This window comes from Balearica regulorum, chromosome 16 (genome assembly GCF_011004875.1).
Source record: "Balearica regulorum gibbericeps isolate bBalReg1 chromosome 16, bBalReg1.pri, whole genome shotgun sequence".
Taxonomy (NCBI): Eukaryota; Metazoa; Chordata; class Aves; order Gruiformes; family Gruidae; genus Balearica; species Balearica regulorum.
Window position 1 is genome coordinate 15,322,913 of NC_046199.1, and position 71,359 is coordinate 15,394,271.

The 71,359-nt window shown below is 44.1% G+C and overlaps 1 protein-coding gene across 5 annotated transcripts; it reads left to right on the top strand.

Moving 5' to 3' along the window:
* Positions 1-1,886: 1,886 nt before the first annotated feature.
* BCAS1 (brain enriched myelin associated protein 1) lies at positions 1,887-56,826 on the top strand. 5 transcript variants are annotated; one of them, XM_075768507.1, is made up of 14 exons: positions 1,888-1,961; positions 2,548-2,637; positions 7,213-7,286; positions 7,399-7,480; positions 16,638-17,221; positions 22,574-22,729; positions 23,304-23,348; positions 28,063-28,200; positions 31,380-31,415; positions 31,751-31,954; positions 38,953-39,120; positions 45,343-45,408; positions 49,213-49,479; positions 54,897-56,005. In XM_075768507.1, the coding sequence occupies exons 3-14, from the start codon at positions 7,218-7,220 to the stop codon at positions 54,969-54,971; spliced, it is 1,890 nt and encodes a 629-aa protein (XP_075624622.1). In that variant the 5' UTR covers positions 1,888-1,961; positions 2,548-2,637; positions 7,213-7,217; the 3' UTR covers positions 54,972-56,005. The 5 variants fall into 5 exon arrangements, with proteins under 5 accessions (XP_075624624.1, XP_075624622.1, XP_075624623.1 ...); XM_075768509.1 differs by lacking the exon at positions 28,063-28,200 and having other exon boundaries at positions 1,887-1,961; positions 54,897-56,826; XM_075768508.1 differs by lacking the exons at positions 1,888-1,961; positions 45,343-45,408 and having other exon boundaries at positions 2,531-2,637; positions 54,897-56,826.
* Positions 56,827-71,359: the final 14,533 nt, after the last annotated feature.

A 71,359-nucleotide genomic window follows, 5' to 3' on the forward strand; every position in this document is an offset into this window, starting at 1 on the left:
TGGCAAACACAGTTCTGTGGAAAATAAAGGAAAGCGTACAAACATCCTTTAGCAATACTAACATCTGTTTAGGCTCAATTCTAAGAATAGCCTTTTTTGAGGAAAAGCAGTATTTTTATTCTTATGTTCACAGCACATGCCATAAGGTGAAGTATATGATAATCCAAATTATTTTTTTCATGCTGCACATTAAGTTTTTAAGGCTGAATTTGATGACTTTTTAGGAGCAAATAGCTCCATGGAAAGCAAAATGCGGTGCGAACATATTCTGAATCTTAATGACATTTTCTTAAAGAAATGAAATATTTCTGGAATGAAATATTTGCATCTTGCATTTCAAAATTATTTCGTTATAATACTTAAACCCAAGGAGAGAGACCAAAAAATACTGAAAACAGTGACTGAAAAGTAGTCCAGAGTCACTGAATGGGTGGCTGGTTTGGCAGCCAGGTTGGGTTTGTGCCGTAGCCTGCAGATACGTTTTGTTGCCACCACGGCATGTGCCATCCAGAGACCATTCCCCAAATCAAATTCTTTCTCCAGACAGGATTATGAGACTGAACTTGTGGGGTATCATCCCAGCTTGTAGGCAAAGATTACAATATCTAAGGTGATAAAATAAGGGAAAAATTATAAAGATGCTTGACCCAGTGCTTGAAGACCTGAGGGAATGAGAAAATCCACTCATCCTGCCATGCACTGCTGCGGTGGTGGACGTATCAGAAGCTCTGCTTTCAGGCTTATAGTTTCTTCGTCCTCCTCTGAAGCACCTGACATCATTCACAGCCAGCACATCGCCCTTGTTACAGATCTGTTTCCGTTTCTTTGTCATGGCTAATTACGGCATTATATTCAAAACCATAAAGCGACACAGAAATAAAAGTGCCAGCTGGACGATATGAGCAAGTCAATAGGGAAAAAGATCGCAGGGATTGCCATGATATTGCAGTTTATTTGGATCTTGAGACGCATACCGTGCAGACAATGCACCACTTGAAACAAGCTGATTAAAATATTTGAACACTTGAAGCTGACAGACAAGTGATCTGTGTACACCAGGCTTGGATGAAAGGAAGCCTAAAGAGAACTTCTGGGAATCCCCAGCCTCGGGATATTTCATTAATAATTTAGGAGAAGTTGACACTGTGCTTTTAGCATCCTCACATCGTGACAGTGTTAACAGCATTGCTGCTGCCACCCGCTGTGCTGGGGAGCAGCGTGGTCTCTCTCCGAGCTTTGCAGCAGGAGCTCCAGCCAGTCCCCACGCTGGTCGATGGTATCACCCTGGGTGAGCCTTTCACAACTCGTTGCTATCACTTTCTCAAACTATAAAACAAGGAATTTTTTTGTTGGTGTTATGACAGCCTGTGGGAAACCCCGGTTCCCAAAAACAAGTTTTATTGGCTGAGGTGGTGTGAAAATTCAGAACAAAAAGCCTTTCCCTGCTCCAGACACCCCCAGTCTGAGCGTGGGCTTAGTGACTCACGTAAGGGAGCAGTAAATTGGGACAATAGGTTAAAAATATAAACCGTCAGTTTACACATTATGGAAGGATATTAAGATCCACTTTGACTACAGCAAACAGTCATATCATTAAACGTACTTTGGGGGGGCGGTTCTGCCATTGTGGAAAGAATCCGTATTTGGAAGGGGTTTTGGCTGTTCAGCACAGCGTTGCAATTTCCAAGAACATCCGTGTTGGGCTGCCCCAAAGCCATAAAGTCAGGTATGCATTTGAACAGGTTTGGGTGGCCAGAACACTCAAGAACAGAAAATATTTTGAGAAGGGCTGGGAAGGAGGACTACCCCACCCCTCCGCGTGTTTGCACCCAGTGTTTGAGAGCACTCCCCAGGCTGATTGCAGGGGCAGGGGCAGAGCCGCCGGGGCTGGGCGAGCAGCTCCTCACCCTGACCAGCTCCAGCTCCCGGGGGTGCTGGGCACCCCGGCTGCCCTCCCCCAGGTAACTCCTGCTGCTGCTGTTGGTTTGGCTTTTCTTGGGTTTTGCTCTTGCTCGTCCTCTGCTGCCACTTCTGTCCCACGCTTGAGCAGAGTCCTACATGTGCTCTTGAGCTAAATGATCTCGGGAGCTCCTGCAAGTGCTTGGCTTCTTTCGTTTGGCCTTTCAAGTGCCTGGTATAAATTTTCCCTTTTGGCGCGCTGGCTTTTTCTGCAAAAGGACAGAAGAATAAGACCAGCTTTCTGACAGAGTGTTTCTACCAGCCGGGTCGGCATTGTTCACCTTTGTGGCATTGTTGAACTGTTCCCTCCCTGAAAGCCCAGGGTGTGAATGTTTGAACTATTTTGCTTTTCCCATTTGGCTACAGTGCAGAGTGGCTGAAAGAATTGTATTAAAAACTGCCCCTAGAGCCTTAAGGACTGTAATTCTGCATGTCCTGGATGCACGGCCAGCTGCCAGGTTGCTATTCAAATTGTTCTTGGGTGTTTCTTGTTTGCCCTGGGGTGAGTCATCTCAATCCTTCCTCCTCCTGTCCCTTCACTACTGTCTATTGTGTGTCCACTTCTCCTCAGCCGCTGACAATGCTCAGATCCATCTGTCCCCTGGTTTCATCATACCCAGCACGTGTCTGAGTTGTCTTTTTCTGCAGGAGAGCAATTGAGAGCCGCGCTGAAGGAAGGTAAGGAGACTTTCTAAAACCCTATCCTATGATGTGTTCTTCCTTGTCTCCGCTTGAAACAGAGCAGGAGCTTCTGCCTTTCTAGCTGGACACTGACGGACACGTCCCCGTGTTCACCTCTTTTCCAAGAGGCAGGATAAGGGCCAGGGATGTACTAAAGCGGATCCAAGGCAGGCTGCTTTCTGCACGAATTAACACCTGCGAGGTCCTTCCTCTGCCTCTGGAATATACGCGAGTTAATATTTAAAAGTCCTTCCCCGACGCTTGCAGAGTGGACGTATCTATAATGAAATGAGACGCAAAGAGAACTAAGTAAAGTTGATTATTATTATTTTCTGATGTTTAAGTACAACATATGGCAAGTTTTAGTGAGGAATTAACTGGGTACTTTTCATATTAACAGACACTGTGACACAGGCGATTGTAATATTCTGGGTTAGTCAATACATTTGAAAGGTCAGGCGTATCTGGCTTTTGCCAGAGTACACAGTAGATCATGGATTTTGTTATAATTTTCTCTCGTATTTTCCAAAGCTTTCACCGCTCTGCCAGGACCAAAACAATGATTTTTGAGAGTGAGAGCAAAAGGAGGATTTTACCAAGCCTTGAGCTCATGCTCGGGGCACACTACGGTTCATATAACATTAAAAAAAATCTAAAAATTACAATTTTCTTTTGAGTTATTTTCTGCATTACAATAGAAGCAGTGAAGCATAATTTGGGAACGGAACTGTTTCAGAGCTCTGTCTGATCGGGAGGCTGGCAGCGCGTGTTCATTTTAAACCAGTCGGGCTGCATTCCAGCTGGTCTGAACGAGCCCCCCGTGAGGATAATGTCCTCGAAACTTAATCGAAAAATCTGTATCTAGAAAGGAAGCCTAAGGATGAGAATGAGCTTACTCCAGTTCCTCTCGACGTCTAAGGGTTTTCTTCTCATTTTGAAAATAAAAGTGTTCTTGCATCAGGATCATCTCTTTTCTGCTCTCGATCCTTGAAAATTGTCTTGTCTCTAAATGTTGTCAAACCTCCTCTCATAAAACAGACATCTTGCCAGCAACCCCTCGCACGTCTGGTGGAGGTTTGCTCCGTACTCACAGCTTACTACAGAGATCAGCGTTGTGCTTTTCAGACGCAGAACCAAGGACACAAATAGGTCCTGCCTGGTGGTTGTACCGCTAATAAATAACCATGATTAATAGCCGAGACAGACCAAAAACACCCAACGGAGAGACCAAGTCAGCACCCCAAGAGATAGCGTAGGGTGCTCAGCTGGACAGAGGTCCTCAGTGGTTGACAACGTCCGATTCCGCCTGCTAGGAACAGGCGTGTGCCAGACCCTGAGAGGTCCCCAAGACTGGCGGTTCTCAGGCAAGTCCCTGCACGCTGGGAGCCCCCAGCATCTTCTGACTGCCCGCTTGCTCGTGTGAGGACTTTAGCTGGGTGACAAAATGGGGCTTGGTGCTTCGCTTTTGGCAGCCCACGTTCAAAATGGTGGTCTTTGTAAACACGTTGGTGAAAAAAGACACCAAGTGAGAGCCTTGTGCGAGTCCCTTATTTTTCCAAAAACCTCCTTGGCTCCACATTTAGTAATTTTAGCTTCAAGAGAAGGTGTTTCAAATGAAAGAAAAAAACCGGATGAGTTCATATAAACTAGAGTACCGAGGACTTTGGGAAAAAAGTAACCATTTCATGTTAATGACCGAGCTGGGGTTGCTCGTTTATGCAAATCTAGAGCCGCATGTGGGTGCAATCAGATGCAATAGTCTCTGCAGCAGCAATTTCTAGATGCCATGGCAGAAGCGAATAGCTGTGACATTACTTGCTTGGCAACTTGAAACTCTGCCAGTTTGATACCATTTTGTATGTGTGTGCTAGCACTTCTGCTGATACCCGGTTTTGTCTATAGGTGGCAGTGACCTTTCATTTTTTCTGTAAAATAAGGCAGGAGCATACATACATAGGTATCTTCCTAATTTTACTACAGGATCTGGGCCAGGGCTGTGAGGCTGTGCCACTGCCTGAGCTCTGTACCCAGAGCAGTGGCCACACACTGGTCCCCTTTCCCCAGTAGCCACTTTGCCCCAGAGCATGCCACATGTGCAGTTGTAATCAGCGCAATAAAATACTTGATTACTGTTGTAAGGAGGGAAGAAGTCTGAAGACGTATATATGTGCATGGTGGAGAACTCTGTTTGGTGTTTTGGGATCATGTTCCGAGAGGGATATGTAGCAAGTTTGTCCCATTTTTAGCAAAAATCGCCTCCAAGTCTTGTCCAGCTTTCCATGAGAGAGAGGGTTCTGCTGAGGCAAAAATCTTTAAAATTTCCCCATGACCACTGCGTGTGTTTTATTTCAGTGAGAATTATAAACTTGATTGTAGAAAATGGGTAATCTCTCCTAGAGTAAAATACGCCAGAGATCAGAGCCTGTGATCTCTGCTCTGCATCAGTTAAAGATAACTTACCTGACGTGAGCAGAGCTGCATCAACAGGAAACCAGAGTAATTGAGAATCAAGCTACAAATCATTGTCAAAATAAAAGAATAAAACCCAAGGAATTTGCTTCTCTTACTCCCCGCAGATACGTACTGATTTTACAGCACATGTGAGAAAGGCAGCACGTAACCTGCAAATATCCCATCCTCTGCTTAAGTTGTCTCTTGGCATAAACCAGGCGGCCTTGTGAATGGAAAACAAAAGTAAATCCTCCAGATTCAAGCAGATACTAAATTTACTATCGAGACTAAGCAGGAGGATTTGAATCTTGCTTTCTTCTCTTCCCATAGGATAATACTTAAAGTTGCTAGGAAACAGAATTACATAGCGAGGACAAGAGGCCATTGTACATCCATGGGGAAACGTTTTGGCTGTTTTCCACCATAAATCAGAAGTTCTGGTTTATAGTGGAAATATCAGCTGAAAAGATAAAACCCCTGTGAAATAACTCTGCACTCTGAAATCGAGGTTCAGTCCTACAGCCACTATTTTTGCGGCGATTCTCGGCAGCACGACTGCAGTTCACGTTTCAGCATCAGCGGGGGCCGCTCAGCGTCCAGCGCAGCACTGGGCACTGAGCAGAGAACAATAACCATCTCTGGAGAGAGGCCCGGCTTGGCCCGGCTGAGCTGCCCCCAGTTCTCGCATTCAATTTCTACTGAACGTGATTTAGCACAACTATGCTTTTCCCTCTCTTCTCCACTAGCCAAGGGCTGTTTAATTAAAACACTGAAGCAGTTGCTCTCATCCACGCCTCTGCAGCTTCACGGATCCATAGAGGCATAAAGCAGAGCGCTAATAAAAGAGCAGAGCTCTTGCTGCCCATGGTGATGCCCATGGTGATCCCCATGGTGGCCGTGCAGGACATCCAACAGGATGAGCACCGAGGCTGGAGCTGCGCCCAGCCCTCTGCCTTCTCCTCTTCAGAGACCTTCCTCTTTCAAGGTGTGGCTCAGAATAACTTGTCCTTATTGTTTATTTGTGTAGCTTTAACAGTATATAAACCTATATATCCTGAGCCAAAGTCAATAGGAACCTTCCTCTTGACTTCAGGCTGGTTTGCCCTTCAGCCATGCTGCAGGGAGCGTGTTTGGCCCCAAACGATCTACAGTCCTAAAGCACAGTGAGCTCAGAGGGTACATACATGTATTTTAAGTTAAAGGGGGGAAAAAAAAAAGAAAACCAACCAAAAAACCCCCCACCCAACAGGTTTATGTGTACTTGTACATAGGAAAGAGGCTAAAATTCAATCAAGCACCTTGCTCCTGAAACAAAGTTTAAAGAAATCAGAACAGTTTCGCCAAGTGTTGGGTTGTCTAATGGCCTGACTCCCAGCTGGGATTATGCCTGGGTTGTAGTGAGAGCAGGGACTCCCGCAGGGACGAACGTGACAAAGCCATTTTAAACTGACCGGCTCGGACGTCAGCAGTGCTGCACCCGTGGCAACACGAGATGCTCGAAACGCAGAGCCAGGACCCCGGCGAACGCCGCCGTGGCTGGTTCACGCCGTCTCTGCCTGTCTAGAGTAGGCCCCGCACTTCCACAGCCACGGGCGAGAATTTTCCCCAGAGGATTTGTTGTACATAACTACCTGACATACAGGGCCTAATTTTCAGAGTTTACATCCACGATTTCTTTGCATGCTGCCTCTTTTCTCTCTCTTTTTTTTTTTTTAAATGAAAACCAAACAAAAGTATAAACCCCCACCAAACTGCTGCAATTTATTCATATATCTTGGTCCTTCTCACTTTATTCTGCTGCTCACTCCACGTTACTATCCACCGAGCCTTAATGAATGATGCAGGTGCGATTGCACCCAGTTTTCCTCACCAAACAAGTTAGTTAGGTAGTTTGCACCATTTTTAGCGAGCAGCTGTGAGCCCCAAGCAGGGCTGGGGAGGGCTGGCTGGGGCAGCCTGATGGGCAGGGCCTTTGGGAAAGCAGGCAGGGCTTCTCAGGAGTTTAAACAGCCTGTCAAAGTCTGTCACCATTGGCTGTCTCTTAATTGGAATTAGGCAATAAATTCATATTAACGAGAAAGAAAGGCCTATTTGGGTTTGGTGTTCCCCTCTGTGTTACAGGAGCTATGGGCAATACCGTGAGTGTCCCGGAGGAAGCAGAAGATGACAATACGTGCACCGTAAAGAGCTATCAGGTAACTGAGAGCTGCCCGCTCTCATCTTCCCTGCCTGTTGCACATCGCTGCCGCTGCTTTTCAAATCCTGTGGTGTGCCCAGTCCTCAGAACTGTATTATTTGCTCTTTCAGGCTCTATCTGAATCTCCTGACAGTATTAAGAATGGATCTGTTGCATTTGTTCAGACTCACTCTGCTGCAATGAACGGTGAAGGTACGTACTGGGGAAGGGTGGCACGTTTACACCTCTCCTGCCACCAGACAGAGGGAGGTTTATGCTGGAGCAACAATAAATACTGGTGCATGGTCTCAAATTAGAAGATGATGCCCTGTTTCAGCTCTTACTTGTGAATTAATACCTGTGGCTTTTCAGAAGCTTGAAAGGTTAAAGATAAAAAAAGAGCAAAATAGGAAAATATGTCCAAAGTCCTCTGGAAGCTGCTGTTACAGTATTGAGTGTAGCGAAGGCCGATGGAATCACGTGAGTCCAAAAGAAAAGAAGTTATTAGCATAAATTATTTAAAGTCCAGAGTAATATTGTATTAGGGAAACAAAGGCAAGAAGAAGGGAGTTGGAAACTGGTTTGGGGGAACTTCTTCTAGTGACTGCAAGGAAAGACATTATTTTGAAACATTCTGCATGCCCTCAGCCTTCTGGGGGTGTTTTGAGCAGTTTAACATTAATAAAAGAAAATCTGGCAAAACTCTTTGCAAGTTGGTTACAAAAAAAGAAATTAAAATAAAATCTGGGTCCTAGCTATGTGTTCTCATCTGCAAGATTGTAAAGTCTTAGAAACTACCTCTGTGGGTTTTTTGTGAAACCATAGTTCTGATACTTTCAGTAGCAACTTCAACAAGTGATATGATAAAAATGTGAGCGCCTTCTTGTTCATCTAAACTTCTCTATCTTGTTCTCTGATTTCTGGTCCTGTGTTCCTGAGTAGGTGCGTTGCTTCGACTTCAAAGATACCAAACAATTATTTGCTGACAATGAAATATATAGAGAGATATGTTTTTCTGTCCTGTTTGTCATTTAGAAAAAGTGAATGGCTGGCAAAATACCGTAAGGTGGTAGGCACGATACCTGCAGTGATGATGTTATACCATAATTGCCTCTGGACCTGAGGGTTTGCAGTGAAATGCCAGTTCTGATCCTGAGCTGGGCTTTAGCGGTTTCCTTCGCGTACAGAAACCTACCTTGCTCTCAGTTCAGAGGCAGGCGACCTCCTTGAAGGGAGCAGAGTATGTCTAATCTGCAGTGAGATCTTAGTAAACAAAATTTAACTGTGTCAACTGCTGGCATTCGAATTCTAGAGAGTTTAGGTATAGCACAGTAATTTATAGAGCCAGGTAAGTGACAGCTGGGAATGCTGCGTGGCTGACAGCGTTATTGCCAAGAGGTCAGTCCTATTTACCAGAAGTTACTCAGTGTGTCACAAGACCAACGTAACCCTGACCACCTCTCTCCCGTTACTGTTACGGGGTGTATTAGGAGTTACTCAACTACTGCCGGGGCAACTAGAGCACTGGGGGCTTGTTCTCGCGCTCTCTGTACGCTAATGAATCAAACTGATCTGCCCCCGTTATACGTACGCCGTGGGTGTTAGTGCAGAAGTTGAATAGTGTCTGGCACGGCTTGGCTCTTCTTGCACAATGCTCTTCTATACCGAGCAAGGAGAGGGGAGAGAGAGGTATCAGGTACTCTGGGGTGTGGTAAATCACTACTCGGGGCATCCCATTTCAGAGCGATTTGGGTGGTGTCCATCGCCGGACAGTGACCCCACCAGGGCAGGAGCCTGCCGGCAGCTGAGCCCACTTCCAGCGCTGCCGTCCTGAAAACCTGGTGCGGTCTGTATGGCCTGAGCACTAAACATTTGATCCAAGTAGTTTTGAGAAGTTATCTCCACATATCCATGGGCAATTGCGCTCATCCACAGACATGCGTCTCTCGCCTCCCCTTTCAGCGCCTCATTAATTTCTCCTTCCACCTCTTGTTGGCTTTGGAGCCTTTTTGAGCAGCATTGAGGCAGCGCCCGTCTGGAGGAGCGCTGCTTCGGTTCACATCTCTGCAGATTTGGCCACGTTAATTTTGCCAGTGTTTTCCTTGCTTGGGATTTCTTCCTGTTTTCAGAATACAATAAACCCCAACAATTCTCTCCAATCTCTGCAAGGAAAGAAAAATATTATTTTATCGTTCATTGTTAAGAGAACCCTCTCAGCCTGTTACATCCAGTTGAAAAAAAAAAATCTAAGATTAGACAAAAATAATCAAAGACTGGCATGGAAATATGCAGATGGTACTGATTACTGCTCAGAATCTCTGTTCCATGGGTAATTTCCTAATGCCATCGAGCTTTAATAAGGCAGTTTAAACTGTTGCCTACTAGAAAATAAAAGCCTGTAGCTGTGTGTTTCTGCTGGTGTAAACCAGCAGAGTTCTGGGAAGTAAATAAAAGCCAGATGATTTACACTGTCTGAAGACCTAGAAAATAAGTGTACATCTTACTCTTAACATATAAAATGAAGCATATGGCATTGTTTTACTTAAATGGATTACCTAATTAATGTAATTACTAAATCCGTTTAAGTAGCAAGTTGAAAAATTGGACTGTCCTGTGTTGATATTACTCATATTTTAAGTTCATTAATGTTTAAAAAGCAGTTAAAATCATTAACTATTTAGATACCACTGAAATATCGCTGGTTTCTGTAATGTAGTCAAGGTCTTGGTGAAACAAAAGTGCAAGCGCTGTTTGGAGATAGATGTTATTCCTACAGAAAATGTAGTTGATAGTATTTCTAAAATGAAATAATGCCAGGAATAGTATTGTAATCCATTTTATGGTCATAAAGAGAGCACTTCTGGAGCAGACAAAAGAGCTGCAAAAAGGGCAAGTGAAGCAAGAGGATTTTATTAATAGTGCTAGATGTATATTTGTGGTCTTTGTCTTGTTAGTTTGCATTTCTGTGATTGCCAGTGATCTCACCATGTGCTGTGCATTAAACGGTATAGTTGATAAATGAGTCTATGAAATCTATATCTGCTAATATAATGAAAAAAGAATCCAGAGAGTTAACTTAATATGACCAGAGGAAGTAATGTTATTTGGAAGAGTCCCGTCACCATCTGCTTCACATCTGGGTGAGCAGATTGGCGACTGGTTCCCTACATTTGCTGCTTCTGCTCAAACAGGCTGACAGATGTGTGGACTTAGGGATTCTTTCCATGGCTTGCCTTTCCTGCTCCTCTGGATTAGCAGGGATGCAGACACTGCACAGAGTGCTAGCATCCACCTTCTCCTGCAACGCCACGTAAATAGTGGCGGTGCCCTTACTGCTACTTCGCGACGTGTTGCTCTGCAAGTAATAGGATAGCAAATCTGATCCTGACTTTTCCTAATGTGTTGCGTTCGCCTTTTAGAACTTCAAATAATGTGAGTACTTGGTGGAAAACAGGCACGGGAAAAGGGCCAGAACTAACAGCTGTATATCTGAGATTTGCACTACATAGAGTAGAAACGTATCAGGACAAAATGGGGAAAATTATGTTTGTATTTGGTTGGCAATTATGTGCAAATCCTTAAACCAGTGAGCAGCTTACTAATGCTCGTAAACAGAAAGATTGCACAAGAAGGAAAACATCAGTTAAGATGCAACTCCTCTGTTCCAGAGGATAAATCTGATCCAGGAAATTCTGCTGCTAGCCAGTATCTAACAGAAATGGGTGTATTGCAGTAACTCTGGGTGCCTGTAAGGTCTGAAACACAAGGCATTTCAGTTTAGGGGTTTTTTTAAGAATGATCACTACTATTCTTGCTGCTAGCTTCTCTTCCTCTATTGCCATTATTTCCAGTAAATCTGTTAGGTAAATAACAATGCTAGTTAACTTAGTGAAACAAAATTATTCTTAGAGCAAAAATGTACTGTCAACTTTATTTGTATGGAATAGTCGAGCGAGATTGCAAAAGAATATTAGTACGTGTTTTCTTTTTTAAGAAAGGGGGGAAATGCCTTATTTTAGAATTCCCTAATGCTTCTGAAAAGTCAGTCATTTAGTCTCGTCAACAGTTTTTGGGCATTTCCCACACAAAGACAAGATACACTTGGAGATCTGAAAATTCTACGTCTACCTTAGTGTTATGATACCAAGTCTGTTGTAAATATTGGAAGGAAAAATTAACCTACACGATATCTATAAAAATAGATCTGAAATGTAAATTAGAAAACTCACTCTTTTGTTGCTAGGTATTTAGATTTTTAAGCCTAGTGTTTGCTGCAGTAATTCATTCAGGGCTATTACGATCCATCATGCTGGCCTACACTGATGGACTTCTTGGTGCCAAATGGTGCCTTGTAGCCCTTAATGGCTCCTTCATGGCCATTAAAATCTATTGTCTCCATGATTATCTGAACTCCAGGGAAGGAGACAATGCTGTGGTACTACAATTACATTGCTAAGCAAAATATCTGCAACTGGCTTGTATTCAAGATAGTCAAAGATGCTAAAGCTACCTTTGTAGCCAATGGCCTGCTCAGTTCAGTTAAAAAACAAAACAAACCCTGATTTTTTTTCTATTGTCAAAAGCAACAATATCAGAAAACATTTTCTCATAGTATTTATTTTATGGCATGTTTACATGCTAATGGCCTACAGGAGATGTCTATGCTGAAGACCTTGCCAATTCAAGTTGCTCCTCATTCAAGAGCTAAAAATGACTTGCACTATGGAAAAGTCAGTAGGATAAATGGCAGGAGGTGAGAGGCTGCCTATGTAAGACATCACAGGGCCTTCTTTTAGGTGTTCCCCACACGTAAGTATTAGCTGCGAGGGTGCGTGTAACTGCTGAAACCAGCTTAGCTATCAAAGGCTGAGGAAAAGGTGCCAGCTTTACATCCTTCGGATGCTGTCTTAACTTGGGCAAATTCAACACCAAAAATAGGTGCCTACCAGTACATGGCTTAGGCTGCTGCCAGGAATAAAAAAAGCAAACAAAGCTTCAGAGCAAATCAGGTTACAGTGGAGAAGGGGGAAGGCAACCTGGGAGAGCTGGGCAGAACTGCTTTTGGTCCCACTCGAGGGAGTTCGGCTGCCATGGGCTACACGTGCCAGGCCGAAGTCTGGTTGTGTTCCCAGCCACCAGCAAAAGCAAATCGGCTGACAAGAGCCGGGGCAGCCTTTTCGTTTGTCAGACTGGCGCCTCTGAACCTCCCTTCCTGCCAGTCGCATCCTTGGGATTCCTGCCCGCATCTGCCGTTCCCTCTGGCCGAGCGCTGATCCCGGTCCCAAACGCGCGTGGAACGGGTCTCCGCCGCAGGCTCCCTGCACCGATGCTTCCGGAGCTCTGCTGCCTGCCCGTGGCGCTCGCGGTGCGTGAGGGCCCGTAACGAACAGCAACAATTCCATACCTGTAGAATCAGTTTTGCAGCTCGCATGGGCAACTTAAAGCTTATGCCCACCTTAAGGCTTTGTAGAATCTTCTCTTTGCTGGCTCTATTAAAACCTAAGCGCTTGCTTTTTAACGTTCAGTGATAATTCTGCAGATTTGATCCCCGTCTGTGCCAGCAAACATAGCGCTGTTGTTCATCCTCAGCCTGTGGAAGTGCTTAACGCTAAAGTCAAGGATACAAAAGGAAGGGGGAGAAAGTCTGTTAGCAATTACTCCTGAGCAGGGAAACGGTATTGACATAACATTGCACTAACCATTACTCTTCTCTGTACAGTTTTTCTTATAAGAAAAGGAAAAAATGTGGGTCCAATCTAGCTAATTTCAGAAAAAATGTCCTTATTTTGAGGGTGCTCTTACTGAAGAGAGACTTTGTGCAGTTATAGTATTGCTTTTTTTTACATCCCCTGATGAAGTAGGGGGAAAGGAAGGACAAATCTTCTGTCGTGTGACTGTCTTTTGTTAAATACTTGAAAGGAAAATGCCTGTGTAGTAGCAGTACGAAATGCAATCTCACAGCAGTGCTGTAAATTGTATATTGATTTTAGTATCAGAGCGGTTATTCATCTCATTCAGAGTGAGCAGCTTTGATCTACTTGCAGATCTGGCCTAGGATTTGGGAGGGTTTGCTTCTATTCCTAATTCTGCCTCTGGATTGTGCAATAATTTGGGGAAGAATGGCACTTCTTGTGTCTCTTTTAAAAAAAAAAAAAAACAAACCTCATGCACTTTCTGCTCTGGCTTGTAGCTGTTTGAATGAATGCAACAAATGGCGTGGGTTTGTTATCAGGGTTCTGACAGAGAAAGGGGACGGTGGGACCCTCCTGGGGGTACGGAGCCCGACTGCTCCCCCATCAACAAGCAGTTGGGAGCTGCTGAGTTTGCTGCCCTACGCGGCTCAGTCCAAGTGCCAGTGAACTTGGAGAGACCCATTAAGCTTTAATCAGGGAATTTGGAGAAGTCAGTCGGAGGTATCTGCGACGATGCTCTCAAACCTTGCGGACATCATTGTGCCTTTACAAGCAATCGCAGGGACTCTGGACACAAGTGAAACTCTATGTGGGATCAAAGACTGAAACGAAACGTTGAGAGGTTGAACAGTGTTGTCAAAACTGCAACATTTTCATCCAAATACTACAATTTCAAACACTTTTCCTTTCACCATTTTGCTGTGAATACGGCACAAGTCAAACTTCTGTTCGGCCCACCCCAGTAGTGTCTCCTTCCTGGTGGTGGGATCTGCTTTGCCTGGTGTCTGAGCAGACCTTCCCTGAAACGGCTCGAACTGTTTTGACACAAGAGACATGCTGCAGAGCTCATGCCGGTGATATTTGCCAGGTCTTTCATTCCTTCCATGATAATTAGAGATAAAAGGAGCTTGATAGGTTCATGAGCTACTTTTTGTTTGGTTGGCTTTCTTAATGATGAGCCTATATTCCTATTTTTACACTAACGACAGTTTTCTTGCGTTTCACTTTTATCTGTTACACAAAGCAGAAGTTCAGCATCTATTACAATTATTTTCCAATGGATATTGTTTCTGCTTTCTTTAGCTGGGGAAGGGTTTGCTTTTTGCTTCCTTCCCAAGTTTCCAACTATAATTAGAAGTTAGTGCTTCAGTTCTTTTTCATATAGCACTACAGGAGGCTTAGGAAACTCTAACTGACACTCAGTGACCCTGACCGAATAGGTGCCTGAATAGCTGGTTACTCGTACCTTTCCTTTGCGTGTCGGTATGTTGAAATAGGTGCTCGTGAAATATTGCAGAAGAGTATTACTGGCAAAGGACTCTTGCCAGCGTGAGTCATTTTCTTACATGAATAGTAACAGAGAGAATCCAGGGAAAGAATTTTTCCTGTATTAGAGTGCACACAAAGAAGTGAAAATCCATTTACCTGGACAGAACAGGTTGTACTGCGGCGCTCCCGCCCCCCTGCATGCTTGCCTATGCCCAAAATACGGTAAGAAAGCAAATGTCAGGTTAAAAACATGAGAAGTCGAGGAGTTGGGAGCCAGGTCCCCAGCAGCTGGTGGAGTGCTGGCGGCAGTTGTGAATCCTGCCGCCACAGCCCGCACTTTGTCAGCCGTTGCCTTCGCTGCTGGTTCAGTAAAGTCACTTGGGATTCGCGCCGGCACGCTCCGGCACTTCTCGTCTCTCGGGTTCATGGAAGCCCCCACCTCCTGCCAGTCGGGACGAACGCTGAACTGTGAAGCAAGGGTCCGGCGGGGACTCTCGGTCACCGGGTTAACGCGGCGGGAAGGGGATGTCACGGTGGGATGCCGGGGCTCTGTTCTCCTCCCGCATCTGCCCCGGGACGTGACCGGGGTCCCCGGGCGCTGCCGCAGGAGAACCGCATCAGACGGGCACAGGCTGGTGTTGTGCGGTGCCTGCGGATGCTGGTGTGGTGTTATGCAAAATCCTGGGGGGAGAGCGGAAAATTGGGGTAACTTTGCAGTGAAAAGCTAAGGCGTAGTTTTGAAAGCCATGACTTAAAAAGTTTGGCTTTCCTTATCTTAAAAAGGAATTTAAAAATGAAACAGAACACTGAAGATCTGGACTGGGGAAGACAGGCGTTTTAGTCAGGTTTTGGTATCTGGGGTTTTATGTCTGTTAAATTAAAATGTGAAGGCATAATATTGACTAGACTATTACAATTATCATTTGAAATAATTTCAATTTTACACTGAAACTGACAATTTTAAAGTTCCAATTTAGCAAGTCAGTTTGAGGCTGTCAGTTTTTCACAGTTATAATTAAGTAGATCTAAATTCATCCTTGAAATCTGTGGGGATGATTGACAGGGAAATCAGATATATATTCTAGTCAAAGCAGGGAAGAGAAGCTCAGGCTGAGGGGTTGCTGCAAGGTTTACCTCTCGACAAGCCTCCTCTTGTTTACGGGGGGTTTGCACCGTATTATCTGCAATTCAGTCTCCCATCCACAAAATGGATACAACAAAGATTTTTTTTTTCTTTTGTCTCTTTTTCCTTTTGTCTTCTGTAAAGCAGGAGCCTTCTTTTCCCATCTGCACATACAGTGTGAGGGATTTCCACCTCAGCCGTACTATCAAAGTGCCATTGTAATATAAAACCATAAAATACACTTTTAAGATGAAAGATTTTTTTTCACGTTTAAAGTGTGATGGCCATGTGTGCACACAAGGGGGAATTTTTGGTGAGAATTTTGAGGGGAGGGGAATGTGATTAAGAGCCATATTGCTGGTGGGTAAAGAGAGTCAGAAACATAAGGATCGAAAGCCTGGCTCAGATGTGATTTACAACTCTTCAAATCAGGCTTAAACTTACAGACAGTGGGGGAGAAGTGCAAGTAGAAACTGCACTATGGAGAGCAGGCAGCAAGGCAAGGAACAGCGCTGGAAAAATGACCGAAGGAAGTTATGACTGCAAAGCCCTGTGGGGAGTTTGGCAAGCCAGGAAACGAAACCAGTCCTCGCAGTTTCCATTCTTTTTTCCCATTTAACTTTGACAGAGGAAAGGGTAATATGCTAACATATAACTTTGTCTCAAATTTTATTGATTATTTTTTTTTGCATATCACTTCTTTAATTTTAATTGGAAAGTAAAATATCCTCAGCAAGTCTGCTGGGCTAAGCAGTGAAAAACCTGGGCCGTTATCTGCCCTTGGCAGCTGCAAGGGGGCTGTGGAGGACATAAAATTTGCACCAACTTCAATGAGGAATGGCAGGAAAGAAAAATCAGACGCGCATCTGATAGATGAGCGGCAGCTCGTATTTAGCACAGGAAGACAACAGGGTCTCTAACCAAGCTGCACGCTGTGTGGTCCCCCCCGAGGCTCCACGTTTCAGAATTAGTTTATTAAAGAGCGAGGTCACCGTGATTAATGGATACAACCAGTATAACTTCTTTGCTGTGCTGGATAATTACTGTTTTATGCTTCTGTTTGTAGTGGATGCAAAGGCAAGTGTTGCACGGGATAATGTGGCCGTTTCTTCCCCGAAGACAATGGAGCAGAGCCCCGTCCCCGAGGCGGGCGGGCAGAGCCCCGGGAGCGCTGCCAGGAGAGCCCGGCCATCTGCTAAATCCCGCTCTGTCTTCGCGTTTTCATGGGCTGTACCAGGGCGTACTGAAGACCCAGCTACAGATTCATCAGTTGGATGGGCGAAACTTGATGTCAGCTCAGAGGCGCCTGGAGCGAACAAAGCACCGAGTGACAGCGTGGAGGTTCCCGCGGCAGCTGCGCGGGAGGAAGGCGCACATAAAAACCTGACCGGGGCCCCGCCGGCAGCGTCGCTTCACGACATCGATCTCACAACATCGGTGACACCTGAGGGAGAGGATGCGGCTGCCTCAGAGCCAAAACAAGTAACCTTCTTTGACAGGATCTTCAAACTGGAGAAGGGAAAGGAAAGGAGTAAAAGGCAAATTGATGCCCAGGAGGAAAGGCAGGCTGCAGACCTTCCCGACGGGCGCATCACGGCGAAGGAGGCTGCTGGATTACAGAGCGCGTCAGACGGCGTCCCGCAGGGGAAGGCAAGTGTTTGAACAGGAATATCCATTTCACTCTTAATGAAACCTCTTGGGAATATTAAGAGCTCAGGACAGCTTGATGTCATGTTGGCTGTGTGAACGGATCAGTGTTGCTCTTAAAATTATCGCAGGTAAGCCCCCGAAGGGGCGGCCGAATGGAGGTATGGGAGAAGGACCCGTGGCGGAGTGGCAATGGCTCTGATGTCCGCTTCGTGACCGAACGCTGGCATCTGACCTCCAGTTTAACTTCACTTGTATTTCTCTGAAAGGTTTGGGCCAGATAGCTGTCCTGAGGCTCCAAGTGCCAGGATGATGAACAGCAGCCAGCTACAAATGAAAGCAAAAATACCTGAAAGTAAAATTGTTTCTTCTGCTTTAGGAACTTGGAGTTTGACGCTGGATGGCTTTAAGATGTTTTGTGCCATTCTTATAAAATAGTCCCTCTGCTTAGGCAATAGCTGCTTCTTGCATACCCTATGTACCAGAATAAGGAATATTATGCAGGAGTGATTTTTGCAGTCTTGGCTATTGCGATTTTTTTAAATCAAGGAAATATGGTCCTTAGAATTGATTTTACAGGATGAGAACGTCATATAAGAAATTAACTTACTTGAGAGAGCACGCTAATTAAAAGAAAGGAGCTGAACACAGATGTGAGTTTAGATATTTATGTTTCCTAGAAAGTTTGATATCAGCAAATATACTATAGGATTAACTTTCAGGTAATTAACTACTGAAAAAGTCCATCTCCTGAATGGGGATAAGTGGCACAACCCTCATTAGCTCCGCTGGAGAGGTGCCAGGACACACTACCTGTGATCCAGCTCAAGTCCTGTCCAACGTCAGGAGCAGCAGGGAGGAACTAGCTGCATGGTCCCCCCATCAGGATTGGTGTGTAAATGCCGTTTTAATCGTAACTGCTTTTATTGGCCTGGTTCAGGCTTACGAATCAGACTGCTGTATGATCGCTAGTGCTTTGAACGGCGGTGAACGCAGTTCATGAGTTGCTCGCTTCTTGCACTGACGACATTGCAGGTTGTCCCCAAAGGTCTCTTCCGTTTCTGTTCTTTCACCTTGTCTTCTCTACATTATGCCTCCTCAAATTTGAAGATCATATTTCTTGTATGAACTTGTAATATTTTTCTGAAGATCCATTTGTAAAACTAAACAGCTGCATTTTTGACCATTGCCCTCCAAAAGTGGGACCCGTCGCTAGTATTTCAGACAGCTATATCTGCACATTTAAAGAATCTGTAGCCTCGGCCCAGCAGAATATCGAGTCATTCACTACATAAACAGAACGGGGTGAATAATTCAGAATGAATAATCTATTCAGTGCGTACTGGCACTTCTGTTTGTAGCTATGAGACTGAAGCTTTCCAAGACTGTAAATTCCCACAGATATTTTTGACTAATACACACAGAATAAGTTTTGCCTGTGGCTCACAAAAATTTACAGTCAAATGCAAAATTTATAATTTCTTATTTTGCTGTGATTGCAGACTATGGAGTGTGACACTCTGCAATGAAACAACGGTCTGAAGTAGCTTTAGCCAGAAGTCGGAGTTAAACGCTTGCTGGTAGCAATAGGCACCTTGGGAGAGCTCCAGTGTTTGTAACGAGGAGCCATCGGGGATGGGACGAGGCAATCTAAATCTTATTCTGCCAGTTCAAATGCATACTAGAAGCGCTGTTTGTTCAAACCAAACTTCTTGATATCCATGCTGCCTAGCTTTCTTATTAATTTTGAGTTCTGTTCCAGTCTTCACCTTATAGCGATCCACTCCCTGAACCTCGCTAAAGGGGTGAATCGGGCAGTCCCCGGTGCCCGTCAGCGGGAGGTTGGTTGGTGTGAAGTGCTTGCAGGGCTCCAGCCCACACCACGGCTTTTCGGGGCCTGCGTGAGGACAGCTCTCCTGTTGCACAGGATGCCTGTACATCGTTTACACGTGTGCTTCAAGCTGCGCCGCTGAAAATGCTTGAGGACTCACAAAATTGGGGTTCAAGTTGCTCAGTGTAAACGACAGTGGCACAGAACTGTATCATGGGGAGAGTGAAATTTTAACTTTATCCTCAAATTTCCGGACTATAATTTTTGTCTGTGTTCAAATATGAGAAGGAGCATACTTGGGGGCAGAGAGGAGTTAAGGACCTTTTCTGAGAAAAACATATCCACCAAACACTTCTGATATGTTGCCAAACTTTAACTCCATTTCTAAAACAAAGGCTGTGGCTCTGCCTTGCAGCACAGTTGCCCTCTGTTCCCTCTAAGGTTGCTGGTTCTCATGTAGGATGGGAGAATGACCAACTCTAATTTAATTGCTGTTACTGTGACCAAATAATCATACTAAAAATCCAGATATTGCTGCCAACAGTTTCTTTTTTATTTTTTTGGGGTGGATTGCGACTTGTAGTATCTGTAAAAGCTAAAAGCAATGCGAAGTTTCCCTGAGCTGAGTGCCAACACAAAACAAACAGCATTGCTGGTAAGTAAGAGAGAGGCTCCACAGTTGTAGCTTAAGAGCTGCACAAACATTCTGTGTTTGGTGAACCACTCTTTATTTTTGTGGTCTACAAAACTACATTCAGAACACAGCATAATTAAAACAAGGACAGAATTCATGAATTCATGAAGCATTTACTATGTAAGCCAAAGAAAAGATAAATTATATGCCTGAAATGTTTCACTGAGCCATGATTCATACAAACAAAAGTGCTGGCAGGAATACATTCTTTTGATATGCTTTTCTAATGACTGAACTGAAACTACAGTATTTAAGGTGTTTATTACTCCCAAATTTGGCTCCCCAAAGAAATGAATTGAACATTTACACAGTATCTGTTAACTTCCAATACTGACTTTCTTCTATTTCTAGCGTTTTCTTTCTTTATTATTTGCCTCCGGGGCTTTGCGCAGCATGTTACGCAGCGAGCTGCTGCAGAGCTTTTTGTGATTATCCGACCGTGGCTCTGAAAACACAGCATTGTGGGGCTCCACGTTATCTCCCTGATTTATACCCTGATGGCCTGAGCCTGTGCTCCTTCCTCCAGCAGTATTCCCATGAAAGCGCGGGATGGATCACGGCATTTATCAAAGTTCAGATCCGAGTTGTGCCCCGGTAGCTGACGGCAGCCTTGGCTTGGGCATCCTGGTGCGGGGCTCCCCGTGCAGCCGTGGGTCGTTACGGGGCCCGCTGGCGTTCAGGGATTTCGGGACGGCGTCGTGCCTCCAGCTCTGCACGGTCTGCACCAGCTTTCGCATCTGCAGGGCAAAGCGTGGCTTTGGCAGGGCCGTGCTGGCAGCTCTGGAGCTGTGCCGGTGGTACCTGCTGCTGCTAACAGCTGTGCTCGCTCGCTGCTCGGCAGAAAGACGCCTTCCTCCAACACCAGGGCTTGGCTTCCGTGGGTGAAAAATAAAGTTTGCTTATTTTTTGTTTGATAACATCAAGTGGTGAAGAGTTTGATAGCATTAAGGTCTTCAGTAATGAAGCTGGTTTTGCTTAGCAACGTATCTTCTGCCTCCTGCTTCTGTGGTCTCTTGCCTCGTGCCTTTGTTGCCCCTTTAATGTTTGGACTAGAGCCGGCCGTTCCCATGGGAAGCAGGGCCGCCGAAGCCGGCGTGGCCACGCGTGTTCTGCGCGGGACGTGCTGTTCTTGGAGCCGCTCTGGCCCGTGACTGGCAGCTGGACAAAGTGCTGTGTTAGACCCGCGTAAGAAACTTCTGAAAAGCCCGTTGAAGGACTCTGAACTACTGTGCTGTGCTTCTTCCCGGGTAAACTTGGAAAATGGTGGGTGGAGAATTAGACGGGAGTCTGTTCTTGCAAGTAAAACCTTGTGTATTTTAACTCCTTAACTGCTGCATGGAGACTGGCCACTTCGTGGTTGTCTTTCCTAACGCCAAATTAGCCTTCTGAAGTTCTAACTCATGCATCTTAGTCTACTCATTCCTTTAGTGACCTACAGAAATGTATGTCCTCTGCAAATCCTATACAAATATTGTTTTTAAATCTCCTGGTACAGGGAAAGGTTCTCAAGAGTACAATTTAAAATTTTCCTAGTAAAAATGGCACTGAACAAGTATGTCTAATTGGCAGGTGAGGAAAAAAACCGTTGGTGTAGTTTAAACCTCCAGGCACTCTTTGAGAGGCTGTGACTGAAAGATGCTGTTTACTGGAGACACCCAGACAGGCTCATCTGTTTTATTTCTTGTCCTAATTTTTCCTCTGGAGTAATCTGGGCATCTAGTATCCGAACTGCTGCTTCTCCAGCCAGGGTTTCCTAAGTGACCAGATGTGCGTGGCTGTCTAAATAGCTGGGGATGATAACTTCTGCAGAAGACTTATGGCACTGCTATGATTGTCCGTTTGACAATGTCTCAAATCCTCTACCAAAGTCGAGGCCACCATCGTGCTACGCACAATTTAATGTTAAAATAATTAACACATCCAGCCCTGTACTTACGATGTAGACAGATAGACACAAGGGAAGAAGATCATTGATAACAGACTTAGACATTACTGGCCAGATGTAGTACTCTCAAATATTAAAAAAAGGAAATGCTGAATGGGGCAGGAGGACTCGTCCCAAGCTGCGCTGTCCTGCACGACATTGGTGTTGGCTTTGCCTCTGCAGGCTCAAGGGGGAAGTGGCCAGAATGGCAGGTGAATTCAGTGTAAAGGGGTGCTGGGCTCTGCGAAACTGGTCCAAGAGGAGGGTGTTTTTTTTTTAAAAAACAGACCCTTGGTTAGGTGTCTGAACAGAAACTGAGGAACTTAATATTACATACTTTGAGTGCTTGAGCACTGGAAAACTATTTCTGGGCTCTGGGAATTGTAATTCCAGGAAGAAAGGAGGCAGCTCCATCTGGCTCAGAAGAATTACTTTGGGTTGTTGCCTTTTTCATTCTTTTAATCTGTACCATGTTTGTGTTTGCTAGATAAAAATTATTTCTGGAATTGCAGAATACACACTATGGGAAGCAAAATTTGTACGGTACAATCGGACACTGAGGGGTCAAAGGCCAAAATCTCAGCATTTGTTCCTATTCACAAGTTCAGCCTCGAAAAGAGAAAAGCGGTTGTTTGGGATGCCGTGTGCAACTTCACTTGTGTTTGTTATACTTGGTAGCTGAGAACAATGTTCCTACAACCAACAGCAAATGCTGAATATATTAGAAAAGAGGGGAAAGAGATGTATAAATGCTCGATTGTTCTGAATACGTAGGCTGGAGAACTATGGTTGGAATTAGGGTTGTGACTCTCAGAGCAACATAATGCAAGTCACAAATGTTACTTTTGCATTCCACTGGAAATTAAGCAAGCTAGGACTGAGGAAACTCTGCCCCCGTTTTTTTAGGAGATAGATGACTGCAACCGAAAAGACCTACGGCAGGACTCGGCAGGTGTCCACGGTCTCGCTGCTGAGCAACCTGACAAGGCTGAGGTAAAACAGGACAACCCCCAACCAGTTGCTGCAGTAGACAACTCCGTCATGAGTTTCCTTAAAACGCTGGTAAGCTTTTGTCTTTCCATTTCATCTCTAGGCTGTGCTTTAAATTGCTTATAAAAATCCCCTCTGGACATGCTGAGCTAAACGTAACGTGCTCGCTGTCACGGGCACTGAGAAGTAGTGAAGCCAAACAGATGCCTTGGAGAGTAACTTGAGTGGCAGAGAGATGTGTAGGTACCATGCAGTTGTGATCAAAGGGTGATGACCTACTCTGGAAACTTCCTCTTCTGCACAGATGTTTTTAGACCTGGAGATACTTAGCTGTCTTAAATATTTTCTGTATGTTGAAACTTTTTGTAAAAATCTCTAAAAGTTCATTTTTATGGATTAATTGGATGTATAAGCGTCAATAACACATCTTTGGTCCAGATATTTTTCATTTTAGCTGTTGACTTTAGGTTGCTATCAAGAAATACTTTATGTTATGAACTTTTCCACACTGGGGGCGGGGGGAAGTAATATTTGTACTTCTTTCACCTTTGTGCTAGAAAAACCTGCTAGTTTCAAACAGATGAGCTTTCAGATCTCTGGAAAGATAAGTGGGTGTGACGGGTTTTTTTTCTCAAATATATTTAAGGTCTCCCCAAGTAAAGCTGAAGCCAAAAGCGATTCTGAAGACAAGGTAGGCAGACTCTTCATTCTGTCACTGATCACTAGATGTTTTTCCCCAAATTATGTTATCATTTTGAAGTAATTTAAAATATTTTTCCTCTGAATAAATTTGAAAGGAAGATGAGTATAAACAGTGCAACTCTTCATATCATAGGTTACAATCAAGATCTGAACTGTAGTATTTTCTGCCAGCTGATGATGACCTGGTAATGCTTTTGGCTGTTACTCTGTCTTGTCCTTGATATAAAAAGTTATGGATCTCTGCAGTAAAATCCTCCTGATTCCACAGAAAACTCCATTTGCTCACAGAGCTGGGTCTTCATTTCCAGTTGTGTATATGCATGTCTCCTTTATCCCTCCCCGCGCCTGCTGGAGCTGCCAGGTCCTGGTGGGGAGGACAGGCAAGGTCCCCAGGTCCCCCTGCCTGTGGCAGCTCCGCAGCTCCCACCCTCCTGCCCTGCACCTACAGCTACTGCTGGGACCCCCTTGGGGTGCAGGAGTTTGGGGGAAGTTCAGCTCCTCACTGAAGTCAAAAAGCAGGAGGAGATCTCTCTGGCTGCCCAGAGAGGTGGTGCAGTCACCATCCCTGGAGGTGTTCAAAAAACGTGTAGACGTGGCACTTCGGGACATGGTTTAGTAGGCATGGTGGTGTTGGATTGACGGTTGGACTTGATGATCTTAGAGGTCTTTTCCAACCTTAATGATTCTAGGGTTCTATGAACATTTCCGCTCTGGGCCTCTGGCTGCAGCCCCGGTACGGACCATGCTAAATCAGGGCTGACGGGCTGTTCCGACACAGCAGCTGAAACCTGAGCAAGAGGATTGAGCGGCGCTGGGCAGGACAGGAGAGCTGTCCTTCCCTGACCGCTCCGGATCCTTCCCTTCGCGCGCAGAGATGAGGATCGGGATTTTTAAGCGGGGTGAACTGAACAGCCGAGCTGTTCTAATAGCAGGCGTTAGGCTGACCGCTGGTGTTTGATGTTCCCACGGGGAGCTGGAACCCGTGTAGGCTGGACGGGCACAGCACCAGCCTGAGGAACGCTCCTCCGTGTAACGGGCAGGTGTGGCCCCTTGCTTTGCTCTGTACAGAGAATTTCTTCTTGGATTCCAGTGCCAAGAGGAAACTTGGTTTTAGCGTCCATGAGCAGTGATGATCCTTTATTTGTGAATTCAGATAAGCTTCAATGTTATAGCTTTCATTTGTTATTGCAGATACTGAAAATATCAGATTGATCCAATGTGTTTACCAAACTTAAACAAAAAAACTGTGGGGAAAAAACCCTAAACTGTAAAAAAGCTTGAAATTGAAAACATAATCTTCTAAAATGGAAAAACGTAGGTGTTTACAGACTTCTCCTTTCCCCTTCTTTCCTGCTAAGTTAGTGCCAAAACACAGGTTGAACAGAAGCAGAAGTAAGACAATTTGTATTAAGCTGCCTTCTATCTTCTAGTGTTTCATGGCCTACAGGCATATCACTGACTGTCTGCGTAACTGGGAACTTCCAGATTAAATGTCTTTACACATTGTTATAACAACTGCAGTTTTTTTCTTGCAATACCTGTGATAAAATTTAATTAACACATAAAGAAGAAAACCCTAAAAAAGGAAATGGTCTCTCCAGGCAGCTATTAGATAGCCAAAATTACTGGCATCAACATTTTTGTTTTCATCCCATTTTTTTATCCCTCTTGTCCCATTCAATTTTTATATAGCCTGATACTAAACTGGTGAAGTCAGTCTTTCCAGAAAGCTTGGTGAGTACATGGGGGATACACATCACTCCCTGATTATAGCTCAATAATTCTGGAAATCATCAACCAGGGCTGAGGTCTTCCAAGATATCCAGAAAAGGCAGCTATCAAATTGCCCTGTTTCAGCGAGACTTGCAGCATTTTCAACAACTCCTGACCACTCCAGTTGTTCAGTCCCGTTTGCGTACCTGACTTCATCAAATGCGCCCGGGTGCTGCTACAGCAGGTGACTGGTGCAGGCGTACTCTAACTGGGAACAAATATGCTGTTTGGGTTTGGTTTGCTATCACACCTCTGAGGGTAAACAAATCCAGATGACTAGCAGGATACGCAAACTCATATCAAGGTTAAATGGGAGTTGTTTTTTATGAAGAATTCCTTTATCTTTACTAGTGTTTTCCTGATAGAAGGAATGGCATTTTCACTATATGAAAGGAAAAAATATGTTAAAAAGGGTAACTTGGCAACTGCCGTATAGAAAAGCTGCAGATTTTACAGCCGAGAGATATATAGTTACATAATGGCCATTTTCCCCTCGAGAAATAACTCTGGTCTTAATGGTAAAGATGCGCTCTCGAGTGAGCTTTCCCCTTCGCGCAGCCCGAGCTGTGCTGAGGGCCGTGGGGCTGCCGGGTGGTTTGGCTGGCAGGGGGGCAGCGGTGCCTTTGCGTCCCGGCGGCACTTCCACGTTGGCTGCTCGTGCGCCCGGTGCCAGGGAGGAGCCAGGGTTTATCACGCCGGGCCGGTGTCGCTCCGCAGTGCTCTCCCACCCGCCCCAGTGCGCACAGCAAAGCATGGCCGCACGCTCCCTCCTGCCGAGACGCAGAGGTGTGCGGCGTCAGCGAAGCTGAGCTGGGCGTCGTTGTAGCAGCATGCTGTCATCAGCGACGCCTCTGGCTTCAGACACGTATGCTGTCGGCAGCCTGGGCACACCCGTAGGGTTGTCACCTCATCCGTGTAAACACAAGAGTTTAACGTGAGTTGAGTCATACTTCCTTGGATTAATTGATCCTTTGCAAGTTTATACCCACCAACGCGGCATTCGGATCAGACCTGCCCCGGACCGTTTGCGTGACCCTCTGTAGCAGATCCCGACTTGTTCCCGCGTCGCGGTATGCGTGGGAATACCGGGAACGCACAGAGCACGGCACGGGCGGGCAGGCGCGTTGGTGCGCGGCGCTTGGCAGGAACCGTGCGGCGGCACTGCGTGGAACCGTCCTCAGAGCACGGTCTCGTGCTCACACGTGTCGCGGTCTGTACTCCGGACCTCTCCTCCTGTCGGCTGTGGCCAAGCACAGCGCTTGGTTGATGCTTCACGTTGTGAATGCTACAGGCGGACTGGTTCTTCAGAGTTTGGGTCTCTTGGTGTTTCTGTAGTTCCTGGAAATTGTGGTCAACTCATTGTAAAGCTTTTTACTGTTTGGAAGCTTTTATTTTTGCCTCGTTCAAGTGTAAAAGAGAACAGAATGAGGCTTGCAAAGGGACAAGCTAATTACCCAGAGGGTGAACACTTGAGTCATTTTTCATTGAAATACAATTTTTTAAATTTGTATTTCTTTGCTATATATGGGCCTGATTCTTAATTAAACCAGAAAATAGATTGCCTAAGGGAGATCAGAATGAAGTCCAGGACACTAGCTAGCAGTAAGTAAAAGAAATCCCACATCCTCCTTTGTCCTGGGTAATCAAAGGCACCTCACTGCTTTAAAACCTGCCACTGAGACACTGCAGGGTGAGGAATGCCACCCCATATAAGATGACATCACATCTTATGGGCACACGTGCCGTGCGGTTACCATAGAACACTCCTGTGTTAACTTGTTTGAATGTTGGAGCTCAGTTGAGCAACCTTGGAAACTTGTGGCTTTGCATCCCCCTCCTTTTTCTTATTATTGAGAAGGTGAAAATGGTGGGGAAGGAAGGAAGGAAGAAGGAAGGAAGGAAGAAGGAAGGAAAAAAGCTGATTGTTCCTAACAGGAAAACTTAAGCTTTTTTCTCAGACTGGTAAATCAAGAGGGTTGTGTGGAAGTTTATGGGGGAGGAAATCTGAACACAGAAATTTTGAAGAGGTTCTTGTATTTGGAAATGTATTTTTTTCGATGGAACGTTTTAGCAAAGGTTACACAAGTTTTTCCAAGCCTCGTAGGAAAGTCCTGTATTTGAACAGGCCCACGTCTACCCTGTGCAGGGCAATCTGAGCTGCAGGTAGTCTTTGTTAAAACAGCCTGATACTGCTTTTTCTATCTAGATATCAATATCAATGTTTTTCTTTAATTTATAGCCCTCTGTAGTGGGTTTTTCCAATGTGCTGCCCAGATCTTTAGAGATGCAGTCTCTAATGTCAGCGGGCACCGCAGGCATTTACCACGGAAGGGAAAGGAAGCAGCACTTTCTGGTTCAACGCTTTAAGTATCGGTCTATCGTTACTATTTTTCTGATACTTTTATTTCTAACTTATTTCATGAACGTTACTGCAAATTTGAAATATTTTATGTAGCACTTATCATGAATATTCATACTACCCTTTTCATAAATAATGTGTTATACAAAACATTTTAAAGTTCCCTATAATTCATTTTAAAAAGAATGAAGGTATTGTCAAAGATTTTTGTATCTGCCTATTTCAAACTTATAAATCCCAAATTCAGTTGGTTACTCGTGAAGTTAAAATACAGAAATCTCAGACTTTGTGGGATTTGAATTGAATTGAGCGAAGATTTGGAAGGGGGCAAAATGTTTCGTTTTGAGTCAGCTGGACTGCCCTAGCTTTTATATCTCTTTCACTACTCACGTGAGAGAAAATCTAAGGAGAACTGAATAATCACTCAGAGGGAAACATGATGTGTTGTCCAGGGGAAAAAAAGGAAATGTTTGGGGTTTAATACTACATGTACTGAGTGTTCGACTGTTTTTCATGAACCAAATAAGAACTTTGCAATAAGTGCTCAACTTCAAATGCTGTTGTACAAAAGGGATCGAAAGCGGAGAGAGGCCATGGTGGGCAACCTGCTCCGACAGCCGCAGAATCCCAAACTAAAGGAGCCAAGAAAAAGAAGGCGGAGAGTCCCAAGCTAGGACACAGTACATTTAGTAAACTCTTTAGGCATAAGGTCTGTATGAAACTCGAGCAAGAGCAGAACCCTGAGCAGTAACAGATGGCCCCTGTCACAGAGCAAAATTGTTTAATTGGTAACTGAAATCAGCATCTGGCCAGCTGTGCGGCGCTCTGAAAACTCCTGGCGTGAGCAGTTCTGTGCCATGCAGTGTAAAACCACCTTCACGTGCAGCGTTTCTCTTGGTATACCATCTGTGAAGTCAGGATTCTGAAGCAATGCCTCTGACCTTCCCCGCTACCCCCTGCCCGGTTACGCTTACTAACGCTGACTAAACCTCCCTGGCCACTTCAAATAAAAATAAAATGAAAGGTACTGACAAACAATGAATGATGCAGATATGAACAGCACCTGCAATTGTAGGACAGGTTTAAGAGCTCAGCCCAACTACAATTAAGGCTTAACATGCACTGTCGTGTGGCTAAAATTAGTGATTTGGTGAACTGGGGCATCTGATATGGCACGGAGAAGGTCGGAATATGATATAGATACTTTTCAGATATAGTTACTTTTTTTTGTTTTCAGTGAAAAGTATGGATTAAATTCTAAGTTTAGTTTGGATGGAAAAAAAGTTTGGTTTTCAAGGATACTCAAAGTTGTTCAAAATGCACGCTTTTCCTGCAAATGGTTATTTCAGAGAAATTAGCTTTTATCTTAAAAAAAAAAAAAAAACACTGAAAACTTTTCATCAGCTTTGTTCTCCAGGTCCTTATTTGGGCATTTCTGCATTCTCTGAAGATAATCTGCCATGATGTTCTGTGGCAAGGAAGCAGAGAATTGCAGCTTTTTAGCCCAAAGAATGTAGAAGCAGAGACCCTTCCACTGGGGGAGGAAAGTAATTAATATTTAATGCTCGCTCAAAACACCCACATGGAATTTCTGGTGAGTAGGGGGCTTTATAATCAAGGGCATGAGGCAAAGGGAGTTCTTTAAGATATCTTCAAAACAAAAATGTTCTTTCCACTGTTTTCTCATTTTTGAGATAAAAATATCATCTGCATATCACTGAAGGAATAAATAATAATCTTCCCAATGCATTTAAGGCTCCAGTTCTTGCCAACAGCTTAAAGTTAAATCTCATATCTACTACGTTGCTAGCTAATAGTTTTGGTATTTAATACAATTAAAATATGAATTACATGCTCATCATGAATTAGGGCTTCCTGCTAAGTAAAACACATACCTGGCTAGCATTTTTTAATGTGCTAAGCCTCTTCTACAGTAGTTCGAAGCCTTGCAAGGAGCTGTTGGGAGAGATGATTGGTTTTCATTAGGCTATTTGATAGAATTTTAAAGACTTTTGGTCTGGAATGAAAGCAGTTATCTTGAAGGAATGTAACAGCACTACATTTTTACAGTAATAAAATCTGTCATATAAAATGTCATTACTTTTTAAATAGTTTTTTCTTGTTTCTAAGTTTATTTCCACAGCTTGCTTTCCACATAGAAAATACAGAAGCACTAAGTGGGGTATCATTTATGACATACTAAGAGTAAAGGAGATGGATTAAAATGGTGCCAACAGTTTGCTTGTAAGGCTGATTGAAAATGGAAATTCAAATCAGAGCAGTGATGTGACAGGCAAGCCCTGAAGTTATCACCTCTAGTAAAAAAAAAAATAGTAGTTCTGTTTATCTCTTTTCATTCGAAATGCCTTAGCATGGTGTGTCAACTAGATGAATGGGTAATGAATTCCTTTATTTGAAGTGATCACTTTAATATATCTAGTCATATTTAATTTTAAGCACTTCACTCTCTCCTCTGAAAGTTCCATCTCTGCAAGTCTTCCAAAAAGCCCTTCTCCATTCCTTAGTTAAGAACAGATTGACTACTAGCTTAACAAACATTGGTTTTCAGTGTCCCGTGCTTACATAAACACTAACTTTAAAGCACCTTGTGACTGTTGTTTTCAAACAGCCATGTGCATTCTGATATAAATCCATAGCGTAACCTGATGGAATGGGATTTGGCCACTTGACCTCACCGTTTGGATGCAGTTGACAGCTGGGTCCCTGTCACTGCTTTTATGCCCAGCCACGTAGACTTGCATTGCATGCCAGTTCTGCAGTATAACTGTACTGACTGACGGAATTTTGACTTGGAAGGGTTAATCGCTTATTTTCAGCATCAGTACTGAAGCCAGTTCATGGCATTACGCTACTTTTTACCGCTTGCTCTGGATCTTGTTCATTAGACCTAACCACAAAAATAAGTTCTTGGCTCCTGCAAAATACCTCTCACCTATTCTTTCAAGAAATCTGCAAAGCGTGTGGCAGGCTGCCTAAACCCAGGGGTGCTGGGCTCCCGTTTATTTGAGTTTGTGGCTTGCTGCTCCTCTTTTTGTACAGCTCAGAGACTCATCCTCAGCATGGGCTATGCTGGATGTTAGGGTAATAGACACTGATCTGTATCACTGGCCGGAAAGGAGTTTAACAAACTGGATCCCTCCTGGCTTAGTGTATTTTGATGAAACCAGGAAACCCATCACTGTGAATGATTTTTGTTTTTACAAAAGAATAAATCCCACTTAATGCACAGAGGTGTGAGTGGATGGACTAAACCAACCTCCAGCACCTGCAGAGCTTCTCTTTGTAGAGCTGCAACTCCTGCTTCTAAGTTATAAAGCCACTGCTGTTCTGTGCCCTTTGTTTCCAGGCACTCATCTGCCTGGGTTTTGTGTCCCAAAAAGCAAAGCCTCTTGCTTTGAAGGCAACGTTCGCGTGTCCCTGACTGATATGCCATTCCCCCAGGGGAAAAGATCCAGCTCTGCCTTGTACGTGTGCTTGGAAAGCTGCACACGCAGCCCCAGCTCAGAAAAATCTCAGCTAGTAGCTTAAAACCTTGTGTAACGTCTTACCTGGAGAAACGGGGAATGCGTACGTAAATACCCGTATTTTTAAAGAACAAGTTGGGGACTGGAAGCGCAGCAGCATGAGCACAAAGCAACTCAACGCAAGGCTGCAACGCTGCTGCAGGTAGAAGGATGCGAGCTGGCAGTCCCTTCGGGCAGCCGCGCCTCTGCCGGAGATCGGTTTCCATGGTTGCAGGAGCCAGGACTTTCACAAACATTCACTAAAAATAAAATAATTTGTGACACAGACAATTCCTGAACTGTGTGACTGCGAGCACTGACATTGCCAGAGACAGACTTGTCTTTGTGTTTTGTTTCCCTTCAGGCTGCAAGAGAGACCCAACAGACAACTACTACCAAAGTGAGTAGGATGATTCAAGTTATCTGTATGAATAATGCAGTCAAAGGGTAATTATTCTCGCTGTCATTTTCAGTCTCAAAGACACCGTTTTAGCTTCTTAATCAATTCCTCATCCCTGTTATGAAGGGGGGGTTGCTATGTAGTTCGCTTCCTCTGTTCGAGACATTCCTTCCTTTGCAAGGACAGGGCTGCAGCTCACGAGCTGCACCTTGCCGTGTCCTGTGCCATGGCGCTCCGCTGCACGCTTGCCTCGCGGACCAGGTGGTGCCTGAACGTGCTGCGAGCATCGCGTCCTTCACGCCTTTCCTACAGCCTGCGTTCATGTTTCTTTCTAGAGCACCGAACAGCAGCCTGTTACCTCTGTAAAATCAGACAAAAACGTCCCTTCCCCTCAAGAGCCGCAGACGACTAAGCAGAATACAAAAGCCCCCGAGCCTGCAGCCCAGCAGCAGGCAGCGGCCACCGAAGCCCCCAAGGAGGGGACGAAGGAGAAGGCATCGTCCACTCCTATGCCGCTGAGCAAGCTCTTCTGGAAAAAGGTACGTCTGGATGTTGGAGCCGGGCCATCCCGCAGCTCCATCTACGCAGAGCTGCAGGAAAGCAGTCGAGTCCGCAAAGCTGAGCGTATCCCGTGTGCTAAACGCGGGAGGGGCGTAAACAGTATATGCGGCTGCAAATGTATACGTGAGCTTTGGGCGGTCACCTATACACAGGGCTAGTAGTGGCAGTTAGGCTCCTGCTGAAGAATCCTATAAAACATAGTCTTTTAAACCTGTCTGTAGTATTTATAACGATATTATGGAAAAAGGAATACCACTCTTTGCCACTTCAACGCGCTTCTTAAAAATTCTATAGAGCTATAGTAATTTTTTACCAAATTATATAATTAATAGAGATATAGCTATAAAACATATTTCATTTTTATGACAACTGTTTGATTTAGCTTGAAATGTCTGAAAACCTGGAATCTGGTGAGTCTATTCTTACTCAATAGAATGATTTTCATACCAGACTAGATCAGTCTTTAAGTTTGGGGACTGAGGTCGATTGCTTGGGAAGACATATTTTTCCTCAGGTTAAATAACGATTTTAACTAAAATTAGGACTAACTTTGAGAACATGGTTCCCGTTTCCGTGAACCTTGGTGGTTTATAAGCTGAAGGTTTATTCTCTTCTCATTTCATTTCATTTAAGAGCTGTGTTACACGTTACTGAATCCCTGTATGTTGAGTAACTGCCTTCCTGGGCTTCTGGTCAAGTTCAAATCCCAGAAGCGAACTGCTTCCAAACACGCAGATACCGACTGAGCAGCTCACCCTGCAGCTTCCTCAGCCGTGTCCTCCCTACTGAGCAGTGATACTGGAGATACAGTTTGGGTCTGTTACTTGCATTAAAAAAAAAAAAAAAAAATCAACAAAAACTGAGGTGTTCGGGTATTTACAGAGTAAGCGCGCTTGAAAACAATCTAAGCTTGAAATATTTGTTGCTTGGGAGTTAATTTCCTGTGGAACCGGGTACTTGGAATGAGAGGGAAGTTGTGAAGATGAGGGAGAGGGAGGTTTTTAATATAGCTGTTATTGCTATGGAAGCCTCCTCCTCTGAGTAGCCTGGCTTGTTTGAAAACAGAGATGGGAAGCAGGATGTATGCTGAACATCAGGACAAAATCAGAAACAAAGAGGCCTTCTGGCAAACGGTTGTACGCCGTTTCAGTGTAAAACGGAGTAATAAATCTGGTCTGAAGTTCAGTATTTTCATAATGCAGTAATAAGGCCTTTTGTGCTTGAAAAAGGAAAAACATGTAAGAAGGGAACACTTTCTTGCAGAAAAATAGTGAAAATCACTCCTGTGGAGGACCGGTTGGTGGTGACGGTTGGTTTAAAAAAAAAAAACAAACCAAAAAAACCACCTGATTAGTTTGGGTTAATCTTTCAAAATAGCATTTTGAAACCTTACCAAAACCTTACGTAGTTGTAGATGTTTTAGTGCTTTTATAATGTAGGCTCTGCCCACAGAGAACACCAGCTCCCCCCTTCTCATAGCTGAGCCAAACCAGGTCTGGGAACCTGCCCTGTGTCTTTCTGTCCTTACGGCAATCTTCACGGAAGTCCTGGGATCTCAAACATCTCAGGGGTATGAACCTTGTTTGTTCACATCCTTGGGTTTAATTTATCCTACCTCATCATTAAAATAAAAAGCTGCTTACATCAGTGAATGGAAAGTGTAGGGAACTCTCTACAACTCTGAGCAGGTTTTGGTTGCTACCAACAATACCAAGGACTAGTCAAATCATTCACCCAAATGCACCGAACTACAAGAGTACGTGAAATCTGACTTTTAACTTTGTAAAATGAGGCCGCTTCTGCTCAGTTAGAACTTCTTGGGTCTGGAATCGTCCCGAGACAAAATGTTTTTGCAAGTTTTCTGGAGTAAATTTCTGCAGTAGGAACTGAATTTGGTCTGAAGGATTTTAAAAAAAAAAAAAAAAAATCTGCCTGTTTGAGCATTGAGTCCTTACCTATAAAAATCTGATGTTGCTTTACTGGATTTTCTTGACAGAGAATAATATTATATTTCCTTTGATGAAAGACCTTGGTGACCCCAGTCAGCTTGCAGCTAAAAAAAAAAAAAAAGAGGATAGATATAAAGAAAAAAAAAGTCTTAGATTACAGGTTAGCCTCAAACTCAACTTGGTTCGAGGAGTCGTCTGTCTCTTTTTGCTGCAGTGATTTTATCTTTCTGGCACCTTTAATGTTCTGCCCTTTTGCTAGGATAGAGAATCGAAGCTAGCAACTGTTCCAAATAGGTGTGTAATTCAGTCATGTCGTTTTTCTTTGGAATAACAAATAGCGACCACAACACTCACTAGATCCAGGATTCAGATCCAGCTTCTCTTTCCAGGCAGTCCCTCAAATATCTGTCTTCTGGTGAGCTTTCACTTCAAAGTAAAGCTAATGAAGTGCCTGTCCACGCGTTGCAGTTATTACTGCTGCTCACAGACGAAAAAATATGTAAAAGAAAAAAAGAAAAAAAATCCTTATTCAACTCCTCAGAAACCACTTCAACTGTATTTGCCCCTTTCCTGATCAGTCCGCACAAGAGTTTTCGTAGCTGTTACTCAAATGTTTGTCATATTAGCTTTTGGGGTTTTTTGCAAATAAATACAAAATTACAGTTAGTAATTTCACATATTTGTGTTGGAAACTTGGTTTTCAAGACCTTGTAGATATCTGATCAGAGCAGAGAAACATGACGCTTCACTTATATCTGATCAAAGCATGCCAGTAAATGGAGGAAAGTGATTGAGGGAGTACGATTTAGTCTGCCCTCTGAATTCTCTTTAAAAGCGGATATATATATTTTAAAAACTAGAATTTTAAGTTGTTGCCATTCCGTTGCCATACAAACAGAGAAAAATCATGCCCTTTCTACCAAGGAGGATTTATGCACTGATAATAAAACAGCAAACTGGTTAGCTATTAAGTGAAGCAGAATAACACCTTTTATTGCTGAGCCTGCAACCATACTCTGCCGTAGGAAAGCCAAGATAAATATTTGGTTGGAGTGTGCGAGATAAGTGTTAAAATTACCAAGGACTTATCAAGTTCCCGTATATTCCAGGATGGGAACAGTTTACCTCTGTGGTCTTTGCACTGGCAAAGGAGGGCAGAGGGGGGGTTAACGTCTCTCTAACCCCCTCCGCTTCCTGCCTGTGCGGCTGTGAGCACCAGGAGCAGATCTCAAGCACGATTGCTCTTTTAAGTGGAAATTTCTTGAGCAAAAGGTCATCTTTCATATATATTGTTAAGATAAAAGAAAAGCTGCTTCATAAAGAAGGTATGACCCGGGAAAAACAGAAGAACTGTTCCTTGTGTCTAATGAAATGCAGCAGAGAGTGCCAGTTCAGACTCTAGGACGAGATCAAAGCAGGGTATGGTGTTTACCTGTTGAGGAAAGATGCAGCAAGCAAAAGAAAAACTCCTATTAAAGTTACCCAGGTCACAAAATAAGTTACACTATTGTAAGGCAATAATTTGTATGGTCAGGAACCTAGATAAGAAAATGGTGTAGTAATAGTTCCCACCAACAACAGGAGGGTTTGTAAGAACCAGAAGACGACTCAGAGTGGACACAAACTTCCTCCATAACTGTTTTAAGTAAGCTTATTACTAGAAGTAAGTTAAGGACATTGTCCTTGAAGAGATGGAAGAATGCTTCCCAAACCCAGGGAAACAAAGAGCCCAGTACCAGATTCTCCGTGGTGCACAACAGTAGCTGCTGACTTGGGTTGAATTTGTTACAATTTGTGTCTAAGGAAACTGGAGGCAGAATTTGGACCCACGAATCCAGCAACCTCAGTTGATGCAGTTTATAGGTGTAAGGTGATAACTGACATTTATGAGAACGCTTATGCATTAAAGACTCGTGAAGCTGATAGAGGTGGGCTGTTTGCAAATCACTATTACATGCAAACTGCATGTAACTCCTCCTAAACTCCTCCTAAAACTAGTCACAAAACTTGATCTTTACTTGAAGTAAAGACGTAACTTAGCCCATTGCTCTAGACAACCCTTTAACCCATCATTCAAAGGTTATTGACTTTTTATCTTTGTCAAGCTCTTCCTATTACACTTCCAATTCCTGCCAGAAACACCTCGGTGATTCCCTTGAATGCACAAATGGAAAATTTTCTTCCAGTTTCTTAGGGGAAACAGGAACAAAAATTAAACTTTCTTCTTAAAAGTGTGTCAGAAAACTTTCTTAGCTGAAAGGGGTTTTCCCTTCTACTGAAAGCCCCTGCACGGGCATTCTTCGCATCTCTGAAGTATGCGATATGCCGTGGTCACGTGTCATCAGCCTCCAAGGATGTGCCACCTTAGTCAGTCTTATTTGAGAGGGTTTTGTCATGTCTCCAGAGTTTTATTTTTGTCCCATTGTATCTGAATGCCCTGATTTGATTGCACAGAAGTCGTAGAACCTCCAGCCTTGGAGATACTAAACCCTCGACTTGCCAAGTTCCTCAGCAACTTTGAGCAGGAGGTTGGACTAGGCCTCCAGAGATACCTCTGAGATCACAAAATCATAAAAGAAAATCTTCAGCATCAGTTATTTCAGTCTTAGAGGGAGATGAATATACAAGAATGACTCCTGGAGATAACTGCAAGAAAATTATCATAAAATTTTTAATAGCAAGCCTAAGATCTCAAACAAGATAACCTGTAACTTCTGCAACAACTTTGATATGATATACCTGTTAATACCAAATTAAAGTAACTGCATAGGTAGATTGGATATCTAAGTTTAAAAAAAAAAAAAAAAGAGTAAAAATAAGGTATTCTAAAACAGGATTAAAACTTTCCTAAAGCCTCCTATGGAATCCATCAAGCAAGGTACAAAAAGTCACTGATGAAACAAATCAACCTCTCTGAAGAGCTGACTGTCACTCAGCGCTTTATTTAACCAGACAGTGCTGCTCAGAGCTGGGCATCTCCCCCCAGGATGCGTTTGCTATCAGGAGAGACGCCCAGGCCATGGCATAGGCATAGCTTGGGACAACGCTCCCGTGGGCTGCAGCCCTAACAGCACCGTGATCTCCGAACGATGGGCTCCCTGAAGCTGCATTGCTGCTTTATTGAGTCGCTGTTTCAACTCATGCAATGAACCATTTCCTTCAGGCAAATAGATGGTGAATTGATTATATGAATGCGTGAATAGGCAGAAATAGAGATTAAAATTATTATAGATTGATTATCTCAAAAATGTTCATAAATATAAATTAAATCTACAATTCCGCGGGGAAGCGGGTTGTGCTGCAGCCATCTGAGGCAGCAGGGGACAAGGAATATTTATTCCCTCATCATTCTTCTCCCCGCTACCCCACCCCCAAAATGTTCACCTCTTCCACAAGAGAGGAGTAAAGAACAAAGCAAAATCTCTTGTGCTGCTGTAGAGGTCCATGGTGAGTCCCCATCTTGCATGTGGGATCCCCTTCAACTCAAAATGACAGAACAAAAAGGTGTAATACTGAGGGAAAAATGCGTAAATATATTGAATGGCTTCTGTATGAAGAACTACATAAATTAGGATTATTTTTTTGGCTCAGAAAGGAGTTGGCAGAAAGGAAGATGACAGCAGCATGCAGAATGACTACTGTAACATAAAAGGTAAACAGGAAAGATCAGTCATTGCTCAGAATAAAAGTATTTTAAATGCCAATACCCAGGGCAACTGCTTCTGTTTGATTCGGTATTGGAGGCTGAGAGTATAACTTGTCCTGCTTTTATAATGTTCTGCACCCCTCTGCAACAGGCTGCAAAATGAGAACGGGTTTGCTTCAGGTCAGATTACCTGGATATGAGCATAAGAGCTTCTTTTTATGGCAGAAAGGAAGATACTTCTTTATACAATTACAGTGGGGAGGGAATTAATTAGCAGTTCTCGAGGGCACAGAAGATTGTTATTTAGCAGGGCATTTATAAAAGGCAGAGGAGTCAGCTAAGGAAATGCGTGTTCAGGCTCCTGCCCAGCCGTGCCTCCACCTCCTGCGGCAGAACCTCCCGTTCACGTGTGCTGCTCTGCGCCGGACCGGTGGTTCGCTCCAGCGCGTGGAGCATTCCCAGGATGGCCCTGAGAAGGCTGTGGAACGAGACATGCAGGAGATTAATCAATAAATCTTACGGGGATCCATATTTCGGAGGAATATACAAACTGCATGCCTCTGGTTGAAGTACGATTATAATAGAAAGAACTTTCCAGTAATTCACAAAAGCTCGGTGGTTCCCAAAACCCTTCTACAAAGGCAGCGGTGCTGAGTCCCAGCAGCTGATCTTGAACTCAGCGAGGGCCACCCCGGTCAGAGTGTGAGTGCGACCCCCGGGGTTAGGGGAACTAACAGCTCGGGGACTACCCTGCAGCTCCAGAGGTTGTCTGTAGCTTTGCAACCTGGAAGAGGAGCTGGCGTTGGGAGCGCGACCAGCCTGAGAACGCTGCGGCTGCGACGCTGCACTCCTGCCTTTCGCTAAGAAAGGTGCTAAACAGAGTTTTAACAGTTAAGTCCGTGATGTGTTTTAATTACTTGATCCTATTCTTCCTTTTGTGTGCAAACTCCTGGGTATGACCTTTCGCATTTTTACTGATTTTACCTGAGTGTCATCTGCTCAGTACTGTAAGTAATTTTGTTTAAGTCTTCTTTTTAAATCATCATCAAAGATAAATTATTGTGTTTGGGAACTGGTACTGCAATTCAAGAAAGGCTGTTTCTTCAGTGTAAACAAGTGCTTAAAATCCCACCAGCTTATATACTTTTTTGAACTGAGATGAATCAAATTCCTGAAGAAGCCCGTACAGCTATAGTGATGCTGAGAATGCTTCCATGCCACGTTTGTGAGGTACCAGCTTACTGCACTGCTGAAGCACTTTGATTGCAACCTCTTAAAAAAACCCCAAACCTCACTGATTAAGTCTGAATGTTTTTTGGGTTGTGTTTTTTTTTTTTTTTTTCCCCTCCACTTTCTTAATGTTTACCAAAAATAACCCCAGAATGCGTCAGAAGAAGCAGAGATCGTGAGCAATGAAAAAGCAGACACCTCTTTAGAAGCGGCGGCTCCTGACAAAGATGAGAGCAAGAGCCCCGAAGCCGCAGAAGTGAAACCCAGAAAAGAAGAAAGCAAAACCCCCAAAGCAAACCTGAGGAAGTTTTTTAAACTGGTAAGCAAGACGCTCCCTTCCTGGAGTTCAGCGCGGCGGGTTCGGTGCAAGGCTGGGCGGGGAATTCTCGACAAATCTTATGGAAATAAATGTCTGTAAGCGCAGGAGTGAAGAACCCAGTGCTGCGGGGTGTGCGGGACCCTGCCCCACGGCCCCCCACGGCCCCCCACGGCCCCCACGGCCCCCCGCGCATTTCGCGTTCTGCATCTCCCTCTCGTGGCTCGGCCGGGAACAGCCCCGGGGCTGCCAGCGCTACACGCAGCCGTGGGGTGCTCCGGGCAGCCGTGGGGTGCTCCACGCACGCCGTGGGGCGCTCCGGGCAGCCGTGGGGTGCTCCATGCAGCCGTGGGGTGCTCCACACACGCCGTGGGCTCCGTGCTGGCCCGTCTTGCCCCGCCGAGGTGGCCCAGGGGGCTCGGAGGGGTTCAATGCACCGGGGGAGCCTTCAGCTTCGCAAACAGCTTCCACTGGGGGACGTGGGCCACGGGTGGGTGCTCCTGGGGAAACCACCGCCCGCCCGCCGCAGCAGCAGCAGCCTGTGCCGCACCACCCTTTAATCCCGTCTTTGCTTCGGGAAGGTCCGTTTTTAGTAGCGAAACATCCTTTGGCAGCTTGCGGTAGGTGAGCTAACCCGGCACGTGAAAGGATGCGCTGCTGCTCCGAAGATGTCACGCGTTGGGTGGAGAAAGGCACGAAGTAGGATCTAACGCTCCTTCCCAGGCACGACGCGGGGGAGGAGGAAAGCACGGAGGCGATCGCGCGCCTGCTGTCATCTTGTGGTGACGGGCACGAAGCTATCCTAACGAGTTGTGTGCAGATGACAGCCAGACAGCATTCCTCAAAAGAGTCTAGAAAAGTGGCCAAGAAAGAAAATAATCCAAGTCTAGAACTAACGCTTCTCTGATTAAAATTGTAGCAGGCCTTGAGGATTTATATAGCAATTGATCTATTTTGGCAGGGTTTGCAAATGTGTATGAAAGTTTTCTATTTTTAATCAATGCTGGTTTATTTTCAGGCAGCTACACGCTGCGGGTGTCAGAGCAGCTTATACATTAAAATGTGAAAAACGTAGTTTCCCATCACACGATGTAATAAATAGCCCAGGTTGTCTGAACTGTCTGCTCGCAGGTACGCGCTGGTACACACAGCAGCGAACAGTCACATTGTCAAGGGTTCAGATTCGTGAGTCAGACCCTAGGCGGTACACGCAACAACCCAAATCCTGATTTTTTATTTCCAAAAGATTGGTGTTTCTTCTGTTTTCAGTTGTTTGTTAGATGGGCGCATTTACTTTTAGGTCTTCAGAGTTACTGTACTACCTAGCCACTCTGGTGTATTTGAGGATCCAAGCTAAAATTCAACCAAAGAATTGTGCACCCAGCGTGCCTTTAATTCCACATAAGATTTTACAAAATTAGTCAGTTTGGGAAAATCTTGGCCTTATCCCTAAGTCCGAGAGGACTTGTGGCCATCTGCGTAGAGGCTTGTCACCATCGCACGATAGGCGTGCAGAAGGTGACACAGGAGCAATGCGTATCAACCACTGATGTCTGTGGCAACCATGCCTTCACCTCACGTCACTCTCCACACAAAAATATAGCACCGATTAAAAAAATAAAGCTATGCTCCACACCCTTCTTAGTCACCGTGGAAGAAAACAAGAGCTGCGTTAAAAGTGGTAGACGTAACGCTGCTCTAATCAGAGCAGGGGTTTAATCCGGATTTTGGCCCAGAAAACCAGAACTAGTATGTAGACAAACATGTACCCACCTGGGGAACAGAATTGTATTAACTGTGTAACTGGTTTTGCAGCTTTCTGAAACCTTTAGCTCTACTTTTGGCTATTCATTTCCAAACAGATCCTGGATTATTTTAACATATTTATTGTCCTTGAAGTATGTCCCAGGCTGTTTCCTCTGAATAACTTTTGGATTACTGGATCACTACCGTGCTATGTAGCTGCCACGCAGCTTCGTGCCAACGGGTCAAACCTCTCATTAGGTAGTATTTCTGATTCCTAAGACAAAAAGAAGGATTTTAAGCCGTTACTAAACAACTACCTTCTGTAAGGCTTTTGAACTAGCGGTGAGTGCTGAAAACGCACAAAATGTTTAAGACTCCAAAATGTTTTAGCGTTGGCTTCTCCGTTTACACCGTCGCGCAGCCTTGATTTCCTCCCAAGGAAAAGGGAGAAGCTCCAGAGCTGTGGGTCCGAGCTGAGCGCTGCGCAGAGACGTCTAACAGGGCCCTTTTGCTCAGAAGAGCTCTGCTGGCAGCCTGGGTACCAGAAGGTATCATTTCCACTCCAAAAAGGTCCATTTCCACCGTAGTTTTCTCTTGAGGTCTGGCCACCCTACAGGAGCAGCCATGGCGTGGAGGAATTCCCCAGCCAGCTTTGTGACAGCTAGCTCGCAGCCTGGCAGCAGCGTAATCCTGGCACCGCGGAGCTCAGAGCAATTTTGCCCATTTTGGGGGGCCGCCATGTGCAGCCTCCCCAGTCCTCATGATACGTCACTAGTCTGCTGCTCATACTAATGCTAGTTCATTTAAAACTAACTCAGGCGTATGAGAGTTTACACTGCAGCTCTGGCCGCAGCGTGGCCGTACGTTTGAGGAGCACAGCGAAGGGGCTGGCATCAGACCATACCCTTGTGCTTTCTACCTGCGTGAGGAACTCAGTCCTTACACCTCTTACCTGAAGCACTGGGGGTAAAATGATGTCTTCCTGTGGTTGCATCTGTTCAACATCTTTCACGTGAAAATCTGGACAAACCTCAGCCAATGCCTAAATGTACTGTGTGGTGTTCCACCTCCCACGGGTGACACCGGGGCAGGAGGCTCCTGGAGGTGTGGGAAATGCCTTGAGGTGGCATCAGAGCCTGTACAGACCGGGTGCCATCCGGGTGATGCAGGTCTTGGAGCACTCCTCCTGCCTTGCCGCAGATGGAGCGGGCCATGACGTCTGTGAGACAGGGTCTTACCAAGCACAGGAGCTCACGGGCTCTGAAGCAAACCCTGCTTCTCGGTCAGAAGGAACGTGGCAGGACTTCTTTGATAAATCCCAGGCTCCTGTTTACTGATACGCTTTATTGTTTAGTCGCCATTCTGGCAATAGATGGATTATTGCTCTGGCTGCTGAAAGAGACTGGCTTTTAATTTTACATTAATATGATTGTTTACTGGGTTCCTTTTCTGCCTGCAGAAGCTATTCTGATAACATTCACAGTTATGTTACACAGGTCGACCACCCAGGTGCCTAAGAATAGGTAGCTTTTCTTCTTAGGATCCAAGACTGCGACTCATAAATTAAGTTTAATTCTACTTCAGTCTGTTGTGAGCCTCAGACAGGCCAGTCAGTTATTCTCCACGTGCCTCAGTTTTGACATATTCTGCTCAGAGAGCACAAGCACAGGCCGATGGCACGTAGACGTTTAGATCCGTAGCACTATAGTCGCCACTCTTGCCACAAGGATGGCCACTGCGGGAGGTAGGAGTAGTTGGCTTTGGAAAAGGCAGCCTGTACCTCGAAGGCTGCCTGCCGACTTGCTCAGCGCAGACATCCCTTCGCGTTTGTCATGGATTGTTTGCAGTTGCAAAGCTCCCGAAAGTCATCGCTGTGGTTAAAATGGAAGAGCGTTAACTAATGCTGTAAAAGCTATTGGGAAATTGTAGAAAGCTATAACGTAGTAGTTTAAAGCCCTGTGATTCAATAAGAGAAGAAGAAATACCACTGCTCTTTTATCTAAGCCACACCTACATGAATGTGAAATCCTGTGCTTCCAGTTGAAAGTCACTCATGCCTCGTTAATCAAAATCAAATAGCTATCATCTCATTAATTCCAAGGTGGGATACATCAGCCCCAATGCAAATGTGTTGACAGAAATGGCTGCACCTGAGGTGGTGCCCAGGTTCCCTGTAAAGGTGCTGAGCAGAGGTGGGCAGGTCTGAGAGCCCCTTAGGAGCTGTGTGCCAGGCGATGTGAGCCCTGCCTTTCTCTGTAGAATGTAAAAGGATGCAAAGCTAGGTAAGATAAATCCTTTCTAAATGTCTGGTTTGAGGTATCTTGTGGAGATAAGAAGGGTGTAAAATGGCTTTTTTTTTTAATCAGAATGAGTAGAATTACTAGCTGTGAGCTGAGGCTGTAGGCTTTGTCCTCAGCTGGGAAGTTGGCTGGCAGCACGGCTGGGCTGAGATAGTGTTGAGTATGGTCTGCAAATCATGTGTCCTATTTCTGGATCAGTGAAGATGCTCCCAAGGAGAATTTATCTTTCTGGAATAGCAAAAGGATTGTTTCCAAATTGTCTGCAGTGTCTGTGCTGGTCTACTTCCCTGCATAAATAAGCTTTTATATAATAAATAGCATTTGGAATCAACAATAACTATTTTATGTTGTCCCACCTTAATTTTCCTTCATTATTCATGAAAACGTAGGAAGTCTATTGCCTGTCCCCGCCCTCCTCCACTTAAAGATACGCTGATCTGCCCATATGGCCGCAGAAAACCCTTTCAGGAGGATTTGAGCAGCAGCACTCCTCGATGACCAAAGGCAAGGAGAAGAGGTCAGCAGTGCTCTAGAGAAATCCTCGTGATCGTTACATACGCATCTCACTGAAGGCAAGAGGGAACTTTGTCTAGGCAAAGACCTCAAGGTCTTTACACTGTTATTTATATTCTGGTTTAAAAAAAAAAAAAAAAAGAGAGAGCTGGATTATTAAAGGTTGGCTAAAGCAGGGGTTTTTCTTTTTTTTCTGTTTGCTTTTTGTTTTATTTTTAGGGGGGAAAAAAGGTGACAACGTGGTTGCTGTTATAGCATGAATTTTTTTTTTAAAGACATACTGAAATAGAAATGCAAAGTAGATCTTATCACAATACATCTTCATACACTCTGGACTGAATTTCTGTCCTGTAAAGTTCAGACAGACCACACTGTGCTTCCTCCCCTCCATTTCTGCAACCTCTTCCACAGATAAGAGTCACGAGCATAAACATGCAAGAGACTGAGCAGCGGCATGTTCCAGAAAGAGATTTTTTTTTTTTTTCCCCCCACCGTTTATGACAAGTAATGAATTATCATAGAGTTAGTTTTCTATCAGGCTGCTGCTACTTATTGATTTTCTGTGGTTTTATAGGAAAGTGGGAGACTGAACTAGGTCCTTGCAATAACACCATACGTAGGATCAGGCTGATACTGTTGGGCTTCAAGTAACAAATCTACAAGCTGCAGAAAACCACAAATCCGCCTGATCTATCTTTAGAACAAAAGTCACATCCTTTCATTGTTTTCATTGAACTTATGCAATGAAAAATGACATTTAAATTTGGGCACTTTGAAATTCTGGAGTTTATTTTATGCTTTACTGCTAAGCTCTGTGGCTTATATGGTACTTGGGAGAATACCACATTGAACCCTCTAACACACTTTTTAATGAAAGCGTGCATACTATTCTTTTTGTTTATTTTATATTACTAATTGTAACTAAACCTTAAACTAAATCTTGTCATATTTACTTATTGAGCTAGTTTTGTCAAACAGGATTTTTTTCCTGATTTTTAATTCTAGATAGAAAGAGGGGATCATACCTCAACACCACATTTCGGAGTCCAGGTTTGCTCTGAATGACCTGAGCTACGGCCTCAGGCTCTGCTCCGGTTGTCCGGCGGGGAAGGAGGAGTGGGCACCAAGAAGGGCCGTTACTGGGATGTGTAGAGAGAGGAGGCATAAACTGGAAAGCAACAGTTGGGGAAAACTGGGTGCTGATGATAAAATATCGAAATATATCTATAAAGCTGAGTGGGTTTTAATTATTCACGGGATGTGCACTTAGTATGATGGTTAAATAGAAAGGAAGTCCCACTAGATCTTGTAAGACAAATTTGTCTCCAAAAAGCAAGCAAAAGCTCTTTCCTGGCAAACTGTCTTGTTTACTGGCCGGTGCGATCGCTGGTCCGCTGAGACCTCCCTCGTGTTTCTCAGCCCTTAATTGGAAAATCGACTTGCAAGAGACAATGGCTTCGCATCACGAGCTAGCAGAACTCTGCCTCCGAGATGGGGTATTTCAAAAATGGTGGTAGAGCGGCTGAAATGTCGGGGTTTGGTTTAGGGTTGTAAAGAGAATCCGTACGTCAAACCGTGCGTTTTTTGATACGTGTGTGTTTTCATATTGAATTTACGCCTCAAACAGGAACCCAGTTAGAAGTCCTATAACCTTTTGTTATTTTAGTCAGTCAAGGGTGATGGAGGGACAGCCAGTTCAGAAGAGGTAAATGGCCCAAGCCCCAGTCACCAAGTAAGTGCCTGGATTTTTTCATCTTTTGGTGGTGGGTTGTTGTCACCTACTTCCATACAACTCTAGCTTCTGAAATGTCAAAACCACTGAAAGATAAGCACTATGTGCTCACTGAGCTTCATATATTTACATATTTCTTTACTTGTCTATTTATTTTACCTAGTCATACTACTAAACAAGATTTTAAAGGGTCACTATCAGATTTTTAAAAAAATGCTTTTTTTCCAGGTGTGTTCCTTTTCTTGAAATAATTAGGGGGGTTATGTTCAATTTTATTCCCATCTCTCTCGCTATTATTTTACTTTCCACATGTACCTTGGCTTAGGCAGTGAAACTAAATACACACAGCTAGCATAATTTTTACTTTGTTGATTTACTTGTCTGCTGAGGAAAGGATCATTTAGGTGGAAACTCTATAGAAGAGAAATGAAAGTGAGAATGAAAAGTGTTCACGGCAATTTAACAAAAGCCATGAAAATATTTTTCTTGTTCTTTTTGTTTCTTTCATTCTATGTTCATAAAAGCTAAACCAAAACTTTGGATGTGACCTTTACATTATATTCTTTATGGCTTTAAAAATGCTTCAGAAAGATCACATTTTCATTAGAAATACAAATGCTGTTACCTTTTCTGAGAGTCAAATCCTCATCTGTTGCAAGTCAAGATATCCAGAATAATTACGTTCAGTAATGAGAGATAAAACACAGGTTCCATGTATAGCCATAGGGTTTCCTTTAACCTGCGAGCAAAACTGAGGTTGTATTGAAAACTGACCGTTCAGAATTTCCTTTTTTATTTCCTTTTTTAATTAGTAGTAAAATTATTTTCTCACTCTTCCTATTTTCATGATGTCCTATGACAAGATTAATCTTTATGAATTATTTCTCTAAAAGCACCCAAATGTAGAAGGTCTTGTCTAGTGGCATTTATTCCTTATTTCATACAACAGCCTCTGTGAAATGATCTGGGTAAGTCACTAAAAGTTATAGTCCTGGATCTGCTTTTTATTATTTTAATTGGCAGCCAGTTTCCTTCCATTTTTTTTTTAAATCAATTTATGAGTCTTCCTCCTTCTCTCGCTTGCACTGGTGTACGTTAGCAGTTTTATTACACAGAAGAGCTCAAGGAAGCCTGTACCTGCTGTTGACTTTCTCCTTTTTTAGAATTTCTGTGAAATGATCTCCTGAAATTACGCTGTTGCACCTCTGGAATGCTGTGATTCTTCTTCACTTTTCATCACTGCCATTCTGTATGCAACAGAAATGCATAACAACACTGATCCAAAACCTGCGGAAATGTAGGGGTCTGCCTTTTGCGTTTAAAAAGCAGCCTTGGACCAAGGGCTCCTGTAACGTGATGGGGAAAAATACGTGATGGGGAAAAATACTATCCTCTTAATATTTTTTTTTTTCCCTTTCCAGTGGCACCGTTGAGAGAGTAAAAGCAATCTGTCAGGTGCAGATCACCCTTTAGAATAAGAAACATTAACATGTTTCATTATTCATAGGCTTCACTTTGTATTTCCTGAGCTGCTCCCATCAATATAAAATATGCCAATTTCCTGCCTTTCAAGGTTAATATGAAACACCTCAAAGAGATTATCTGATTGGATTTTTTTTTTTTTATTTTGCCTGGAAAATGTATTATTAATATATTTTTTTTTTTAAGTGTTTTGTTTGACTAACATCAAAGGCCCGAACCTGCTCACAGAAATAGTCCCGTTGCATCCAGTTGAGATTTGGCTACAGCACTGTAACTGTCCGGCACCTACACAAACACGTGTGGCGAGGACGACTCGACTCTAGTTTTACTCCCACGGAATAAACCCACAGATTTCACAGGGTGCTAATAAGGGTTAGGAGCTGTTCTGGCACCTTTGAAGGCAGACGTACCCAGTCTCGTAGCTGTATTTTGGGCGCTGTGGTTATTTCTGAACTGAACGTGCACGTGTGCAGTTGTACCAAAGAGGAACGTTTCAAAAGCGAGCTAAGGCAAGTAAGAATAAAAGGATTTTGTCAAACTAACCGACGGGTTCGGCAACCGAGAGCTTCCCTCCCGTCTGAGAGCTACAATGAGTCAGAAGGGAAGAGGCAGAATTAAATTTGGGGTTGTGAAGCTCAGCTCATCCTTGTGCTGGGAGAACTCCTGCAGCACTCAGCGCTGCATCCAGACGGGTCTCTCTCCGTCTGCGCGGCCCCCGACGATGGTTCTCGGCACTCTGAGGGTGTAGAATTTGCTTTAATAAACTATTGACGGTCGGACGGTGCCAGCCGGTGGTGTGGGGGGTACCGATCCCCTGCGCATCCAGGTTTCCCGCGCTGTGCTGTCTTTGCACGTCTCCTGCAGAACTAGAGCAAAGACTAGCTTCGTGACCGAATGGTTTAGGTCTAAAAGCAGACAAATCCAGATGTAAGCAAATGATCTTTAAGGTCCTTTCCAACCCAGGCCGTTCTACGATGATGATTCAAGGTCTGTCCTTTGGAAAGGGAAATAGTTAAATACAAGCATATATTTTGTTGAGGACTTAAGCTAACTGGTCAAGACTGAATGTGTTAAGTGCTTGCAGGTTCTATAATTGAAACGTGGGGATTTTTTAAGATTAAGTGGGGAAGAAAGGTGAATCAAGTGAAAAAGGTCAGTGGTAGTATTGCTACCCCCTCTTATTCCTGTTTCCCCAAAATCAGAGTGGCTTGAGGGGGTTTTTTTAAATAGGTATGAGAGCTGTATTTGCATTTGGTTTCTTTAGAGTTTCTGCTTTCAGGTTTTTCTCTGAAATCATGATCTCTAAAAATGTAAATTTTTTTTCTTTTTTTTAATGAGACCTAAGCTTGTCATGTAAGCGTATAACCCTGGGCCTTTAGAACACCAAATATTTCAAGATTTATGGTAAAATCCCCAAAGTTGGAAAAATTACACAGCATTAAGCTCTGGGCTGTGCCCTGAGGGCAGATGTAAGATTTCCAGCTTTTCAACATGGCAAATTTGTGTGTTATTTTAATTATTATTCTAATAAATAAGGCAATATCTTTTTTTTTTTTTGTGTAAGAAAATCTCATTTGCAAACAGATCTCCCAGCAAAAGCAGCCCTAGTCGTCTGCAAACAGCAACAGTTTCATTGCCTTATCCTGTTTGCCAGATCTGATTTTTCTCCCGTGAATTTCAAACATATCCCATACTTCTCTGAGCTTCAGAATCTTTTCCTTTACTATAAATAGGTGCTCTCTCATTGTGTTTGTCTTTGGAATATTTGCTCTCTCTTCGTTTGCACTTGTACGAGAAATTTTCTACGATGCTGTGGCCTTCCATAGCCAAACCTTACGTTGTTAAACTTTTGGCGCAGCGTTGCGGTTTTATAGCGGACTTTGTTTTGTCCTTTGCTTTATATGGTGTCTTTTACTTCTTTTCTCTCCCAAATCTTTGCCTTGCATTTCTTGGGTGCTTTCACAGCCTGGGATCCAAAAGCCGGGGGAGTCTCCGTTGGCTCGTGACTCTGCATCTTGCCATGCGTGTTCTCTGCCTCCTAAAACAGCTTCAGCATAGACGCAGCTGTAAACAAAGCAAGTCTGTGCAGGGATGGTTTCATCTCGCAGCCTTTGCTCGTGCGAGTAATTCTATCGGCTCCCTGGGAGTCCTTCCCTAAGTCGAGGCTGCGGGAGTCCGTCCCAATCTCTGTAAATGAAAACCTGTTGGACAGCAGGATTTCTCCCTGCCAGGTGGCCTTTCATTTTTTAATATATTTATGGATCGCCTTCCAAAATGTTTACATTTCGCGCTAAAAATAACCATTGTTTGAAACTGCTTTAGACGTTAAACTCCACAGAGAGGCCAGTTGTCCCAGCTGAAAGCGAACCTGTGGGCCAAAAGAGCAAAGAGAGTTCAAAAGCCAAGAAGCCTGCGGCGGAGCTGAGCAAGCAGAAAGGCAGCAAGCAGGAAGCCAGGGAGCAGCCAGACTCCAGGGAGCAGCCGGCAGCCGAGACCGACTCCATCCACAACGGGGGAGACGCTTCAAAGGAACCCTCCTTCAAGAAGACAGAGAAGAGGCAGTCACTTGGAGGGTTTTTTAAGGGCCTTGTACGTTAACTTGATATTATCTTTTTAGTCATTTTTCAGCTGATGTAAGTACCCAGCCTGCAAACCGTTACCGATCTGGGATTTGTGCTCGGATGGAGCGCAACGTCACGAGCAGCTTGCAGGACAAAGGCCAAGGGACAGCAAGTTTTTGGGCAAAGGGGAGAAAACTTGGGCCTCGGGGTACTGATTCACAGGCAGGTATGGGTTTACTACGGGAAAGCTGTAATTGTTCCCACACCCGTCTCAGAGGTTCATGCCTTGGCTACGGGGATGACTCAACCGTTCCTGTAACAGGTACGGAACCACCTACAAATTACGGTGTGTTTATTTAGGAAAAGTGGAGGTGGTGCATCTTTACCAGAGTAACCTCCGGCCACGGTGGAGATCTGGGGCTGCGGGAAAGCCTGCAAGGTGAAAATCAAGGTAGCCTGCTGGGCGGGTGGGAACCAGCACAGCACTCACAAGATAAACGCCGCGTGTTAGCCATCGGTTATAGGCTAGTTAAAGCACACACACAAAAAAAAAAAAAAAAAAAAACGTGGTGTTTTTTCTTCCTGCTTTATTTTGTTAAATTTTACCCTAAATTTGCTATGCCCCCTTCACTGAAACCTGAAATGTAGAACCGAAAGAACTCAGCGTACTAAAAATCAGGGTTTCTATGAGACTTGGTGTTACTGATGCAACTAGTGGTTCCTCGGAGTCATACAGATGGAAACTTTTTGTTCCCCTTGTCCATGTTCAGGGGCCAATGTAGAAACAAAAGCACAGGCTGGACCTGGGGCTGCCTCTCGAGCCTCAGCAAGGGGCAGATGTCCGTTGGTTTTTATACGGACATCGGAAGGATGCAGTTTGCTCCTTTTTCATCACGCTGTCACAACAGCGATGAATCCACGGAGCCATGGGGTCATTTTTAGCATCTTTTGGAAACCCTGTGCATAAGCTGAGCTTTTTCACAAATTTCAAGTGATGCAAAGAACCTAAACAGATTTATCTGTTACCTGCAATGATTCCTAGAGAACCTGGCTCCCCTGAGACACATACAGGTTTGGGGTTTTTTTTCTTCCTCCCCACCTTACTTCTAAGGCTGCCAGGAAAGCAAAAGAGCTGGGCAATCTCCAGGTCTGAGAGAAGAAAAGTCAAGCACTATAGATTGAAACGGTAACGTAGGTTTGGAAATTCGCCCTGTTAGGACACTGGGTTATAAAGTCAGGCTGCCGTGCAGACCAGTGTGACTCATTCAGAGGCAGATGTTTTTCCACACCATCAGAAGTGTTTAATTTGCACGTATTTCACAGAATTACTGTGTACCCTTCAGACAGCGATTTGCATTACCAAAATACTTACATATTATAAGGGGAATTAAGAACAAAAGAAAAATAACTTTCTGCAATATTGATTAGCAACAGTTCAGCCACTTCTGCTTTCTGTTTCACCCCATTGTCCTGGGGTAAAATCCTGGTCCACCGTGAATCAATGGGATTTTCCTGCAGTTTCAATGGAGTGAGGAAGTCCTGGAGTAACTACTAACGTGCGTTGGCTCCCACTCATCTTGGCTCCCAGTGAAGTCAAGAGGAGAAATCTTTTTGCTCAGCACAATGTGAAAAAGCCAGGGTATTGGTTTACGTGTATCTGTGAATAGTACTGATCAAAGTCATCACGCCCGTGCACGCTCGCGTGCGCTTTTCTTTCCTCGCTCCCTTTGCCTCCAAATTCTGTGTGAAGTTTCCGTTGTGCACATCAGTGCACGTGTGTAACGTCTGAGCCACGCTGCCAAGTGTGGTGTGCGGGTGTCGTGTCCTGCTCTGGGTCTTGGCAACCCCCCCGCAGTGAAATCAGGAGTTCTGTTACTTAAACCACTTAGATGATGGGAACAGATCCCTTACGTCGACCGGAGGGGAGGAAGGCAGCCACGTTTTACTGGCATAGGTTATCTAGAAATGAGGCAAATGTTAACTACCTCTTGTTTCCGGAGATAATTGAGACTTATTTTTCTGGTCTGGAGATTTCTTGAAATGAAACGCTGGCAGCCCTCCTTTGTCAAAATTCTCACTGTGGCCACTGTGTGAGAGGGTTTGTGTGGTGACAACCGCACTGTATTTTGTTTGGTGTCATTCATCCAAGCTGTATCCAAAAATTGTTCAGAGACTGTAACAATAGATACAAATTTAGAATTATTCCAGAAAGGGAGACAGGAGGAAGTGCAAGCTAGCGAGGAAACGTGCTTTCAAGTGCAAGTTCATGAAAGACACAGAGAGAGGCAGGAAAGGTGTCTCAGATTCAAAGGGCAAGAAAAACCTTTTTGATCAAGAGAGGAGATTGTGAAGAGGTAAAAAGATCATTTTGGGGGAAAAATCCAGAATAAAGGTAGAGGAAGTAGAGAGGTTCTGCAAGATATTTTTGCTTGCTCGAGTAGTATGCCAGGCAGTTTGGCCGTACAGTCCCTTATCTTCTGTTGCAATTACAGAGGCCAATAGCATCCCCATAGCTTCCCTCTCCCATTAACAAAAGATGGAACTTTAAAAAAAAAAAAAAGTGAAGCTTTTGACAGCAGTATAGCTGATTTGGTCAGTTTATTGTGCTTTTGAACTGGGAAGGAAAACAAACCCACAACAATGAGGTCTGTGTATGGAAAATATCTCACAGAAAATGACTACCTTTTTTTGAATATCCCCATGAAGATTACCCACACCTAAGAAACCTAGTTCTGCAACACCTCGGAAAATTAATCTACATGTCTCCTAGGTGATCATACTAAGTCCCAGGAATGCATAATCATTAATCTAAAAGTATTAGGTCACACACAAACCAATGCCAGAATTTCTCTTTCAAGATACCAGCTCGAATATCTGGTAACAGCTCAGCAGAAATATTAAGCTTTATGCTGATAAAATGGAAGCAGGAGATATTTAAGAGGGGATCCAGCAGGCCTTGCTTGCTCATGTAATCTGTGCCCAGCAAGCTCCTCCTAAATTCTGCTGAGCTATTTCAATAGCAGCTATTTTAACACCACTCCCTCCTGAATCCATCGATTCCTCTGGGAAAGGGCACAGAGCGAGAGGATGTCATAGTGCAGGAATGCAGCTGATGAGAACACTTCAGTTCAAGCATCTGCTCCCAGTTGGGAGAACAAATACTGAAACTTTGGACAGAAATGGAGCCACTTATGCAAGCAAACAGCGTTACAGCCCAGCTCCCTGGTTTTAGCACAGACGATAAGGTCCGGTGACTGTTCCTATGGTAAAAGAGATGGATTTATAATCTATTCAAAATGCAAAGGTATTTAGTGAGTCTTAGATTAGATTAGAAAGAAAGAAAAAAAAACCACCACCACCACCAAACCAGAAGATTAATGACATTGTTTTCTGAGCTGGAATAACTCATACTGAAGTTGTCAGAAGCTGGGAGCGCTTAGCATGAGGAAACTCTTCTGACCTATTCTGACCAGAGTATCTGGTACACGGACACAAACTTCTCCCGAGCACAAACTGGAAAACAAATATACTCCGATAGCACGGCATTCCTGCGTGTGCGCTTTAAAGTGCTCTGCCCAAAATAATATCTTGCAGCTTAGCTGTCACAAATGCAACTCCCGCTGCGCTGGGTCAGGCAAAGTAACTGAGGGCGAGACGTGAGCTGGTGGTACCGGTGCTTCTGAATCTGAGGGCAGAGCTGGAATTTGTCCGTTAAAAGGGCAGGAACAAAGTTCTTTATTTCAGACTGGGCTTGGAAATTCCAGTTGAACGAGAACCATCAGCCAGTCTCCCTCAAAGCTTCCTGCTTTAATCAGCAACCACCTTGAAAATGGGTGCAGCAGGGAGACTGTAGGGTAAGCAAATAACGTATGACGCTTCAGCAAATGTGCTAAATGAGTCAAAATGGGGATTATCTCAAGTGAGCTCCCCCTCCTCTACTCCTCCCTCCACCCATTTGTGTAGGAAGAATGGCAAATAGTGTCATCTCGTTTCCGAGATCAGCCTAGAAATGGCTTAATATCTTCATGCATCAGACAGGAACAGCTCCAGCTGACAGACTCCATTACTCTTGTAATGGGGGAAATCTTTTCACTGATGTGCCGGTTTTCAGGATTGCTGGATACATTTGGAATGACTAGCTCGTTTGGTATTGTTTGATGGATATTAGAACCCATGACATTTTTTTATGTCTGTTCTGTTTGCCGCTATGTATAAGCAGCCAAAAAAAAGTTACTCTGTTCTAGAGTGTCTTTCAAACTCAACCTCGGCGTAAGCAGAAGCAGCTGGCTGAGGTGCACAAGATTACAGTGAGTTTAAGACAGGGAATTCTTTTAGTCCATTGTGATTTTTGGCTGCTCTTTTTTTATACTTAGATTTTCAAAGGTGAAAAGTTAAAAGAGTATCAGCGAGGTGGAACCTAATCAGTATAAAAGCCCCACTGTTTTTACTTCCCTGAAAGGGATGAGGAAGTTGAGATGTTTCACTCTCCCGGTCAGACACAGAACAGTCCTATGGTGACCTGAAGTGATGAGTCAGGTTTCCAGCGTGAGACTGTACTGTGTGAAAGGACAACTGGCATGTCGTTCTGCACAGTTCTACTGCAGGGACAGCACACAGCACTCACCTTTGGCTTTGTCACGCTGCTTTGCTGTTTAGCGTGTCATGGGTTGGGCATCTGGCTGCAAACGGGATTGGCGTCCGACGCAGTCTTAACAGTGACCTCTGAAACAGTGTTTGTGGATCCATCTTGCTGTCGTGTTCTGACGTCTCGACGGCTTCAAGGCCGGTAAAATTAGGTCAACGCATCTTAAACTATAGCCAAGTTTTTATCAGTTACTGGTCAAAAATATAGTTGGTGTAGCTAGATCTGTGCGTTTCCTTCATCTAAGCCGGATTAGTGTCTTGAACTGGTTCCAAACCCAGAATTATATTTGTAGTGTAAAAAGCTTTATCACTCTAACATTGTCAAATACCTGTCATGCATGAAAGTATTTAATGTTCCTTTAACTTAGAGCAGACCAAGGCTGGCTATAATACACTATTAATCATGCTTGAAGGACTCTTAGCGTGGTTTCAGTGAACCGTTCAGGCCAGGGAAATTTTAGAGAAAGTTATGCCAAAACTACAATACTGCAAGTACACAGCCACTTGTCTCCAGTACATTAGTCCAGTTTCTAAAAACAATAGTTTTCCATGCTGACTGGGAAAATTATACTAAAGTAATCAATACATTTAGGCAAAGTCGCAGGCAGCAGCTTTCTGGGGTTCTCAAGATGCAGATGGTACTCGTATACTTACGCAGATGAAATAAAAGGCAAATTAAGAAAAGCAGAGAGGTGAAATGGGTGGAAAATAGCTGCTAGCAAAACTCTAACACATAATCCCAGCCTTAACTGTTCTGAAATATTTGAAATACTTCATAATTTTCTGTATCTTATTCCACAGGGCTCCAAAAGGATGTCTGATGCAGAAGTGCAAACAGATCCAGTGTCTATCCTACCTGCTGGGAAATCCAAGTAATGAATACACGTGGCTGCTGAAGGACCAGCAGCTCTCTGTGAGCTCCCTTGCAGCAGAGATGAATCATTCTTTTCCTTTACATGGCTGTCATCAAATGCCTGAGGCTAAAGCAAACATTGGTGTATCATTTAAGGTATATCATTTACAGGGTTTGTTCATTAGATGTTAGAAAGCAACTCTAAAGATCATCAAGCGATGTGTAGTATATTTAAAGAAAGGTCATGTGGATGATTTTAAGTCTATAGAGGGTAGTGTATGTAAGGTAAGAAAGTGGCAGTGAATTAAATAAATGGCAGAAAAAAATGCATGTGACAAAGGAATGCAGTTTGTGCAGCAAGGCATGAGCAACAAATCCTCAGCTTTAGAGAGCTTTAAAGCAGCCAGGAAAAAAAAAAAAATAATCTCCTTTGATAAATGTTATACTTAATGTAAAAACAACCAAGTCACTTTTTGTGGTTTTCAATAGAGCTGAGATTAGGAAGAAGTCTGCAGTGTAATAGAATCAGTGGTTATAAAGTTATGCTTCATATTGGTTATTAATGTAAATTAAAACGCTAAAATGCAAAGGCTTTACATGATTGAGACAAGTTCTCTCTCGTCTTGGTGAGGTGGGATAACAAATTAAAAGCTATTTAAGGTTCTAATAGGAACACAAGGGGGCACCCGCGTCCCCCCGCAGTCCTAACTCCCAGGCTGTACCTACAATCCTGTTATTAATGTGTTGCAGATGATAGGAAACTTAGTTCTTTCGTCAGATATTTGTTTATATCCATACCTGGAATTAATCCTAATAAAAACCAAAATCAAGGCTGTCCTGGCACCTCCCTGCTTCACAAGACTCCTATAATAACCGTAGTTAATAAATTTTACAGAAAATTAAGTTTTCTGTGTTTTATTCAACCCTGAGCTAACCTGGACGGGGAACCGTGGGCCTGATGTTTTAATCCACACTAGCATCTGAATGATACAGTACTGTATATTTTGACCTCCTTATGATTAAATAAACAAATACTTATCCTTTCAAAAAAAAAAAATTATTTGCTGCTTTACTCTTAAAGTTTGCTATTTACATCCCTGTTTTCTGATGATTGATGTGACATTAAGGCATAAATCAACACATAAAGACACTGCCTGTAGTGCGAATAGCTGTCGTTCTTTCTTTCTTTGAGTGAAGATCGTAACTGGAAATCAAGTGAGAATTCTGTAAAATCTGCAGAATTGCATCTCTAACTAGTCATAAAAGACAGGTAAAAGAGCCTTGTTTCTCCATATGAGCCGTTGTAGGTAGGTGGTTTTTTTGCGCTTGCCTCTGCAAACCTGTGACTTGCGGCAGACAACCAAAACTTGCTGCTGGTTCTACGCACAGAGAGCACAGACAAAAGGTCCTTTAGTTTTAATAGTACTTTCTGTTCTCCTCCCGAGCACAATGGCCCTTTGATGCCATATAAAGTGATATCAATCAAGACTGCTTACAAATTTCAAACCTGATTTGTAACGACCTACTTCTACATCTGTGTAGGACTGGTGACTTCTGTGCATCCCCATTTATGGCAGCATGAGAGAATCGGGCTTGTTATATCCTGCTTTGCTCCACAAAAAAGTCTTCGGCTTTGTCTACATGACAAGAGTATACAGCTTTAATTAAATCAATGCATATAAAGCTACATACAGTGAGACAAACACCATGGTTACATGCTGGTATGAAAGTGCCAGATGTCAGCATAGTGAGTGTTATCAGAAAAGAGGAATAAGCTATCATGCTATTTGCTGACTTCACGCTCCTGTAATTGCCTCTGTATTAGAATAGTATTTAAGCAATTTTCAAATAAAAATATGCTCTCACTAATTAACTATATTATAGACTGTATATATATTATTATGTTACAGACAGTGTAGATATTAACATTATATTATGGATAGATCAGGCCTTCTGCGGAAGAGAACAACTCTTCCTCAGTCCGCGCTTTAGGAGCAGGTCCGCGTTGATTGAATTCTGTATTCCCGAGGCAATTAGGACTGCTGACCACGTGATTCGGCCGTATCACTTGGCAATGGGGCTAATTTCAGGAATCAGGAAATCCTCTTGGCAGAAAAACAAGAAAAACAGTAAGTTTGGCTGTGGATGCCCCTTATGCCACTGAGCTATTATTGCAGATGAAATAACGGTTAGTGTTGGCACTGCCTCCCACGTAGAAACTCCCTGTTTTGTTTGATTCCTCTCTGATAACAGGAACAACACAAGCTTTGAAGAAGCGAGTCAGCCTTCTCATAACGCAGCAACACATGGAGCCCCAAGAGGAAGAAAGGTCTTAGGAGATGCATCCACAGTTAAGTTGAGCTTCCGCATTCCACATGCCATATAAGAAACATAAAAGTACAGCTTTTATGTTCAGGCCCGGTAAAGCTTAGCAAGTCATTTGGAAATCAAAGCTTTGGAAGAGGCTGCAATCCAAGACAAAGGGAAAGAGCAGCCAAAGCAATACATTGCATTTAGACTCTGTTGTCAACAAATAAGCTCTGGTTTTATGCATAGGATCTTTTGAGGGGAACTGAAGCAGATCAGGCTGCTTCAGGGATCTAAAGGTGTGTTTCATGGAGGCATTTTGGAAGAATTTTAAGAAGCTAATGCAATCTCATAAATATAAAAATCCGGGGAATAGATTAAAATTGCTACTTTCTGTGTAAGAAATGCTTCCCTCCAACGGACAGATGTTTATTCCCCTGCTCACGTTCCTGGGAGAGGTTCGGGGCTCTGCCGCAGTGTCCCACGTCTCCGGGATGAGCCCTCCGTGAGCCAAGCTTGCCGTTGAGGCTGGGAGAAGCAAGCAGCTCCATGGCAGGTTGGGTGCCGCAGGTTTTTGTATCCTGAAAGCCGATTATCTCCCATGAAAGTCTATCTGAGCTCAATTGTTCTTCTCTGGAAGCTGTCCAGATGTTTAACTTCACCGCACTTCAAGAAGGTTTTTATAGATAACTCCTGGCACAACTGCCCTGCGCTGACTGTTACAATGCGCAGCCTGAGTAGAACAATGTGATTTCCGGCATTAAACAGTCCGCCCATTAATTCTGCGCATAATCAGCAGCTAATTACCAGCACACACAAAACAGGTAATTGCACTTTATCAGCTATTATTTACGTGGTGTAAGCATTGTTTACAGACCCTTGCCTAAAAAAAAAAACCCAAACCACCAAAGGCAGGTGGTTTGTGGCCTGCCCCGTCCAGTGGTTGTCTTGTGCGTGGCTGAGGGGCAGCTCTGAGGGGGCCCCGCTGGAGCTGTGGCCGGGGCGGCTGTAGTGAGGCCAGGACTGTCTCCATAGCCAGGCCTGTCTTCTTAACCAGGTCTGTCTCCATGGCCAGGCCTGTCTCCATGGCCAGGCCTGTTCCCATAACCAGGTGGCCGGGTCTGTCTCCACATCCAGCTGACCACCTGGCCCAAGGTCGCATGTCCTGTCTCCAGGGCGGGGAGGGGGACTGGCAGAGTTGGCACACTTCTCCCCACATTTTAGGGGAGGGAAACTGAGGCAGCGCCAAGGATGGGCCCAGCCCATTTCTGTGCTCAGGGACAGCAGGTTTGTGATGGCTGCCGTGACCCCTCCTGGCTTTTCTCTGGTGGGAGTGCTGGGACAGGGCCTCTTGGCAGCCACAAAACGGCTCTGAAGTGTAAGGAATCGCTTGGCAGGTCACAGAAAGAGAGAGACCTCGCTGTGTGTGACCTGTGGGGGTGCAGCGTGCCTTTAACGCTGGTGCCAGAGCAGTGCGGGTTTGTTTGTGGGCACCACACCTCGGAGCCCCACCACCCCTCCGCTGCGTCCCTCAGCCTCCTCCGCCTGCCGCTCCTGCCCCGGCCAAAGCGGGGGGCATCCGGGGGGCTTCTGCTGGTCCCAGCTCCTGCAGAAAATATGCCTGAAAATATCGTAATTGCAGTCTCATTCCTGCATAATAGGATCTTCGGCGGTTCCTGTTGGGCCGCTTGTCTGCTGAAAGCATTTGTTCTGTTGAATTGTGCACGTCCATCAATCACGCTGTATTTGCATTCCCAGGGAGGTTTGCAGAGCAATAAACACCTCTGAGAGTATCTAGAAAGTACAGACTTTCCCCCTTTTGACCATGCCAGGCCTGTATCTACCCTCAGCCTGGCGCTAAGCTGGAGCAGCTTTCCAGTCGGGAATCTGATTAGGATCTCGCCCCTTGTCCGTACGAGATTCTTTGGCTATGGTCTGCTCACGCTGAGAGCGGGACCTAACATCAGAGGGAGTCAAAGCTGCTTCCAGGGTCTGTTTCACACTGCTAGCTCCGCACCCAGGGCACAGAGCGTGTTTTAAGCATACCTTAATACCTTTTTATATGTAAATGTTTACAGCTGGCTTTGAGGCAACTTATGTAACAGAATCCATGGTTTCGTACACAGAAAAGATAGCACAACAGGAGATAAACAGGCAGGGTTAATGCACAGATGAGTTGTGGCTGCAGGAAGTTACTCCATTTGTGAGGTTAGAGATGGAATAGCTCTAATTTCTGTATATTCATTTGAGGATATCAGTGAAGAATCTGGATTTGCTATAGACTCCACCTCTTCTGGATAACACACCCAGGTCTTTACTGGCAACTTCAGCAGTTTAGCAGTTCTGAGAACACAAAAACAGGAAATTCTGCAGCAGCCTTGACGGAGGCTGAAGATGTGTATAAATTCCTGAAAGATTGTATTATTTTCTGAAAACAGATTATCAAAAGCCTTGAAGAAGAATAAATCCCTTATCAACACTCTTTGCTTTTACTTAATCATTTCCCATTAAATTTGTCACCTACCAGCCTCCTGCACAGGAAGCATTAGTGATTTGGCTTTAAACCGGAAAGGTACAAAGTCCAAATTCCTTCTTTATCACATCCCACTGTAAGCAGGTGATGCGGCATTCGACACTACCCCTTCACCTGCCTTTACGCAGAGTAGGAGTAAGGTCCTTTACGATTATCACAATGCATGGGGAATGATAAAGACAGACCCTGGACACAATCTTCAGGACATTTAAAGCATGATTAGAATTTTGCGGACTCATCTTTGTTGCAGTACTTCACAAATTTGAAGGATGTTTGTGATTTCTTCATTAGAGTTGGTTGGAAAACGTAAGGGAAGTGAGGATTAAGTTGCAGAGTTTTCACTATTTTTTTTCTGTCAGCAGTTTCTAGTCAATTGGAGAAATAAATTCTTAGTTGGTATAAACTGAAATTGTATTACTTGAGTAAATGAGATCGAAGCAACCCAGTATGTTGAGGCACTGTCATCACAGGAAGCTTTCTCCTTGCAGCTTTTGAGTGCTGCCAGTGGCTGTCATAAGTGAAGGAAAAGAATTGCTTGTGAAAAATTTGCTTGTGAAATTGAGCTTGCCTCTCGAGCAATCTTTTCTCTTTTTTTTTTTTCTTTTTTTTTTTTAACCACTGCTTCACAGTATTGGAAAAGCATGTAATTATCAAATGCCCTGTTCCTACACAAACAGATTATATAACCCCGATAAGCAAAAGACTGATGGAAGTAAGAACATATGTCTGTCTGGTAGAACTGAAAATCTTCCTATCACTCATTCACTTTAGAAGGCTGAAATCAAAACACTGCTGTCACGATTCCTCTGAGGCAGGTTGTCACCGAGTGCTGCATTCAGGGAGCGTCTCCCCCCAAGGGGGCAAGCGGAGGGTTTGGGAGGAAGCGTGGGGTTTTGCCAGCAGCTGGCTTCAGCCTCCTCCTGCGCGGGCTGGGAGGGAGCATGGGCTACCAGAGCAGCGGGCAGCCTGCAATCGCTGCCGCAACGCGAGGCTTGTAGGAACAGCGAGAGTTTAGCTTGCAGATGTCCTGCTGCCTGCTTCTGATCCGTATCTGTTCCTTCTCAAAGCCTTCTCGCTCAGCCTCTGTATAGGAGACCATAATTCCTATCTCTACATAGTTTACACTATTTCTAGTAAACAGATGAACATAAGTGCTTGTTGCCACCACTCTGGAGGTGATACCATGTTACATACGAATGCATGTCATGCTTTGTTGCTGAGGAGATCAGGTTCATATAAACATCTAGATAAATAGATACCTGGTGAGTTCCTACAGCCTGGTGATTCTCACTGGAAGTGCTATAGGAGACTTGCAGTAGTAAACCTGTAGCACTTCAGCTACAGCATTTCACAGCCTTGGACATTTATCTCTGTAAACTAAAATCCCAGGGTGTGACCTGAGATGACTGAAAGGCATCCTCTTGCTCAGCTGCCAAAAGAATAGGAGAACAAGCAGGTGGAGACAGTAACCTCTTAAATGTCTGCAGCACAGATTAGCAGGCATTCTTCATCAAATTCAGTAACTGAGGCCAGGTAACTTTATTAGCACCTATTTATTGATACAAAATGTCTGTATCTCTATTCAAATCCCAAATCATGGAGCAGAACCTGGTCTTAGATGTTATAGAAACAATTCCCTGTGGCCAGAGAACCCACTAATGGTGCACACTAGAAACATTTTGGTGATTGTGGCTAACTGCTTGCAACTGTGCTAGCAGAGACATGAGCTACAACAAATTTAATTCCAGTGTGACTAAATCCACGCTAAGGTTTTTATCGATGTTGTGACTATGCTTGAAAATCGTTTTTGGCTCCCTTCTCCCACCCTCTCACCTCCACACAATCCTGCCACTAAAACTGCCAAGTGAAAACTAGGGCTTTGTCTCCAGCAATGTGCTGTTGCAGCGGGGTCTGCAGGTCCCACAGAGACCAAGCAAGGGCTAATTACTGCAGTGGGGTCAGGCAGCCCAGGTGGTTTTCATGTAGGAGTTGCTAAGATTGAAGCCCCTTTGAAAGGGGTTGGGGAGGAAGACAGAGCTAGCATGTTGGTTGCCAGAAGAAAGGCTGGGTTTGGACAGGACCAGGTAGGAGCTGTGTCTTACTGAACTCTCTGGGACAGGCTGGTGGGGCATTGTTTTGTTGTCTTTTCAATCTGGAGTATGAGCTCAGCCTTCCATGTGGAGTCTGTTTATGGCGTCCCAAGGAGACAATGGTCCTTGATAAACTCTTGTGGGTTTAGCCTTCTCTGGAGTTTGTGTGTGACTGGTCTGGGGGTGCTGTGGCAGTTCCTCAGCTCAAGCCCTCATTAAAGCTGGCTGTTGGGAAGCATTGTGCACCTGTAACCTAGCAAAGTGAGATGCTCTCCTGCCTCTTTGTTAGAAGCCTAAATGTAGACTTGGCCACCTAACCTCAGCCCTGAAAACATAAACAGCTTTGACCTCCATCAATATTTTCTAAAGGTGAATGGCAATGCTAAAATGTAAATTTAGTGAAGCCCAGCAGTACATAGGAACATTCATCACAGAAATAACAAGCTTGTTTTTTAAACCTGCCTTTCTCTGTAAAATGTGCTGGTGTTTTGTAAGCAGGGGACATGGCACTTCAGAGCCTCACTGAGACCCACACGGGGCTTGAACTGAGCGTCTTGGTGTGAGAGAACGATGGTGGATTTTGGCAGGTCCACATCAGAAAGCATGCCTGTGCCAGACGGCGTGAAATACTGTTTCTTGGTGTGCGCATTACAGTAAATACTTCTTTAGTCTATTTGTATTGGGTTAGTCTTGGGGGTGTTTGGGTTTTGTTTGGTTTTCTTTTCCTTTCTCAGTGAGTAAAAATCCCTACATATCTGAAGTTTGTAGTCTGTCTGTATTGTTGCAAAGAAGTTCAGAAGCAGTGGAAAAGGAACGTGAAGTCTGTGGTGTGTTCAGAGCACAGAGATGTGGCGTGCGAGGGTTAAGGCAAATCTGCCTTCTTTCATTGTCCTGTGTCACCATGTCAGTCATGATAGCTGACCTGCAGTGATGTAATATAATACGGACACTGAGGCTTTTAACAAATGTCACTTTGAAACAAAGCATGTGCTTTTAGAGAAAGTTGTTTGTTTTAACTGAACCCAAAATTAAGCATTCATCATCTTGTCTCCTGTAAAGCATATTGTTCTAGCTTGGAGAAAACTGAAACTGAACCATATGCTGAAAGTAGAAGAATTTAGAAAAATTTACTCTCTTTCCATCAAGTCTGTGCCTCATTTTTCTAGCTTCAAGAAACAAAAAAAAAAAAGTAATTGCTGTAGACAGGGTAAAGATGGTAGTTACTATTCCTAGTCCATTACACAAGAGTAGGTGCTTTCAAGTACTTGGAAACAAACATTGTACTAAAATTACTACTGGTTACTGGCAGAATTACTTGTAAATGTCTATATTCTAGGATGGAAATAGTATTTAGGGTTTTGCAGAAAGTGTTCCTTACGCTTTTTGTTCACAGATGTATCTTTGTTCTTATGTACACACATTTGCCAAGAATTTCCTAAGCAACTAATGATTATGCATGCTTCAATTTTGGGGTATTGGGCTTGTAACTTCTCAAAGAACTTAATCTTTTATGAATGCTGATTCTTTGGCAGTGAGATATTGTAAAGGTCACTCCAAATTGACATTATTAGCATGCTTTCAACCTTCTCATTTATTTTGAATTTACTCCCCCAAGTTGACTCTTCATGAGACTATAGTGTAAGTTTCTATATAAAAGTTGAAAAATATGATATTTGTTTGGAACTGGTTTGGGGACAATTTACTATCTGTTTCTGAGGAATATTTTTTTATGTTTACAGGATCAAAGTTTATTGGCAGACTCCATGCATTGATTGCATTTATCTAAGTACTTTTTTTTATGTGTGACTTCCTCTTGATCCATCTAGCTGATCTCTGCCCTACCAACAAGAGAACATGAAGTACTGAAGTACTGCTGAAAGATCTCAATTTGCAATCTGAGATGAGAATTAAAATTAATGTGAGTAATCTAGTTGTTACTACCAACAAACATCTCAGATATTTAAAGTGAGGTCTTCATTCCAGTCGTTAGTCTGAATTTGGATCTTGCCATTAACTGTCTATTCGGGGGGGGGGGGGGAATGCTTCTCTGGCTGGAAAGGTCAGTTTTTGCAAGTTAATGCGATGTCTGCCTTCGAAATGGACACCTCCAGTACGGTAATACATTATTGTTCTTACACATACTCGTACTTCATGGATGTAATTGGGCTTCCTTACATTAAAGGCAGAGATGCAGAAAGCGCTGAAATGCTGCCCAACAGAGGTGGGCAGTTTGCGGTGCAGGGAGAGCAACACGGGTCGCCCTGTTCCTCAAAGCCTCCTCCAAGTGCACCCTGAGACAGACGGGGGCCTTACGCACCCCCCGCAGGGACCGAAGTGGGGCTCGAGGCTCGCTTATCCGCTGCCGCTCCCGGGAGCTCACGGAACCTGGGACTTACATGCCCAGAGGAAGACCGTGAGCCGTGTAGGGACAAGCCAGGCTCTTCTCAGGATAGTCTGCAAGGAACATGTGAAAAGATAGCTACATACAGGCGTTTAGTTTCATTCTTCCCAGTGTACATTACACCTGAGACACTTCTCCACCAGACAGCTTTGGTAACTGTCTCCAGGGGACAATGTTTCCAGCCTCACCATAGCCCTGATTCACATGCGGCTGGTGTTCAAGGGAGATACGTCCGCGCTTAGGCCAGACAGATTTTTTCTTTATTTTTCCCCTTTCCGTTTGGTGGGATATTTAACTTTCATTATCAGAACTATTCCTGAGCCGTTTATGATTTAATATCCGGCCCATGAGGAGGTTTAGGCTTGGGCCAGATGATGAACACTATATAAAAGCTAATGTTGCTGCACTGTATAAAGAATCAGGTGGAAAAGGGAAGGTGTGAAAAGGGAGGTGTTTGCAATGAACTGGACTGCAAACAAGCTGCTGCAGAACCATATGCACAACCTGTTCTCGGCAGTGAAATATTAAAGATGAAGCAGATAAAACAATCCTTGGTATTGAAAATAAGATTCCTGCTTTCATGCATGTGTATTAGCACTGCAGCCCTTTCCACAGATGGACACTATTAAGGGGAGTAATCAAATATCAACATGTGTTTCATACAGAAAGAGACCTTAGGCTAACTGGCTAGCAGGAGAATTTTTGTATTTATTTATTTTTATATCAGAAAGGTGACCAAGATTTTAAGCTTTTTTTTTTTTTTAGGCTAATTCTATGTGGCTGATTTGGTGGTGGTTACTGGGAAGTCAGTGTGATCCTCATCTCAAGTTCCAGTCTAACAAATGCATACATAATACATGGTTTTTAAGAAAAAGTATAATGCGTGAACCTGATTTCATGCAAGGTCTTGTCACCATTTCTGGTAGGTTTCAACATGTGCTAGGATAATTTAGATGTCAAAAACTGACTTGCTTTTGCTGTAATTTAAATGGGTGTACATCAGGATTACCTAAACCAAATTTAGTAGAATCACAGAGTGCAGAACAGATGCAATGCTGCAGACCTGGAGTGGTGCTTGTCCTCTCCCAGTATGATAAATACTGCAGCTACTTTACTGAATTAGCATATGATATTTCTGAAACTGATTCTGGACATAGCAGAGGAAAAAGGACACTGTACACAGACTTGCAATCGTCGCATCAATCTTCCAGTGAGTAGTTGCAATCCAGTTCTATTCAGACTGCACGGAGCAGCCTCCTCCCCTGCCTTCCTGGCAGAAAAACAGACAAAATTGTCACTTCCCCAAGTTGCTTCCTCATGCAGCAGCTGAATCCCATCTCCGTCCAGCTCTCCTGTTCTGGGCTTCACTTCCCCAGCGCCTTTGTCTTGTGAATGCTGTGTGACTCTCCATTCTTGACATGGTTTCTTCAGTAAATCTGAAAAAAGTTGCTGCTGTTGTTATAGGAATTGGAAAGTACTTTCCCAGAATTACATATATTTTTAACCACCAGTTTATCAAAGTTTGCTGCTTGAATTTCTGTTAAACTCTCTTTTCTTACATAGCCCTGCTGTTCTACTGCACTTAATCTGTTTATCTATAATAATGTTAGGTTTGTTTTAACTTTTATGGAGGCAGTTGGTAAGGTCCTGTGGATTACTGAACTCAGTAAAATCTGTATGCCCTATAATTGTATATTACACAGTACTCCTTGATCTTGCAAATTCACTAAATGTCAGCACAGTGGTACCAATAAAATCGTACACACTGCTTTTCTAACAGGGCAAGAATGAGTTGTTCTGTCCAAAAATGACTCTCTGAAACAGATTTTCCATGAACTGTTTTGTCAGCGTGTGTGCGTGCATGTACACACATACAATCCCGGCATTCCTGGGACCTCATGGATTAAGTTCCCATAAGCACACATGATATAATTTCTTCCAGGACCAGATTCATGTGGTAATGTCATTGTTGCACAACTGCTTTTCTCAGCTTTAAAATAAAGACATTAAGTACTAAATAATCAAAAGTTTTCCTCCTTACCTCCCTCACTAATTTTTTCCAATGTTAACTTTAAAAGCTGAAAATGCTTTTTTAAGAAAGTAATCCTCTGTATCAGAAGTACAGCCATTACTTTGCATTAAAACGTTCCATTATCTTCCCCACCCCCCGAAACAGAAGTTGTTTCGACATCCTGGCTTGTTACTGCTTTCACACCAGCAACCAGCTTTTTGGCATGTACTGTACGTTACACCAACAGCCCAGCCTGCCAACAATTCAATAGCTCTGCTGTGTGACCATAGTTTTGAGGCCGTACCCACTTTATTGACACAGTTCCCTCTCGCTTTTGCTTGGTATCACTTCCCCTCCCCGGTGCCAGCAGAGGGCACTTGGACTTAGTTTCCTGGACCTAGCAAGTCGCTAAAACTATTCAAGCAGTTGCACTTGCAGGTTGGGTTTTGGTTTGTTTTGGTTTTTTTTCCCTGTCGTCCCATTCATAGAAGCCTGGAGACAAAAAAAAAAAGTCACCAAACCAAAACCCCCAAACCTACATGATCCCAATTTACAGTGAGATCAGGGAGGGGAGAGCGGTGCCTGTAGGTGCAGATGTGTCGGGGATCGGGATGCCATGGTGGGGAAAGACACTGGGGGACACCATTTTGGCAAGCTCCAAGTCATCTGTTTTCTTTAGGATGATCTTTCTGATCGTGGAGGGAGGCTAATGAAAGGGTCCTCCAAAATATTTTCAGAGCAATTTCTTCACAGCGGTGCTGTGGGTAAATAACGTTCCTGCAGCCTCAGCGAAATGGTGGCCAACAGTACACACCTCCGAACCTCCCTGCTTCTCCCTCGGTTTACTTTTGATATTTTATTTCAGGATTTACAGCTCAAGCTGGATGTTGTGCCCAGTAATCTCTGTTCAGGTTTCCTGTTAATCCTACCCTCCTCCTCAACGAATAAAGCAATGCCACTGTATGGTTTAATTCTTAATACTTGGCTCAGGAGAGCTCCTGCTCAGGGTGTCACTGGAGACAGGGTTTCATGTGGTACCTGTTCTGGGATCCCACGGATGAACAGGCGATGTGGGGCGTGTGACTGGCAGTGGGGCAGACAAAAGTGAAGGGGTGTCACTGCAGGGCAGGGGGTGATAATAAAGGGGAAATGAGAGCTCTGGCTTCTTAATCTGCTGCCTTGCAAAAAACAACATACTCAGGACAGGAAAAAAAAAAAGTGCCTAAAAATGTATCTATGCACAGTGTGACATGAATGTTAATCGAGCGCCACAGAAGTGCTTTTAAATTAAAAAGGGAGAGGATAAATGAGAATAAGTGCCTTATGTATATGAAAAGACATATTCCCCACTCCATTCTCTCTTTGTCTTTCAAATGCAGAAGAAACAAAAAGGTCAAGAGAGATTTGGTCGACACCGTAACACGGAAGTCACTTTTTGTGCTATTGTGGATGTGTTATTGTTCTTCTCTTACTGCCTTGTTCTTATTAAGAATGAAATAAAAACAATGCTAATGACAAGAGGGACAAAGCCGTGCTGGGACAGCTGGCTGGCTGAGAGGAAACATGCTTACCTGTGTACTTCAGCACATTGCTTTGAAGAAAAACTATGCTGTTTAGTCTCACCATAACCTTCTCAGAAAGCAACTTTCAATTTTCTGCTTGGGACCTGTGAAATCTGTTCCTGTAAACCTTTCTCTCCTAACGCTGCCATCCACTTGGGACAGCTCTTACCTAATAGGAGTAACTGAAGCATGTCTGGTGCAAAACATAACCAGGGCTGGTGGCTGACAATTGCACACAGTTAGGCAAAGATAACTGATTTGTGATTTACATCTGTCATGAGTGTATATACAGTCGTACAATCAGTTCTGTGCTTTCAGTTCACGTATAAGTCAGATAACTGTATAACTGCTTAGTGAGATACATAATTGCCTAGTTATGTATGTAATTAAATAAACACCGTGTGCAGTTGTAACTGCAGGAGTAAAACAGGCGTGCAGTCGTACCTGTCACAAGAGGCTGAGCTTGGACAGACGGCTGAGCTGTTATTAACGAGAAAGCCTTGCATACACTGGGACAACTGGAGTCCTTAACCTGTCATCTGTGTAACCCCAGCAGCATAGCTGCTGCGGAATCAGTCGCTTCTGAAAGGAAGTAGTATTACCCTGCAGCCCGTACCAGCCCAAAGTATTCAAGGTCCCTGCCCTAAGCTGAAGCTGTGAAATAATTTGCCAGCATTTCCGGCATTATTTCTAGTGCAAATTCAACTGGGTTTAAAAAGCACACTCAGCAGGACCCGTATAGAGTGCGCGTTATCGGTTATGGCCTTTCAGCATAAAGGAAAATTTTTAATTTCTGACTTTCATTATAAATCAGAGAAGGCATTGTCTTTCTAAAGTGTCTTGGTATTTTCATATAGTAGTTCACACAAAGGGGTTCTAGTTTGTGGCTCTTAGGAACTATGGTATTTCCTGAGACTGAAAAAAGGTGAATCTCTTCTAAAACTGACTAATACCTATTTCAGTTTAATAACGGAAAAAGTGTATTCTGAACTCTCTCTGTAAAGATAAAGAATGGTTCCTACTCAACATGGTGTCTGAAGTTCCTGGTATTTGGTGTCAGCGTTCTGGTTCAGGCAGGTATGAGTCACGGATCCAGATCAAATTTTTGTGTAAATAAGGCAAATGTTCAGGTTCTGACAGGCACATCACTGCACTGAGATTTCTTTGGTGATAAGAGTAAGTATTTAAGCCTGTTGGCTGAAGCAATTAGCAGTTTACCCTTTAGTCACAACTCACAGGTTATAGGAGAATTTATTGGAAGGGGGCAGGTACTTAAATAATGGGGGGGGGGGGGGGGGGGGGAACCCAACTAAATTTAATTTTAGGTTCTTGTGCTTACAACTGCTGTGTTTTCATTCCTGGAAAGTTTGGTATATATTTCTGACTCTCTATGCATTTGAATCCTATGACGGACAAAGGCCTAGTTACCAGAGCCAGAAAGATTTTTATTTATGTTTTTTTAACACGGTCTGGAAGGAGAAGGAGAAAAATAATTTGTCAGTTGGCCTAGTAAAGAGTATTACGTTTCCCTGTGGCTTTGCCTGGTGTAAGTGCAGGCGGGATGACCGGCTCGGGCGTTGCGGGTGCGCTGCTGTCAAGCAAACGTCTCCCGTGGCGCCGGCCCCGTCCGGCCGCCGTCCTCTCGGAAGGGAGGAGGTGGCACGGGCTGGAGCTCTGCGCTGTTGGGTGCCTGGAGCAGCGCCCGGGATGGGCGCAAGCATCCGCGGCCGCGGCAGGGTCCGTGGGTGCACACCCTGCCCTGGCCCAGCCTGAAGGCTCGCTGCCCCTGCCCCGTCGGGGGGCCGAGCTGCCTGTGGGGTCGGTCCTGAGCCCACCGCAGGCAAAAGGAGCCAGGCTGGCAGAAAACTTCTCACTTCTGTGCTGAAGGAGTGATTTCAGGCCAACTGAGGCAGGGGCAGCCATAAAAACCAGCTTGCCAGCAAATTCCGAGATGGCAGAGATGCGCAGCTGAGTGGGGACGGAGACCTGCCTGCGGTTTCAGATTCGGTGATAAGGTACTTCCAGCTTTTCCTCCGCAGGGAGGTATTGATTTATTATACAAAACAGGGAGCGTCACCGGGGCGAACCTGGGCAGCCAGCGTAAATCTAGTTTATATGCTTCCTTCCCGGTGGTCATGTACCTGCGTAGTACAAGCAGATACGTAAAAGTTGTGGTTAAGACGACAGTAAGCAGCATAGTGAGGAAGGGCATATTTTCAGACAGTGCTTTTCTGACCATAACCCCATGATGGTGAATGAAAGCTTGACATGAAAGAAGCACAAAAAATGCCCATTGTACACTGATACACAGTATTTAGTCAAATGTTTGTTTGCAGGGCTGGCAGAACTTGCTAGGAGTGGAAAACAAAACAAACCCACCCCCCCCACACTTCACATCTGCCACTGCCTGAGAAACTACACAGCGTTGCCTGGCTTCTAATAAAGATCACACGGCAGCTAATACTCCATCAAAGCTTAAAGACCAAATAAATGCAGCGCTTACCTCCGAGGGCCTGTGCCCTGGTTTTATTGGCATGCTTAACGGAGGCAGTGTCGTGAGAGGCTTGTGAAATGCAACTTCCCACGTGCAGCAATGCTTTTTGAACATCTTGGTGCAGATTTTCTTAAGAGATATCTGTGTTCTTAGAAAGAGCATGTCTGTGCTCTGAGAAATCACTTATTTTAGGCTTGTCGATAAAACTCCAGAGAGAGAAAGGGAGAAGGAGAGTACTGAAAGAAGAACGATCTACCAAGTACAGCTAAGAATGCGGTTTGCAAGGTACAGAGTGGTTTATTGGAACCAAGCAATCAATATTTTGCAGGATGATTTATTCTGTGAAGGAGGAACAGCGGTTCTTTCTTCCAAGCCTACCAAGTGACAATGGACTTGAGCCAGAAACCCTAACTCTGGAACCGGGTATGTCCGGGAAGATTTGGGGATCTATACGCAGCCTGTGTGCAGTGCCTGATGACCCATCCCAGAGCTCCTGCCTGTTGGTGCTGTCTACGTCAGAGATAGTCAGAGAAACTGCAGGTTTTGTTTCCACGCAGAAGATATTTGACTATTAGTGTGCTTAAAAAGTAAAAAAGACTCACAGTATCTGGAGTAGGGCAAGCGACATTGATAATGTTAGTGAGAGTTAAGTTTGGGTTTGGAATGAGCGGGCTAGGCTGAGTAAAATGAGCGCCCCAAACTTGAACTGCGCACGAGGCTCGAAACTTTCTGCTTCTTCACTCAAAGTATTGCTCAGTGTGGCCCTTTATCATGAGACACTTAAGTGCCTTAAACTTAGGCACTGAGTAATCTGTTCAGATAAAAAATAGTCTTGCGGAATGAGATACAATAAGCCTCTTGCTGATTTGATCACAGTGATCACAAATAATCTAATTTAACTCTTTTCTGGTTTTATGTCACCTGCTTCAAGTCTATTTGATCACAATGATTCATCAAATAGCTTGTGCAAACAAACCGTGTCCTGTGATTTTTTCCGTAGCCTGTCCAGGAAG

Excerpts from the sequence above, each read along its gene's own strand:
- BCAS1 (XM_075768507.1), top strand. The coding sequence starts at position 7,218 with ATGGGCAATACCGTGAGTGTCCCGGAGGAAGCAGAAGATGACAATACG. Across the intron at positions 22,730-23,303 it reads TGAGTTTCCTTAAAACGCTG|GTCTCCCCAAGTAAAGCTGA; the intron begins GTAAGCTTTTGT and ends AATATATTTAAG. Across the intron at positions 31,955-38,952 it reads GCAAGCTCTTCTGGAAAAAG|AATGCGTCAGAAGAAGCAGA; the intron begins GTACGTCTGGAT and ends AAATAACCCCAG.